Source organism: Epinephelus fuscoguttatus, linkage group LG2, assembly GCF_011397635.1.
Source record: "Epinephelus fuscoguttatus linkage group LG2, E.fuscoguttatus.final_Chr_v1".
Lineage (NCBI taxonomy): Eukaryota > Metazoa > Chordata > Actinopteri > Perciformes > Serranidae > Epinephelus > Epinephelus fuscoguttatus.
In genome coordinates, this window is record NC_064753.1 from 22,220,004 (window position 1) to 22,281,099 (window position 61,096).

A 61,096-nucleotide genomic window follows, 5' to 3' on the forward strand; every position below is an offset into this window, starting at 1 on the left:
GTGCCAAATTGTGTGCACAGTGAGTGTGCAGTTGATTGAGAGACAGAGAGAAAGAGCTTGTGTGACGGTGGGGCTGCTGCCACGGGAGCAGAGAATGTAGCAGTCCCATGTATGGACAGTTTCAGCTATTTGTCAGTGAATAAATGCTACAACTCAAGACTCAGGCCAAGTTCCCGGGTCTTGCTTGTCACCTGCTGATTAGAGTAAAGGGAGCGCGCCCTGAAGTTAGCGAGCAAAGTTAGCCTCCCAGTAGAAACTGCAGGCTCACAGAAGGTGGAAGATGGACCAGCTTTTCATATTATCATCTTAACCACTCTTAAATAGATAATAGAGAAAAGTCTGAGTCACTCTTGAGTCAAGGAGACAATTATTGATCTAAACTCAACATTTATTGTGCAGTTATTAAGACTGTAACCTATTTAGTGTTGAACTATTGTAATTGAGTTGTTTTTGTATGATGTAAATTCGTAATGTGTATTTATTAAATAGCCAGTGTGTAAGGTTTAGTAGCATCTAGCAGTAAGGATTGCATTTAGAAGGTTTTTACTGGGACCTGAATTATCTGCAGAGGTCTCCTAATCTCCAAAACAAGCAGACCACATGATTTAAACCTGAATAAGCACTGAATAAAGCAATTTCAAGTTTAAAAAAAAAAAACAAAAAAAAAAAACAAAGGTGTTTTTCTGACATTCTCGTCTTGGAAGGGGCTGCTAACTACGATGGCCAACACAAAAACACAAATGGCAGTGTCGCAGTTTATTTTGCTAAATCCTACACACTAGACCTTGTATTTAGTATTTATTCATATTTACATATTTAAGTATACTTTAAACTTTTAAACAAATTTGCCTTTGTATTAAACAAATGCCATTTTTATATGTTGTTGACAATTGTTTTGTACTTTTTTGTAAGTATTGGCTCACACATACATTTTCAATAAGTTTATAATTTAAAATACAAGAGAGAGAGCACATACCGCTTGGTAAAAGCTGTTTGAAGATGCAAGTGCCTTGAAGCTCCTATGATTTAATTTAAGCCAGAAATGTCACTTTACTGATTGGAGTCAGTCTGGCAAGACTTAACAACAGGTCTGTACATGATTTCCTGGAGAAAAAAGAGATATTAATACCAGTTGCTGTACCTGTTCCTTATTTCTATCCACTCTCCTGAAGAACAAAGTGTTCCTCGTCTCCCTCATCCCCTCTGTTTCTTGCTCTTCCACTGCCTCTGGTTACACACAGTGTTTCTACTCAATATAAATCAGTTTCATGTTTGAACAATCTCTCACACCATCCCTCACCTCATCAGTCTGTTTTACACTGCAGATGTGTCAAACTACAGAAACATCATGTTCTTTCTTTGCTCTGTCTTTGCTTAGCCTACGTGGAGCTGGTGTGGGATCCCATGTCCCATCATCAGTCAGTCTGTCTGTCTGATGTGTGTCACAGACTGAAGGAGGACTATTCCATCTTTGAAGGAGATCAGAGTAAACCAGTCAAGGTAAAGCCAAATGACACACCTTCACATACAATATGTATAAATATACTATAACATGCATGTCATACAATGTATGAGCACGTTGTGTAAATGATGTGTATTCATGTCCGTTGCAGGCATTCAAAGAGGCTGTGATCAGCCGACTGAGGAGCTGCGTAGATGAAGATGTCTTCATCCCTCTGTACCCCAAAAAGTCAGTTTCTTTTCTTTCCTCTTCCAGTTCAAACATGAGTGATTATTTGAATGACTGATGAGGGGAAAGCTGGTATGACTTCACCCCTAAGTCATAATTGTTATGGATATTTCTCTAACCACTAGTCCATACTCTGACAGATTTCTCCTTGTTTTTGACAAAAAAGTCCCAGCATAGAGTATAGACTCAAATACAACTATGTTTCTGCTTAATCATTAGATGAAACTGTTGATTAATAATCCATAACCTTTGATGTATTTTATAAAGTAGGGCTAGGCAATATTTTTTATATAAAATCAGTGTAGTGATTTAAGCCTAGATATGGTCTTAGATTTTGGGTATTGAAATATCTTAAGTGATGTCTATTCCTGGTTTTAAAGGCTGCATTACAGTGAAGTGATGTAACTCTCTGAACTTATGAGACTCTTCTAGATGTTCTATTATCTGCCTTAGTTATTATATCCACATTACAAATCATTATTCATCAAAAAATGCTGTGTAAATATTTTGTGAAGGCACCAGTTGTCAAAACCCAACAATATCACTGCAATATCAATATCAAGGTATTTGGTCCTAGTTTAAAGATCAGGTCAATGAAAGTATTGTCAGATTACTTTATGATCTATGGTATTTTCAATCTGTTAATTAAAGTCTTTTTTTTTCTGACCAGGTTCCTTGAGGATCAGTCATCTCCCCAGTGTCGCTTCAGGGATCACCAGTTCTGGACGGCTGTAAAAGTACTGCTCTCTAACATGTTTTTTAAAGCCCTTTTGTTCTTTACATTTTCTTGGTCTTGGAGTTACATTTCATGGGGCTGGTGTTTGTTTGTGTTTAGCTACTAGGTAACATGGGAAAATTGGATTCGCTGCTTCCTGAGTCTGTGTTAAAGGAGCTGATGTTGGACAAACTGCTGAACAGATACCTGATGATCACCTTATGCAGTCAGACACTGCACAACAACGCTGTCCATGCCTGCAGAAAGGTTTTTAAATTTGTACTTTTCTAATGTGGAGTGTATTTTTGGTGTCTGCACACTTGTTTTTATGCTTAACCTCACACTGCTTTGTCTCCCTTTTTCCAGATAGCAGATAGTCTGCCACTCTCTTGGTTCAAAGAAGAGGATGCCTGTTTGCCTCAGCTCCAGAATTTCAAAAACCACCTAGTTCAGAAAGCTCATACCATCTGCAAACAGCACCCTCCTGAGGATCCAAACACCAGGTAATAAAACATGTTTCTGTAAGAAAGATTTGGCAATTGTTGTATGGTTAGTCACAGTAAAGTGGCAAATAAGACTTAAAGGTATTCCATGCAGGATTGCGCATCCAACTCCAGATTCACCTTGTTTGGCATTTTACCTCGCTGTATTTGTGTTTTTTTTTGGTGCTGTGTCTCTTTGATGCTTGTTGCAAACGGTCTGGCACCTGGTCGCTACCTTTTTGAGAAGCACCAACCCCACCTGAGTGCTGTGGGGGTTCATTTCTATATGAGTCTTTACATTGTTTTGGGGGAAAATCCTGCATAGTATGTCTTTAAGTTCACCTTTTCACAGCCATTCAACTATCAAATAAAACAATGTATTGTTAATGCCTTTTAAACCAAAATGCTTACCCTTGATACTTCTGTTTATTGAAAAGGCTGTATGTGTGTGGTTACTTGATGAACCAGCAGTTTGACTTAAAGTTGCCTCCCTATTCCACATATGATGTCTGCAGTCTCAAGACCCAAGTGGCAAATGTGACAGAAATGTTTAGTTTATTTATTGGTTATCCTCTAAATTCATTCAGATATCATGGCTTTCTTTCTGCATTTACAGCAACACACAACTCTAACCCACTTTTGTATGTCTCTGTCTGCTGCAGGTCTTCTGTGGTTGAAGTGCTGCAGATTTTGAGCAGAATCAGGTGTAACGACTCCATCATGGCGATAGCAGAGAAATACCACTATGAAGATTTGATCTACTCACACCAGCTGCTGAACCAAGAGACTGTCTGAACAACAGATGCTGAAGAGTGGAAGGTGGATCAAACAGCAACACAGTACACTGTAATACTGAAAGCAGCTGTCAAAGACATTACACATCGAGAGAGGAGCCGAGTGGGCTCTGCCTTGTGTAAAAGGTTGCTGAACTAGAGCACATTTGGGAAGAGCCATAAGAGCAATTATGTCTTCTAATAGTGGATACTCGTCAGACTAGCACTTTGGCCAAAATACAGAATGAAAACCATGGACACATGTAATGGTGTATGTGGAGGTGACGCCAGCTGTATGAACCTACAAATGGTTCAAATGACTTTTTCAACAAAGGAAACTACCAAGAAAAACTGTGGGGGAAAAGGAATTCACCATCCTGCCATTTTTAGTCATGAACAGTTTACTACTATGATCTGTTTTGTACTGGAGATAATTGTATATTTATGAATAAACATCTGAATTTTGTTAAAATGCAGGGTGGTTGTGGGTACTTACAAGGTCTTGCTGGTCTTAAATTCAGATTAAATGGATCCTAATTGTTTTTTAGTTCATCACTGCGAGAATTTACGGTAACCAAGGCGGTAACAGGAGGGAAACACTAATTGGCAGGGGAACAGACTTCAGCACATCACCTGTATGTGCACAGTGCCTCAATTTTCAACCCCTCCATGCATTAAGGTCACACAGTGAGTCTGCATCATTAAACTAAGGTCTTACGAGCCATTTTGTTAGTTTATGGAAGTAGGGAAATGCAGGTTTAACAACAAATTGCTTGAGAATATTGGTGGAAGAAGTTCTCAGATCTTTTCCTTAGGTAAAAATACTAATATAACATTATAAAAAATATAAAAGTAAATGTCCTGCATTCAAAAATTTAATTCAGTAAATGTACAAAAGTATTCGCATCAAAATGTACTTAAAATACCAATAGTAAAGTACTCCTTAATGCAGAATGGCCCATTTCAGAATAATATACATTATTATTATCATTGATGCATCAGTGAGTTCATCACTTAAATGTTGCAGCTGGTAAAGATGGAGCTCATTTAAATTACTTCATACACTGCTATATAGTGTCATCTATAATGATCACACTTTATCAGATTTATATTTTGTATTAATAATCTGAATCTACAAAGTAACTAAGTTGTCAGATAAATGTGGTGAAATAAAAAGTACAGTATTTGCTCCCAAAATGTGAAGTTTCAGCACAAAGTAGCATAAAATGGAAACACTCAAAATTCAACTTAACCACAGGACAAGAGTACAGGTGCATCACAAAAAAAATGAATATTGTGAAAAAGCTCAATATTTCTTGTCAGTTAGTGCAGAAATTGAAAATTGTTGTATATATTCCCGACTCTCAGACCCGACAATACAGATGAGCTGAAGGCTGCTTTCAAAGAAACCTGGGCCTCCATAACATCCCAGCAGTGCCACAGGCTGATTGCCTCCATGCCACGCTGCATTGATATAGTACTTTGTGCAAAAGGAGCCGCAACCAAGTACTGGGTGCATAAATGACCATAAGGTTGACATTTCTATATCATAAATTCTTTTTTTGATTGGTCTTAGTAATGTTTTGAGATGCACCTGTGAATGTACTTACTTATCATCACTGTCTATCATCTTATTCATGAATTGACATCAATATGTTTGCTTGGAAAGAAAGTATAATTTAAAGTGGTATTAAAAACTGGTCTTAATAAGTCTGTAAATTTAAATTGTTTATATAAATGAATGACTGTTTTTTTTTTTTATTATAGTGTTATGCAAGTGATTATGCCCAGCCCTAAAGGGTTTATAAGACACCATAAAATCAAACAAGCCAGAACCAGAGTCCAGCATACATATTTTCAGACAGCATTAAGAAAAAAAAGGAGCAAAGCGACAGAATCGTCCTACATAATCAGATCATCATTGTGTAAAACAGTGTTTATGGATCACTCACAGAGACATTTACTGTAACTGAAAAATCAAAATAAGTGTAATTCAAGGCTTTTGTGGAAAAAAACGGCAAACTTAAAACACATCAAAACCAAACAACCAGTGTAGTATTTGATCTTAGCACCAGAATATGTCAGGGTTTATTCAAGCCATTTCATGGAACATTCACTCTCTTAAGTCATCATAGTTTTGTTTTTATTATTATAATTATAATTATTTTCATTATTATCAATATTATCAATAGTACCACTGCAGATGGATAGGAGAGGTGGAAGAGAGAGGGATGATGACATGCAGCAAAGGGCTGCAGGTCATAATCAAACTCAGGCCACTGCTCAGGACTCAGTCTATATGGGACATACAGTCTCCCCACTGAGCTAGAGGTCACCTGAACTCATCATAGTTTGTACAGTTTAAAAGAAAACATAACTTGTACCTACAGACACTCTAAATATCTAGTTTTATTTAATTATATTCTGTCATGTCACATGTTATTTGCTCTCATGTTTACTCACTAATATCTATCTAATAATCTCACTTTAAAGTCACACATAAAAACAAGATAATGGCACAGACACTTTTCTAAAGATGTTAGACCAGCGCTTGCAGGTTAAGAAAGAGTATTATGAACAAGTATCTTATTTAGGATAACTAATGGCACAGTCACTGTCATCTGGGTAGAACATGGATGAGATTACATAGATTGATGTGGGAAAATTCATAATCTCATCTGAAAAATAGATTCTGCTTTAACTAACTATTTAAAGTTAATATTCTGTTACATGCACAGTTTATACAAAAGGCTCTAAAAGTCAGCAACTCAGCTTGTCATCACACCTTGACTAATGATTTAACTGCTACAAACTAATTTTACTACCCATTACAAAGGCAAATTATCACAGGGGACACCTATGCTTGTGTTTGTTTTGCTGTCACAGCGGCTTGCCAAAACACACACCATATGCACATCAGCAAACACAACATTTCCAGTTACCCGGACTGAGGCTAGTTTTCAAGTGCATTTAGTCCCCGAGAGGTATTTCCATTAATAAATACAAAGTCAGAGCAGAAGTCAAGCTGAAGATTTGTTTCAGCAGTGTGTGGTCAGGGAAATTATGGTTTCACTGTACATCTACCATAAGTTTAAAAGTTATTTCTGTCTATTTAACCTTCAGGTCCGTGCTCTCTTACACAGGATAGCTTCCCAGCATTGTGCAGGTAAACTAAGGGTTGTACTAGCCCAAATACAGAATGAGATCAGTAGCAATACCTGGAATATGAATTTGTTTTTTTCAAATATGTAAGGACCAGTATGGGGTAATAATTGAGCAAAAAAGATGCCAGGTGAACCAGAATGATGTTATAGGCTTTTCCCTTCAATCTGTCACCTCTTCTCCTCTCGTTTCCCTCCCTCTCTCCTGGACCCCGCCGCTTCAGAGTGCACAGCACCGAGAAGTAGCAGAACAAAAGCATGCATAGTATGAGCAGAAACCAGATCAATCCGATGTGTGATTCTGTTGGTAACGTCCACATAAGATAAATGGCCAAAATGAAGACACACCAGGTCAGAGCACACTGTGGCACCTTGTACTTTAGGGGCTTGAACCTGTGAATAGAAGCAGCACAAAATATGACTTATTTTCACAGGACTGACTTAAACTGCAGAAAATCTGTTCAAACATTTACCTGATGAAGACCAAAGGGTGGACCACTGCAAAGTAGCATTCCACACAGATAAAGCACTGGAATATGGGTTGGCCAACCCACCCCAGCATCCACAGTACTGACAACAGGAAAGAGAGCTCATGACTGAGTTTTTCAAAGCTGTACATACAGTACAGCTGTGCTGGCAGCCACAAACAGTTAAGTATCTCACAAACAGCCAGGCTTAGTAGATAGATTTCTGAGGACAGCACCTCTTTGGGTATGTGACAAATGAGCCAAACCACCCATACATTTGCTGGGAGGCCCACCACAAAGTTACTAATCAAGATGACGGAGATAAGAGACAGACCAACATCTGTGTCATCCTTCAGCAGCCAGCAGTTGCTGTGTCGAGAGTGGTTGAAATGAGAACCAGATGAATTCAGATGAATTGTGGACATTTTTTCAGTGGTTCCTCAGGTTGACGTAGAACCTCCGATATCCAGTGGTCACAGGTGTTGTAGTGAAAACACTAAGTATCTCAACAAAATGTCCTGCGGCAGTGCTGTCCATGCTGCTCACCTGTCATTTAACCAGTGCAGCACGGCACTTCTCTTGTAAGCTGAACAACAATCCTTACAGCAAAGCAAATGCAGCATGCAAACAGCGTGATTTGACCGATGACCCTTTCAGTGGAAAGTTGTGTCGAAGCAGTGAAAAATTTGCATGAACACTAAGTTTTCACAAAGCGCAAAATTATTTCACTTTACAGCCATTCATGACTCATTCGTCATTTTCTCACTATTGTTTTGATGTGTGTGAAGCATCAGTGTTTTAGAAGTTGTAACTTCTTTGCAGCTCATCCATATTTAAAGCACTGTCAGCTGTCACGGACAGATATGCATGTAAACTAACTGCAACTTGACTGGTTTGGGGAGGCATACAACTGCAAGGTGGTAATTTTTTTTTTCATACAAAAAATGAAGGGAGCACTTTAAACACACATTAGTTCATGATGAACAAATTATTCAAGTTGAAAATCTTTATTAATGGGGCATCGGTAGCGTAGTGGATAGTGCCGGCGCCCCATGTACAGAGTCAATGCCTCGACGCAGTGGTCGCAGGTTTGAGTCCAGCTTGCAACCATTTACTGCATGGGTAAATGAAAGAGGTTTCATCCTGGTACCAAACAGCAGCTGTTTCACCCTCCAAGGATATGCCCCCCCCAGACCATCACTGACCCACCACCAAACTGCTCATGCTGAATGCTGTAACAGGCAGCATGAGGTTCACTACAGCGTCTCCAGGCTCCTCCCTGCCTGTCACATGCTCAGTGTGAACCTGCTCTCATCTGTGAAGAGACTTGCCAATGCTGGTGTTCTCTGGCAAATGCTGATCAGGCTGTACTGTGTTGGGCTGTGAGCACAGGTCCCACTAGAGGCTGTTGGGCCCTCATGCCACCCTCATGGAGTCTGTTTCTGACAGTTTGGTCAGAAACATGCACACCAGTAGCCTACTGGAGGTCATTTTGTAGGGCTCTGGCAGTGCTCCTCCTGTTCCACTCACACAAAGGAGCAGATACAGGTCCTGCTGCTGGGTTGATGCCCTTCTACGACCCTCTCTTCGTGTAATGGTCAGTCTCCTGATATCTCCTCCATGGGAGACACAGCAAACCTTATTGCGACTACATATATGGATATGCCGTCCTGGAGGAGCTGGACTACCTGTGGAACCTGATTGGGCTGCAGGTACCACTTCATGCTACCAGTAGTGACAAGGACACTAGCAGAACACAAAAAGCAGGTGAAACTGATTCACAATCACTTGTGCTTCCTAAATGGTCAGATTGATATCCCTGAAGTTTAACTGACCTGGTGTTATAGTGTGACCGTTAAGTGTTCCCTTGATTTTGTTGAGCAGTGTTTATTTGGGGCATTTTATGTTAGGAGGTAACAATAGAACAATGACAGGAAATGAGAGATGGGAAATAATATGAGAGGTTGCAGTTGAACCAGGGATGGCACAGTTCTGTGTGATGCCTTAACCCAGAGGTTATCAGAGCTTCCCAAGACAATACTAAATTAAGTTTAAAACATAAAGGTATGATTATTTGTTTTTAATTTCTAAAACATGAAACAAGGCCCTTCCTGTGAAAATAAAAGCTTAAAATGCAAATTGCAGTTTTTTGGTTTTTTTTAAAATATATACATAACCTTGTCTGAAAATTACCATATGAGAAGTTAATTCAGAATTTATTATAGTTTACATGACATAAGGGCACAAATTCAGAGGAAAAAGTGGCTCTTTTTAGCTCCCCTTCTAAAAACGCTTTTTTTCCCCAACATCACCTGATACTATGTCACGAGAGGGACTCTGCGCCCTTGACCCTGCCTCTGTCCAATCAATTCGCAGTAGTAGGTGGTAGTGAGTCTGAGTGGTAGTAATCTTGTGAGTTGGTATTTTTTTCGGTTGTTAACAGCATGGGTGCAGATCTGATGACAAGTTTGGGGAGGACACAATCAGTTGTGATTTTTTTTAAATTGCAAGCGTGCAAATCATGCCCACAGAACGCTTGAGATTGCCAGCATATTTCACGATTTCATAGAGGCTCATCACCATCACCAAGTCATTCAAAAAGCACTACAAAGAGAATCATATGCTTACCTTTACTGTTTATTTCTCTTAAACAGCCAGTAGTACATGGAACCAGCCATCACCCTCCTTTTCACTGCTTCGCTGTTAGTTAATGCTACTTCTAGTTTCAGGGTCTCAGGCATGTTATGTCCACTCACGTTCTCATCTCTCGCCTCTCACGGATTCCCATTTCTCCTCATCATCTTCCCTTTCTCCCAGTATATAGGACTACTGTATACATCTGTTCAATTTCAATCATTTAAGCTATTTAGAATTGGGGGGACAATTTGTGTTTTTCAGAATTTGGGGGGGACATGTCCCCCCCGTCCCCCCCGGGATCTGCACCCATGGTTAACAGTGCATTTTACCATTTGTGATTATGCTGAATTATTGTGTTTGTGCAGGTTGCACAAACTCAAATCTGTCAGGACATCGAGTCCACTGTTTTCCGGACAGAAAAAGGAGTGGAGTTAGTTTTCGTGCCTGGGTGCGTTTTGTGCAGATGAAGAGGCGCGATTTCACGGCTTCATCTGTGATCAAAAACGCGGTTGTGTGCAGCGCTCATTTTGGACAGGAGGATTATGTCCCTGGCAGAGCCCGCCCACCCTCGCACATACCCCCTCGGGTCTCCCGAGCCTCAGGGGTATGTGCGAAGCCAGGGTTATGTGCGAGGGCAGGCGGGCTCTGCGGAGAGGAAGGCCTCCGTGTTTGAGACGGGAGCAGGCGGCGTGAGGGTTGATGGGCAGTTTGAGACATGTTATGTCTGGTCTGGGGGTCAGATTCTCCACCAGAGCCCAGAAGGCATCCACCTCCCTGCAGCACATACTCTCCACAGCTGAGGACATCGGCTGGCAGTTCCCACACAAGTACCTATCATACAAAAAATTATCAGGACATCCTCTCTCTCTCTCTCTCTCTCTCTCTCAATGTTGTGATGTGAACACAGTGTTATACATCGTTAGCTGTCCTTAGCTAACGCTGGTCGCTCACCAAGAGGCCGTTTACACGTTGCCGGCTATTTTCATAAACGGACATTTCACCGTCTCCGTTTTCAAAGAGATCTTCGTTTACACTTACCCGTGTATATATACACAAAAGCATGCCAAACCTGTATCCATTGTCACCATAGCAACATAGGTCGCACTTTTGACACAGGCGCAAGTTCCGGTGCATACTGTGACGTCGGCTGCCTATAACTCCGTTTATCTCCGTTTACATGCAAACGCGCAACCGGAGTTTTCCAAAAGTTTTTAGAAAGACTCATTTTCAGAGGAGAAATCTCCGTTTGTGTGTAAACGAAGGGCACAAACAAAGGAAGATGTCTCAAAATCACCGTGTACGTGTAAACGGCCTCCAAGACACCTGCCCAGTTCTCCACTGGTTCTCCTCACACCACAGCTCTATTTCTTTCCTGTGGCCGTTATTTCTCCTAACCCTGATCTGTTCCTGGTCTCTTGGACGCCTAGCAGGCTCATAATTATAAGCCTGTGGGCCGTCGTACGCACATGAATGTACATTTTCAACCTCCTCAGTCTCAAAACTAGTACTGGGATCCATGTTTATTAATGTTACACTCAATCAAACTTGGCCGGCCGGATTCCCTTACGCATCGTCATTTCCGGTTAGTGGTTTTTTTTTTAGATGCGGAAGCAAAATTCTCTCCCCAAAACGCCCCCAAAAGTCACTGTAGTGTGTATATGTTTTTTGTTTTTTGTTTTAATCGAGTTTATACATCATTTTCCTACACATTTATTCACCATGGTCTCCAACCTGCAAGTTGGGCTTTAAGCTCTGATGTTCTTGTAATTGCACATGGTGGGTGTGCCGCTGGCAAACAGCATGTTCCATTTAGATGTGGGATCATAGACTATAAAAATAAGTGGGATCGCCATTATTATTCTGGTTTTAGGTGTATTCTTAGGACATGTATACAGTGTTTTTGGAATATGTGTCTCAGTTTTTTTTAATTCTCAGAATGTGTCTATACAAAGGAAATGCATGATAGAAAAGAGAAAGACACAAGATTTCTTTCTATTAGCACAGTTCCTTTTATTTATGAGGCCCAAATAAAGCAAAGCACACCGAAAAAAAACCCAACCTCAAAAACTTTCTTGTCACGTGCACATGATGCTCGCACACTCAGACGTGAAAAACAAGGACTGAGATCAACATCACTTTGTGGATAAATCAATTCCAGTCCATAGGAGCGACAAACTTCTAAAGATTAAAAAAAAAAACAACCTAAAACTTTCCACACACTTGTTAACAAAACATCAGAGACAGCTCATTCTGTCTCATGGAATAACTCATGCTGTTTCGTGCACTAGAAACTAGAAACATTTTTCTGACGAGGCTCAAAAGTAAACATCTGGATCGGTGAATTGTTGCAACATTCAGCTACAAAAAAAGATTCAAGAAAGTAGGATGATTTAGTGATAGTCCAACTGTTAACTGTCGAAAACAAAGCAATCTGGATTTTTAGCTAACAGGCCAAGCCAGGAAAGGCAAGCATGTACGTGCACACACATACATACACGCACACACACTCAGCAGGTTTCTATTCTCTGTTGACAGCTTTACTCCACTGAACCAGAACACGTACAGCTGCCATGTTACTGCTACTTAAAGAGTAAAGTCCTTGTGCATCTGAAGCTACTGTATGTCACAAGGACAACACTTATAAAGATTGTATAACTTTACGTTTCTAAAACACTTAGAGCTGATGCTTTTTAACACTGTTTGCTACATTTGTAATGATGTAGATTTCAACCTACAATACAAATCCACAACAATGATCCATATGACACATGGTCCAGGATCACTACATTAATGCTATCAAGCTGTTATCCTGCTTTACAGTAGCTATTTTATTTGACAGGTTGTTAAGAGAACATGATTTGTTGTCGAGCTAGCTGTTGTTGTGTAGGTAAATACCAATACCAATGTCACAAATGTCACAAACCAATCTTTGGTATGATAAAAGTGCCATCTACACATTTTCTCTTGTATCACCTGATAGTAAAAAGTGGTAGGGAGAGACTAGTAGTAAACCATTTTCTGTCCAATAAGGTTCAAATATGAATAATAATTACATAAATCCTGCCCAGAGCTCTCCTTTCATTAGTGATAATCCTGTTAGTGTAAATCCATTTACACACATCTGTGCTTTGACTGTCCTTGGTTGGGAAACGCTGCTGCAACTGTGCTATTTGTCTCACAAGCAGAGTAAATACTACATTCAAGCCAAAGAAAGACAAGTGGCAAGTTTCAGACCAAATAAAAAAGATAAATGCTGAAGGTACCATCAAAAAGGTGTTAGAACTTAATCTGAACGTGCACTCCATCTCAGGCCATTGCGGGATGAAGTAGCTCTCCTCTAAAGTCGTAAACTTCCCAGTTGTTATTATGCATATTAGTAAGTGCTGAGAAAAACCTGGAGTACGGCATCAGGGAGGGGGACAAATTTTAGATGACAGAGAACTGGATGCCATGTTTGTTGAGACGGTCGATCAGTGTGGTTTTAGCAAAAGCAGCTCCTGGGGTGTACACTCCTCCCCTGGAAAGGAAGGACAAAAAATTAATTTAATACATACAGTATGTTTTAGGAATTTTATCAAATGACATCCAGGGAATTCATCAATGTTAAACCACATTTTTTGGGGGGGCTTAAAAAGAGATATATTTTCATAGAAACTCTGCACAGTATCAGTGCTGTAGCAACATTTGTTGCATGATGATCAAATGTAGCTACGCTCAGTCTCACTTCCTAGAAGAGCTTTTATGTTGGTATTTTATTTGACATTACCACATTTTCTGTTTTTAGTCTATTAAATTAAACAGCATGAACACATTAAATTGCCATTTGGTTTTTCGTAGATTATCAATCATCTAATTCCTGTAGGACGAAGCGTAAATGTCATTTTATATGGACTAACAAAATGGATTGACAAACTTTGTTCTCATAAAACTTAAAGGGTTAGTTCTGATCTTTTGAAGTGGAGCTGTATGAGGTACTTATCCATACTCAGGATATTACATATAGTAGTTGTTGATTGACATGCTTCCAGTTTGGAAAAGCATGCTGGAGTTCAACACCAAAGCTAAACAATGTACTGCTGTGGATGGGGGGATGTCAACTTTCACTTTTACTCCTCCACATTTCCTAAATAAAATGAATACTTTCACTCCAGTACATTTCTCCTAAGCAGTGTAGTTACTAAAAAAAGGGAAAGAATAGAGGAAGGAATGAGAAAGGAAGGGACAGGCAGACAAATAAATGAATGGGAGGTTGGGAAAAAATGGATTTTGTTCTTTAAAGGGCCAGTGTGTAAAATGGGTTGAAAACAGTGACATCAGTGGTCAAATTCTAGATTGCAGGGCTCACTCGCTCACCCCTCCCGTCGGGTAAATGACGGTGGCCTCGTAGGGACAAAAAGCCTTGCGCACAAGTTTTTCAGGAGTAGGTCTATCTAGCGACGAGGTGAATGTTTATTTAGAAATCTAAACCATGTTACGATATTGTAATGAATCCCTCACGAGCAGGAGACCAGAGGAGCGTTCGGGAAAAAGGCCCATTTATTTGAGCACTCCAGAAACTCCGGTAACACTCCACTCCATCCCAAACTCTGACTCTTCTAGCGTAACAGACACACTTCATAACTTTACACACATACTCGTTTACCATACCGAGTGGGGACCCCCTCCCCTCTCTGCTCCACCAATCTCCAGCCCGCACACTGACTGACAGCGTAGCCGGTAAACAGGGCTCAGCTGTTTATTTAGCCTAGCGATATCTCCGGACTATAGTAGCTGCAATGGACAACTTTGAACGCGATTTTGAAGAGTTTCTTGTAGCAGACACAGACCCAGAGCCATACCTGTTTGAGCCGGAGCATACAGATGATGCTGAGCGGGCGAGAAGAGAGGCTGAATGCACAGAATGGGATTCGGTGCTACTGCTACCATCGTTGGGGAGATATATCATCAGGAGGAAAAGCGCCGCAGAGAGTGCATCACAAGGAGTGAAGTTGCGTCTTCTTTTCCTCGCAGATGACGGTTCAGGGTCATTCTCTCCCGTTGTGTGGTAAGTGTGGTCCATTCGCAAACTTTATAACTAAAAAACCTTTTCACTACTCTCTATCAACGAACTACTAACACTCTGCTGTTTCTTCCTCCTTCTTCCTTCCTTCCGCTGTCTTCGTTGGTTCATTTATACACGCGAAACGCGTTCTCTGGCTGGCTGGATTGTCCGTTCAGTCTGCCGTACATACATGGCGGTGCAAGATGGTGACCTCTCTAAAGCAAGGCCCTTGATATATATATATATATATATATATAAATATATAAATATATATATATATACATATATATATAAAAGCATAATTATAAGGCTACGAAAACCAAACAAATTTTTATAGCGATCATACACTTGTATAAACATATTAATGGGTAGAATATTCAGATTCAGATTCAGATTGACAATAAACCATGCCAAATATTACACACTGGCCCTTTAAATCCTTTAAGTTATGAAAAAGACCTTAGTTTTTAGCTGTAACATACACTCCATTTTTAAGGCGGTTTGCATGTTACAAATAAATAAACTTCCTAATTCTCCAAATTCTGACCGCTTGCTTTTTTTATTAACAGCATTTACTTGTACTTTTACTTTCAATACTTGAGTACACCTATTATAAAATGACTCTCAATACTTTTTATTCACCATCTCATCTTCCACTGCTTAAACTGATGTTTTTTTAGGTGGGACCTTGGGGGCATGATGACTTCCATCTATTGTAGGTAATACACTGACTATGGATAAGTACCCCAAACAACCCCACTTCAAAAAATGTGAGCTACTAAACAAGAGCCTGGAACCAAACACATGGGCTCGACCTGGGAAAGATAAATTCTCTACATGTGTGGCTCAGGTATCAGGTCTCACATTGACTCATCTGGGAAGACTGCTCAAATACACAGAGATTAACTTGGAGAGGAGCAAAAAAAGAAGTGCAAAGTGACAAGTTGATTTAATAGTTCATGTTGTGTAGACAGTAGATTTGGCTTGTGATAACTCACGTCTTGGGCAGGGCTGTGGGTTCGTTGAGGATCGTTAGAGCAGCCTGTACCATGGCAATGGGCGTGGCCACATATCCACACTCTGAGTAACAACAGACAGACAATTAAATAACCAGTAGACACAACAAGTAAAGGTATTGAGCTGGCAAGACTGAGTACTTAGGATAATCTGCCTCATTTCACATCTTGGACAGAACAGATTTAAGTATCAAATACAACTGGCCTTACACCAAATGACTTTTTCAAGCGATTTCACTACCGCAGGCAAATTGACATTGTTGGAATAAAATCACTGATGTGAACACTGTCAACAAATGACAGCTGCACTCTCCAGAACCCTCCTGGATACTTGCACTTTTTTGCTGACATGTTTGTGAAAAATAATTAGTTATTGTGCTTTATTGAATTCTACAGTTTATATCAGTGAATGAGGCTCAGTGGGTCTCATTCATGAAAAGTGAGTAAATCTGTGTGTAGATTTGCACATAAAAGCCGACTCTACTAAAAACCTACTCCAGATTCAGGAATGCCATGGGAAACTCAGATTTGATCGTAAACACGTGTGTATGATCATGAATGCCAATCCATCGTAAAGTGACAGCGCGCTCCCGGTAATCAGCAATTAGCATAAATCCCCGCCCATGAATAGCCAATGACCACCATATAAGGGGGTGTTGGTGCATCCAGTCGACCTGTCAGTCATGGCGCAAAGAAAGAAAGACAGAGAAAGAAAAAAGAATTTTTCCGAAGAGGAGATCGAAATAATTTTGGGTGAAGTGGACTTAAGAAAAAACATTTTATTTTCTTCAGTTAGTAGTGGTGTGACAGCGACAGGCAAAGCGAAGGCCTGGAGGGAGGTAACAGATGCTGTTAATGTTGTCTCCGTGGTACAAAGAACCATGTCAGAGGTGAAGCGTAAATGGTTTGATATGAAACTGGAGGCAAAGAAACGCATAAGCACACACACAAAAAAAATACAGCGGTCACCAAACAAAGATTAATTTGTGGGGTTTTGAATGAAGTGGGAACGGGAAACCAGAGATGTTTTGTGCGTAATGAATAAACTCTATATCAGTGATGGCTGTCGGAATGTAGAGCTATTTAACATTTATTTTAACAAATGATATGGATAACATATAGCCTACAGCAGTTTTGCATGCATCGTCTTCAAATTATTTGAATCTTAATAGCCTAAAGCTGTTTTATACAACGTAAATTAAACATTTTTCAAATCAGATTTATTCATTCAAATGATCAAAAAGCCACTGCTGCCCCTGCTGCCCCTGCTGAACCCAGGCACCAAGGCCGAAAAGGCTGTGATCCGGCTGTCCTTACGGATATTTTTATTATCATCATTCAACATGTAGAAAGAACGTGTAATCTATTGAGTCAATTTACATAGATAATTCACAATCATGAACCTAATCTGGGTCTTAAACCTGCTACTTGCCAACTAATTTAACTAAATGTGTTATATTTTTAATATTTTGTCATGTTTAGATTACGTGTTTCAAAGACATCTGTGTATTGTGTACATAACAGAGCGCAGTACGAGTTAAAATTGTAATTTCCAATAGTGACAAGCAATATTTATGTGCTTTACTAAATTTACACAAGCACTACAAATGGTCAGGAGCAGGAGTAGATTTTGTTAGTAGCTACGAAAAGATCGGAGCTACTAAAATATTGATGAATGCAGACATGCACATACATTTCCGTCTGCGAACAGTTTACACACAAATTCCTTCTGCTCATGTTTCATGAATGAGACCCATTGTCTTTAGATTTGAGTCTTTTCAAAGTTCTCTAGGGCGGCACGGTGATGTGGTGGTTAGCACTCTTGCCTCACAGCAAGAGGGTTGCCGGTTCGATCCCGGGCGTGGGAGCCCTTCTGTGTGGAATTTGCATGTTCTCCCCGTGTCAGCGTGGGTTCTCTCCGGGCACTCCGGCTTCCTCCCACAGTCCAAAGACATGCAGATTGGGGACTAGGTTAATTGATAACTCTAAATTGTCCATAGGTGTGAATGGTTGTTTGTCTCTATGTGTCAGCCCTGTGATAGTCTGGCGACCTGTCCAGGGTGTACCCTGCCTCTCGCCTGATGTCAGCTGGGATAGGCTCCAGCCCCCCCGCGACCCTCAAGAGGATGAAGCGGTTAGAGGATGAATGAATGAAAGTTCTCTAGCGTACAAACATGGTTGCTGTTCATATTAATGTACAGATATTATTTCACATTTTGTTCCTGCGTTCATGGAGGGCTTAAAATATTTCAAGCCAAACCGTTAAAGGGGAAACCTAAGTATCTCTTGCTCACATTGAATTCATGCTCTTGTATTATATTAGGATTTTCAGTTACCTGGTCCCTGAACCAGTGTGCGGATCTTGGCATTAGGTTTTCCCTGGGAGGGGTCCTGTTCCTCTGTGTAGCCCTCTCCGTAGAAAGCAAACTGGAAGGATGAAGCCTCCATCTAATACACACATGGACACATACACGACACTTATCAGGAAACAGAGAATCTTCCAAACAAATAAAATATTTATAGGCAATGCCACATGATGTATGCTCAAGCAAACATTCTTTATTCTTTCTTTACAGTCTTTATAAACCATGATTTCTTATTGTGCCTGTGTGTTTCATCAAACTGTAGCCCCAATACTGAAGAAACTTTTGTACATTTAAACCTATTGCAAATTATGTAGTCCATCACTGTTTTTTTTTCAAAAACTGTAAAACTTCTGAAACCTATCTCCTCCCACAATTTTTGCTCAATTGACACCAAACTTGCTACAGAGCATCTTCAAACTGTCCTACACAAACAACCCACACAGATTTTTGATTTATCAAAAATTGAGCCTACAGTGCATCAAAATGTTTGACTGTAAACGGTATTGTAAACATATACTTGCAAATTCATGCTAAATACATTTTCAATGTTCATTAAAAAATGACAAAATTTTGGAGTCATGGTAGATGATGTTTGGAAAATATCAGAATTGTATCTCAAAAACTGTTTTTTTTGGTTGTTTTTTTTACAGCATTTTGAATTTCGTTCTCATGCGAACAATTGGAGTCAATGCAAAAATGGCATTTTTAAACATCAGTTTTTCACTTATGGAGCCAATAAATCATTGTTAAAAACAAATTACCAACATCTCCATGCTGTCTAGATGCAATTTGTGTATTTTCGGATTTTTGTCTTAATAACTGAATTTTTGACAGCCGTTTGAAATCTGCCTTTACACACTAACAGCTGCTGTCTTGCACACAGGTGAATGGCTTAGTCAATTTGTGAAGCTACATGTGACATTTCTGTTTGCCAATTAGCTCAGTGAGATAGAGGATGGTTCCTGGTGTTGAAGATTGTGAGTTCAAGCCTCAGCTCGTGCAACATTTCCATATGAGAAATCTACTCAAACTTTTCATAAAGGTCCAGTCCCATGCCAGATCTCCTCAACTGGAAACAGAAGACAATAGTCCTGATGGTGGCACTACAGCAAGCCTCTAAATTTCAAAACTTTGAAAATTCATAACAAATCAACCATATGTGCTACAGCTTTGGAACTTTCACTTTGAAATTTGCTTTTCCATGGCATGGATGGCTACTGTCTGGCACCCTGACCTATCCAATAGCTACTTTTACATTTTAAAAAATGTTTTCATCTTTGTCACCATGGATAATGATTAGCTTTAAGCTAGATCAGGCCAGTTTGTTCATAATTGCTAGCAGTTAATGTTATTCTTACTTTCTTGTTCTTGAGTTTTTTCTTTCCTTTGTATATTATGAGTCTGATCACTTCAGCCACTCATCCACAATTTGAAGGGCATGCCATAATTATATGATGTAACTTCTATGTTGTGATATGCTTTGTTTTAGTGTGTGTATTGCTCAGAATTGCCTAATTTTGCCTAAAATCGCCCGGCCCCGACCATTGCTGCACAGTAGCTATAATCTTTTATTTGGACCCTGAATCTGTAATAAAGTTTTGAGTTAGTTAAGCATACTTTACTAACTAAACTAAATTGATTTGTTTACATATGCATGACCAGAACCACCAGAGAGCATTTATGGAATGTATAAACCTGATTCACTTTACCTGCTTTCTCGTTGGTCCAGCCTTGGAGAACACTCCAAAGGAGAAGAACTCTGGGTACTGAGAAGAATAAGTGCAAACAACAGATGATCATAAGCACCAAAACATTTCACAATACATATGTATACATCTTTGTTTCAATAATAGGTAGAATACTCAGTTTTCATCAGATGTGAAGTGTAAATTGAATTATGTCCTGTCATGTTTGTTTACCTTGATGAGCAGGTTGCGTCCAAAACTGAACTTGACTAAGAACCAGAACAACATGCCAGCAAACATCATCTTGATAACGTTGCCAATACCTCCAACTCCTGCATACGCTCCATACTGAACCTAAAGTCAACAATGACAGATTCTTTTTGTAGCAGAGGCTGTAATATCCACGCTGTGTCCACATTGGTGCCATCTTAGCCTGAAAACATAACTGTTGAGGAAGTGTTGCTGCACATTGTGATGACTCTTGGAAGTAATGAAAAATTGTCAAAAGCCACATCTCATATGAATCACCAAAACATAGACCCATTCAAAAATATTACTGTCCAAAGAAAGAGGAGATGAAATCTAATTTCTATGTCCAATACAAAAAAAGAAAAATATTGGTTAGCAGCATGTCTTTCATTAGTCCTAATTTGTCCAGATAAACATGCTCAGTGGAAAATCCTGGTTAAAACAAGCATTTTCAAAACCAGCTTTGCCCAAAAACATAAAAGCATAATTGGTCAAATCTAAAATTAGACACATCACCAAAGTCTTCATGATGGGTCTCTATAAGAATAATCTATTAAGAATTTGTTTTACAAATGACTGATTAAAGGAAAATAAATGCAAAAGAAGTGCAAGTAAAGAAAACACAGAAATGAAAGACTGACCGGTTTGGCCTCGTGTTCCTCCACCAGGAAGCGCTGAGTTCTCTTCACAACGGAAGGATCAGAGCCCATGAACGGCACCGTGTACTGCTGGATCTCATTACTGAAGAATAAAGCTCCCCTGCAAATACACACACAAAGAAACATCCTGAGAAAGCACATTTTGAATGACGTGAAAGCATGCATGGCACACTGTAGTACATGTGTCTAAGGGCCAGAATTTTTCTATACAATATATACATTTAGACCTAATTAACCTCTTATTGTTAAATAATTTCACTAATAAGTGTTTGATAATTTCATAAAATATTTAAATATAAAAAAAGATCAAGCACAACAAAAAGCTTAATATATGTTTTTTTAGATGCTATGCAATTCAAAGATATTGCCTTTTTTTTTCAAACTGGTTGCAGTTGACTGGATTTGTTTCAGTTATGAGGTGCTTGGGGCAGATATGTTTTGCAGGCTGTGACATATAGGCATAGAGCAGCTCTGTGCAGGAGTGTGTGTTCAGTCGCACCCCATACTTCTTGCCTTGCTTTTGACAACATACAGATCTCTATGGCCTGCACTCTCTCACACAGCCGTAAACATTTTGGCTGCCTGTCCCAGACGCCATGAAATTTTATATTTTAGAAAACAGAATAGAGGCAATGGTCTGGAAACACAAATATTTTTCCATTCTCTAAGTTCTTATTTTTCCATACTTAATCAAGACCTGTAGATTACTAAAATCATACTGTGTAGGAACTCTGAAAGATCCTCATCCAACACGCTCCAAATGTGATAGATGGAGACAAAATCCACAGTGCTTGTTTCTGAGCAAACTTTATCTGAACAGTCTGAGTTAGGCAAAATATCAAGAGAGTATCTTTCTAAGTTGTAGTCTTTTGAGTGTAAAATTTCCCTTTTGTGTTTCTTCAGTGTTTTCGTACTGTTGTTTTAAGACAGACTTAAAAAACTGTAAACCTATCCTCTAAGAACAGGATAAGTTCCAACAACAGCCTTGCATATTAACATACATTCTCAAAAAGGGGATTTCAAATGTGTAGATCAGCCAACATTTTACTCTGAATGTAAACTTGGAATGTTGCTCTGAATGGAAACATACTGTACACTAAATAATATTTATTCACCAAGTTCGCTGAACTGGCTGTGCAAGTACCTTTGACGAAAGGTAACGGATTTGATTTGTTTTGGAAATAGCTAAAAGGCACTCCTACTCTTCGTACCTGCGTTTAAGCTTCGAGCCAACAGTAGGGAGAGGTTTGTGATTAAACTTCCTCCTGAGACTCTGGAGCTTCTGACTGTCGGCGAAACCGTAGACGGCTGACTGCCACGTGCCATCATGGATGCATCCACCCTGATCGAGGAAGACAGACAGACACACACAGATATATGAGAACATGAGGAGAAAAACATGACAGAGAGAATTAATTAAATGACAAAGGAGAATGTAAACAAGGAGAAAAACAAACACATTTAAGTGAAGGGTCTAGTTTGTAGGATATAGTAACATCTAGTGGTGAGGTTGCAGAACTGTAACTTGTGTACCAAGCATGCAGGAGAACTACTTGGACTTATAAGTAGCTACACACCTCCTCTCCTGAACTGACAGTCAGGAAGCTCTCCACTGCGGTCAGCGTACCTGTGGATGAGCACACATACACACATCATGTTGTGGCAGAGGCTAACATGACAATGAATAAATCATGAATAGCAACAGAAAGCGAGCAAGCGATCAGTGAATATTGTGTGTACGTTTGCAAATGAGTGTGTGCATACCCTTGAACTGGTCCCTGGTGTAGAGGACTCCCATGTCCGCAGGTATGGAGTCAAATCCACAGCTCCCGATGATGTAAACACCTTTGTCAGCTGCCTGGCTGCTGTAGTTCAACTGCATGCCCTCCAGAAACTGCATACACCCAGATAGAAACACAAACACACATGGAAATGTGTAGAAGCACAAATAAAAACACATACACAAGTGCTTTTTAGTCTGCCTGTTAAACAATAAATGGTTACTCTATATTATATACAATTCAACCATTTTTTGGAATTTTATCAAGGATAATTATGAAATTACGGTGAAGTTCTATCCTGAGGTGATGAAGGTGGTGGCTACTGTATGTAGCTTTCAGAGTGCCTTTAGGAACCAAGGCGCAGCCTCAGAACACACAGAAACTTGGGCTGTCAGAGTGACATGCTGTATTACACAGACTGGCATCTGACAGTGGGGGAAAACCGCTGTCATGCAGCCAAGTGAGAGATTATTTTGTCTAACAGGCTACAGCAGGCCTGTTCAGTTGGCGGCCCGTGGGCCACATCTGGCCCAGAAGGAACCTACGAGTGGCCCAGCATATATAAATCTACATATAAATCTCACACACACTTATATTTCGGCCTGACTGAACTTGTAACTGAGCAGCCCTGGGCTACAGCATGAAACCCAGCATGACTCCCATTTAATTTAATCACACAAGTTCAATGTTAAATCATCTGTAGGATAGATCCATACTATGCCCAATGACAACATGCAGGCACAGACACAAGATTTAAAGTCTTATTTAACTATTTTTAAAGTCAGAAATATAGATATCAAGCAAAATAAATAGTGTATAGAGGTCAGTTACTTAAATGAGTTTCATCTATATTGTTTACATTTTTAAATGTTATATGTTACAAGTTTAGAGGAGTCAGGTCTTTGGGAAAGGAGAGCATTTTTTTTTTTTAACTTTAAAGGTCCAGTGTGTCAGATTTAGGGGGAGTTAGTGGTAACTAAAGTGAGTGTTGCAGATTGCAACCAGCTGAAACTCCTCTGGGTTAGGATTCCTTCAGTGTTCATTATTCAGGAGGTTTTTCCACTGGGAGCCAAATTATCTGCTCTCTTCCTCTCCAAAACAAATGGACGAGGTAAAACCTTTAAAAAACTAAATAAACCAGTTTCAAAAAAAAATTTGTGTTTTTACAACACTGCTCGTCGTAGAACTACGTGGGTTAAGCAAAAACGCAAATGGCCCTGTTGAGAGCCAGTGTTTGGTTTGTCTGTTCTGGGCTACTGTAGAAATATGGCGGTGCAACATAACAGACTTCATGGATGAGGACCCACTCCCTACGTAGATATAAATATGCCATTCTAAGGTAAAAAAAATGCAACAATTCTTATTTTCAGGTGATTAAATACTAAAGAAAACAGTGGTTTTATATCATATTCAATTTCTGCAAATATATCTGCCTAAATCCTACATACTGGATCTTTAATTAACTTTATTTATTAAATTTAAAGCATGTATTGCATTCATAAGTGTAAGATTTAGGTCCCACAACAGGAAAGAGGAAAATTAAAAAACACTGCCCTGTAATGCTCTTACAGTATATGCAGTGATTAATGTTGTGCACACACTATTATAAATAAATACAGCACTATGGGCACATACCTGAGGCTCTCCACTGATGTCGATATGGTGGGCTCCATTCTCCACACAGGCTTTGACCACTGGTTCTCCATAGAACCTGTACTATAAACACACAAACACACACACAAATAAATTAATACACTTTATTAATTTGTCCTCCTTTCTCTCCTAATTTGCTCAATGGCTGATTCACAATCAACTACAGTTCTTGTCACTGCTACATCCCTGTGCTGGTCTGAAGCTCCTCCAAGTGTTTGCTTTTTAATGTGCCCCAGAGTTTGACAGATCTGGGAAAAACTGCATTTTCCTACTCTGCACCTTGGGCATGGAATAATCTGCTAAAAGTTCTGAAACTAGAAACTTTTATGTCCATTGAAGAATTTAAGGGCATCATAAAGAAAGTGGTGATAGAATCATATGGTTGTTTTTCTTGAGAGGCCGCAGAAATAAATAGCTATTCCTCTGTTGTATATGATGTATTTTAATATGTTGTGATTTTGCACTGCTGCTACCTCGGCCAGGTCTCTCTTGAAAAGGAGAGTTTTGATCTCAGAGGGTCTTTCTAGTAAAATAAAAGTAAAATGAATAAATAAAACACAGCCACTTCTTTCTACCTATGAAGAAGAAAACTAGCACTTCTGATCATTTTTCTTTTTGATTAGTAAAAGAATAAAACTTGATCAGCCTCCGTTGACTCATACGATTATATGTTTATTCTACACAAATCTGATATTAAAGAAGCAATTGACACAACATGCATCAACACCTTCACCAAGAACTCAAAGAAACTTGCTCTGTCTCAGCTTTTATCTACAATGTCAAAACCAATTTACTCCCTTGCATATTACAGGACAACTGGACATCTCAAGGTCTTTCGCTTATCATTACTACTGGACAGCCTACTCCTCCACACATGAAGTTGGCCAAGTGTAAAGGTCATATGAGGCCCCTTAAGTTATGAAACCATGAAAATGCAAAAACATATTTCTTCATTTCTAATTAATTTTTCTGACTCAACCTGCTGCAGCAACAACCCGTGTGACATGATCCCTCACTGGCTTTCCACACAGACACACTGCAGCTGCAGATTCCAGCTCTCCCGGCAAATCCGGTTTAACTTGTTCCTTGTACTGTCATGCGTTTCATATACACATGTTCAATATTAAGTGTAAGTCATATGATTCATGTGATTCTTATGAGCTGGCATCTACCTGTGGTCTTTAACAGTAATCCTCATTTGTTTAATTTTGTTTCAAGTTACACTGCACAGTCCAACTTGAAGAGTGAGGTACATTCTTCCTTTGAAACACTCCTTGTTCTTGTTCCTGTTCTTTAGACTGTTATGTAAGACGTGGAGTTTATGGAATACGCTGTTGTCTTTTGCACGTTGATAATACCAGATTTATTACATTTTTACTCACACAGGAAAAGCTGAGTGGCTTTGCATTGTCAATATTAAAAACACTGAAAGTGAAAAGAAAGACAAGACAGTCCATCTGCTTTTGGCTTAAACTGTGGGTCTCTGTTTCAACCAAGCTGGTAAAGTGGAAGAATTTGGCTTAAAACAAGAACCTGAATGATGCACAGGAGGCAAAGCAGTGCTGGAAACCTACTTTCCATTCTGACTTTAACACAATACGGCTTATTGTGTGCTGTAAGTCAGTGGCCTTCATTGTGTAAATGAAGGCTGCTCTGTGTGTGTGTGAGAGAGAAAGAGACAGAGGAAGAGAGGAACAGAAAAAAACAGGGATACGCTGAGCTACACTGATGCCAAAGAGAGATGCCAACATGCCGATGTTGTGAGACCATGAGAGGAAAAAAGTAGTCGGTCATGGATGGGCGCAAGTTTTGTGTGTTAAGGAAACATTATCACAGGCGCAGTGTGACAGTCTACTTACAGGCCCCACGCAGTTGAGGACGATCACAGCCTGTTTGCACATGGCTGCCAGGGAGTCTGGTTCTTCTACATCTGCCACAAGGATGTCCACCTCTGACCTCAGCTCAGGCTTACCTACACGCACACACGCACACACACTTTGTAAGGGTGGGTGCTGTAGCTTATTTCAATACAAATGTTTGGAATACAATTCTCCCACAACGGTCTTCATGGTTCACACAATTAAAGATATTCATGATTCCCAGGTTTGAGTGTGTGTACACTGTAAATAAAGGAGGAACAACCCACAACAGGCTACAAGTGCACAAATGAAATTTCTTGTTTTTGAACTTTTATACCTTTTTAAATGTACTTTAGATGCCAATGATTAGACGTCTACATAAGGACGGAACGTGCAAAAACTATATAAGCTGTTTTTAAATGTGCCACTGTAACTGTTTGGGGCACATTTCTGTTTCAAACTTTTCAGTGTTGACTGAACAAATAGACTAGCTAACTTGCCAGGCTGTGTGTGCTGTAATGGACGAGGATTGTACAGTGAGCAGGTTTGTTCCGTCAGCTGTTGCACACTCCCTGAGGAGAAAGCCGCAGAGGAGGGGACAACAGAATAACTATCTAATCCTCTGGAAACTCACATTACTATCATGACAGCAGAATAGCTCCCTGGTCTTGATCGAGGGATGGGCTTTATTTTCCATGTTTAGAGCGTTGCATGGATACAAATCGTAAACCTGGAAAATTACAGGCATACTAAATACATGTATGCTGCTATTCAGTAAACATTTGCTATTTGCTGCTATTCAGTAAACATTTCTTTCATGTTCTTTCTTTCTTTCTTTCAAACATTCACATATTAATTGCATTTGGGGGAATTATATTTCTATTTCTGTTAGAGCTGAAATGATAAGTCAATTAACTGATTAGTCAATAAACAGATAAATGAATTGTATTTTTTATATTTGATTAACCATTTAAGTTGTTTATGAAGCAAAAGGCAAAAAGTTTACAGGATAAAGTTTTTAAAAAGGCAGAACTTCCTGTTTTTCTCCATTTTGTGAAACTGTAACCTCGATATTTTTGACTTTTGGGCTTTTGGTGAATGTGGACTCTGATGAGGGTAATTGTGATGGGCACTCTCTGTCATTTTCTTCCATGAAATAGACATTAATATTAATAATAATAATACTGTTTATATAGCACCTTAAAAGAGTTTACAAAGTGCTTTGACAATCAAAACAATGCAGAAGCAAGAAACCCCAGAGGCAATATGTCAGTAGAAACTAAACTATAATGCTGAAACAAGGCCAAACAAAAATACAGATAAAATTAAACAAGAGATCAGATGCAAAAACCTGTTGCAAAGAAGACAGATGAGAAATAAAAAATAAAAAAAAACAAAACATACCAATAAAAGTAAATACAATAGAAGAATAAAAGCATCAACACAAATCATTATTGCAGGATCAAGATAGAATAAGAAGATAATAAAAAAGATAAGAGCCGACATCACATAAAGGCAAGTCTGTAAAAATGGGTTTTAAGAGGTGATTTAAAAGAAGTGACAGATTCTGTGAACCTTCTCTCCTCTGGCAAGCCCTTCAAAACTCAAGGAGCCCTAAATTAGCTAGATAGAAAATGAATTCATTTAAAAAAACATGTACATATTGTTAGTAAAATATAATAAAACTAATCATTAGTTGCAGACCTATTTTCTGTCTTTGGAGTAGTCAAATGAAATGTATGCTGTTCAGAGAAAGCTGATTACAAAAGACTATGTCAACTAAAACTTAGATTGGTTAATCATTTACAGTATCAGGTAGAAATATCAACCATTTGGTGCTTACAGTTTCAGCAAGGCACAGTTTCCTGCTACAGTACATGTTCAAGTTCATGATTTTGGCTAGATTAAGTTAGCAAATATAGACAACAGGGGTGGGGCAGTATTTTTGTGTACTAATATTGTAAGTCTTGATTTTTTAAATATAAAATATTGATATTACAAATACAGATGAATCTTTTGGTGGCCTGTGAGAATAATAAAATCTTTAGCCTTTTCAAGACACTAGAAACAACCTGCTGCACTAAAAATGTTTTGCTGTGAGATGAACAGGCTGAAAACTTTATTTTTTAGATAAAAGATTTTAAAAAATGTATCCTTTCGGGACATAATTTGCATAAAATTTAACAGAGTAAAAGATTGAATGCATAATTATTTTAGTGATGTGATTACATTATCAATTGCAACCAACAATAATAGCAGTTATTTAATTTATATGGTCAACTTTTGTTGCAACATCGCTTGTACTTTGGAGTTCAATCACATCTTAAGGGTAAAAGTGTTAAACTGATTATTATCAGCAGGTCCAACGTGGATAGATTAGTCATCCTGAGTCGGGGTTAAGCAATTTCCCTTTGCCTCAGAAACCCATGGTATGCTTGTACAATCAGTACAATCAACTACAGTATCCTTTCATTTAACTTCACCTCTGTTGAACAGATTAATTGTGAAGCTGTCCCTGCTTCAGCACGCACAACTAATGCAATCGTTGAGATACATACTGAGGACTCCGGCGGCCTGCTCCAGAACTTTTTCTAGCTTCTGCTTGCTCCTGCCTGCCACGGCCCACTTCAGGTTCCCTTTCGGACCCTCGGATACAGTCCGAGCCACCTCCTCCACCACAAACTGTCCCGTGAACCCAGAGGCTCCGAAGATAACCAGGTGGTACGGCCTGCTGGATGATGTCTCAATACGCGCCATTGTGACAGCACACAAGCTGGGGGAGCTCACTCACTGCGATACCTTCACCTCTGATGGACTGACAGGACTGCTGCATGCAGCTCTGACAGCGCTTCTTTGTCTACTTCCGTAGCAACATTATGCTAATATGCTAACAGATTTTAACAACAGCGGTAGTTTCTTTATCTTCCCAAACAACTGCATATAAAGAAAGTATGTTACGTTAAGAGTGTAACTGTGAGCAAATAATAGATTTATACAGTAATGCGCAAGCTTTACCAAACGTCTTTTTTTTTTAGATTTACATATTAGCAAAGATGCTCTGACGTCAGCGTGACAATTTCTTCGAGTTTCTGATTGGTTCTCGTAGAAGTCGCTAGTCAATGACGTCAATCACACGCGCCTGCAGCACCACGAGAGTGGCAAAAGCATTGCGAAGGGTCGGGCTACTGATGGCTCAATGTCACGGAGTTTTTCCAGCAAACCTAAAGCGATGGACCACTGTTAAATCACCGATGTCGTTAGATTTGGATATATATTGAATAGTCTTCAGTAAGGTATGTTGGTGTTTTCCCGATAAAACGACATTAAATGCATTTTAGTTGTAAGTGACGTTAGTGTATGGCTAGCCGGTCGGCTAGCAGTTTTGATAGCGTCAGTATCACTAAACTGTTAAACGCCTTCCTGTAACAGATTTTCTATGAGGTTGTTATGTGCATGTTTGGCGACTCGATTACCAAAGTCCTTCAATCTACAGTGTGATTAAAGTGTAAATCTCTCCAGTGAGGCCGATAGGGTGAAGCCATCAAACATTAAGGAGAAGTGAGGGTGTACCTCCCCACGTGCTAGGATTAACGTTACTTATTGTACTCACGGTGACACACACCGGTTCTGCAGTATTAATTGTTCTGTATTATTGTAATTTTATATTAACGTAATCACTTAGAACATTCAAAGCCTCTATCTACCCTTTGGATACCATAATTAAATACTGTTAGCCGGCATAGCAAATTTTGAGCAAGAGTTCTGGAGTCATGCTTGTTACCAAAGTAAGTTACTGTCGGCAACGTTACATATGTAAATGTAAGTTAGTTACACTTAAATGTCTGTTATTCATAACCTCATGATATCCATCCTCCCACCCCTAGGCAGTGACCTCTTGAAGAGGTCCCCTAGTTTTCATCCCTGTTCCTCCTCTGTGGTTTCAGATCCACTGATCCACCATGTCCATCCAGATTTGTGGAGTGGTGAAGCTGCTTATGCGCTCCGGTTGCTGCCAGACCATCAGAAGTAGGTCCTGTTTGCACAAACCAGTGTTGGCACCTCATTCTGACCTTGTGGTCCCCGGGGCTCCTGTGCTTCATAGAAGGGCCTACAGCCTAGACTCTCTCTCTTCGGGTCCTGGCCGACCCACACTTGGTTCAAGCTCTCAGCAGCCCCGAACGGAAAGGACATCCCCATCCTCAGCGCTCACACACAGGAACCTGTCTGCTGTGGCTGTACAGGTAAGCAGTTATTTTTGGCTTTGCGTGATTCTCAACACTAGTCTTCCACTGCAGCCTTGCGTTTGTGAGGTTCTAATGAACTGGTTTGCTATCTATTTACAGATGTCTGTACTTCAGTTTTTGTGGTATTTCTAGAATGTGTTTCCATATATGGTTCATGGTCCTCTATCTATTCACGTATTCTGAGTTGTTTGTGTTGGTTACAGTAACGAAAGGGCAAGCAAAAAAACCTGAACACAACACACTTTTCCTCAGCACCTTTCCCCATCTCTTCGTTGGGGATGATGAGCGCTTACAGGCTTATTTAGAGATGAAAAACCTCGAGCATATATGCTCTATTGTGAGCCTTCTTTTGACTGCTGTCTGACACTTGCTTTATACAGCTGTTTTTCCTTGATTGTTGAGGTACACAACAAATGGCTCCGCTCTGCCCTGCACCAGTATGTTGTACCCCAAACAACTGCAGTTACAAGATGAATCTTTTTTGTATTCATATTCATGCTGTATTTTAGTTTTCTGTATTATGTTACTGTCTGCTGCAGCAATGCAAAGTTTTGCCCCAGGGACCATTAAAGTTTCAATTTATATGGTTTTATCGTAATACACTGTGTAATTCTTGAGGTTTTTCTGTCTACATGAACCTCTTTGTATGAGGAGAAAATTCATGTATTGATAGAAATCTTAAGTTTGTGCTTTGTTTTTGCCTCAGTGAACTGAAAAACGAATAGAAAATTGACCGTTGTCACTCAGCATCTATTTTCGTCTTTCCCCAGGGCCAGTGTCGTCCTCTGTGCCGGTATGACTTCCTGGACCTTGGTGAGGTAGAGGATAATGTACGCCGTGCTCAGGCCTGTAAAGCAATGCGATACTTCATAGTGGACCCAGATCTGGCTAAACTGGTAGTACAGCGTCTAGAACCAGAGGATCCTAAAACTGTTATCTTCGAATGTAACCCAGGTATGTGTTTATACAGTGGGTAAGTCTTCTGTCTAATTTGGCACCAACATTTGCAAACTAGATCATTTATTTTTGACTTGGCTGCAATGCAGTTAATATTATTATTTATAAGTTAATGAAAAGTATATTATTGTTGTCCATGAAACAACAATTGAAGGGCTGTCCTTGTATCTAACTTTCTTAGGTCCTGGAGTGTTGACTAGGTCACTACTAAATGCTGGAGCTCAGAGAGTTGTGGCTCTTGAAGGGCATAGATCCTTCTTACATGATCTACAGGTAACACAAGCATCAAACAACATTCTTTATCCTTACATGTAGATTAACCAATTCTTGGTTCTATTCTCATCAGATGTTAATTCTTCAATTAATCCTTTTTCTCTTATGGAGCAGTAAGACAAATGAATGTTTTTTGTGTTGTAGGAGTTGGAAGGTCAACTCGATGGTCAGCTGGAAGTGGTACACTGTGACTACTTTAAACTAGACCCTATTGGCATTGGACAAGTTAGACCGCCCGCCATGTTCACTGACAAACTGTTCACTCACCTTGGAATATCAGAGGCGAGCTGGACTGATGGTGAGAAAAAACTCAAGATATTGCTTTGTTTCAGATTCAGTCACTCATCTATCACATACACACACACACACACACACAAAGGAGTTGTTGCTCCTTTAGTTGAGTAGGTATTATCCTAACACTTAGCAATGCCACAAGTCCTTACCTTATATACCATACAGTATGTACCTTAAAACATTTGATTGGTGGGATTTTTCAGCGGCTTGCAACATTTGGAGTGTCTCAGTGTAATAACGTAGTATTTAGCTTTTACACAATAACACACTTAATTGAGCAATTTGCATTACATAGTGTACCATCCCCTAAAGTGTGTGTTTGCTAATGTGTGTGTCTCTAGACATCCCAGTGAAGGTAGTGGGTATCCTGCCCCTGCGTAATGAGCGTGGACGGCTACTGAAGATGGTGTACGCTTTATATCAAAGGCTGTCTGTCTACAGATATGGAAGAATAGAGCTCAACCTCTTCATGAGTGAGAAGGAGTACCTGGTAAAGGAACAAGGGCATTTTTACCTCTACATCTGTCGAAATGAGAATCAGTCAATCTCTTGATCACTGAGTACAACCTTGTGTGTGTGTGTGTGTGTGTGTGTGTGTGTGTACTTGTCTTTATGAGGATGGAGTAGGTTACACCCATGCTCACACCTCTTGTTTTCATTTGGGGCAGCTTTAAACCAGCTCACATCTGTACTTATTTACTGCTTTACCTGTCAGTGCAATCATCGGCTTTGGTGATCTGCCCTGAAAATAGCCATATCCATGCTTACAACAATCATTAGTTAAAGCTGTGAAAGAAATGTGTCTTATTTAGACCAATAGACATTTTTTTTCTTTTATTGTTGTGTAAGATAATTAACGCTGTTATTTCTCCATCAGAAACTAGTTGCACGTCCAGGACAAATGATGTTCTACAGAGCCTTCAGTGTCCTCTGGCAGATGGCCTGTGATATCGAACTACTACACAAGGTACAGTATGAGGGAGGATGACAGACAACATTTTGGTAATTATGAAAATGTATTGAAACCAGTTAAAGGGATAGTTCAGATCTTTTGAAGTGGGGTTGAATGAGGTACTTATCCATAGTTAATATATCACCTATAGTAGATGCCGGTCGGTGCACCCCAAGTTTAGAGAAGCAGCAAGAGTACCATTACAGAAGCTAAGCAATGTACTGCTGTGGAGGGTGCAGCAACAAAATGTACTGTAGCCACCTAAAAATAATCACACCTAAAATGAATATCAGTTTTAGTGTATACTTTGTTGAGAATATTTTAACTGCTTTGCTATGACGCCAAACAGTGATTTCCTACAGGGAACTGAAGCCCTATTGTGTGACTTAGTTTGGATTCACTCAAGTCGCACAAAAACAAAACAAACTGACCGTGGCACCGGTAGACCAGCAGCTCCTGTGTTCAGCGATCCAAAAGTACTGTTTTTCTCAATGGAGTCTGGTGGCTTTGACAAGAGCATAGATGGGAACTGAAGCTGTTAATGGATACCTCGTCAGAACAGGCTTTCTGATGGAAAGGTAGAGCTGTGAAAATCTTCTGTATAGTGTACAGTCAAACTGTTCAGGTGTCCTAAAATATGTTTTGCTGCTGCCCCCCATCCACAGCAGTACATTGCTTAGTTTCTGTGGTGGTACTTCTGCTGCTTCTCCAAACTAGGAAAATGCCGACCAAAATCTACTCCTATATAATACACTGACCAAAGATAAGTACCCCACACAACCCCTCTTCCAAAAATATGAACTATCCCTTGACATTTAAACACTTGTTTATAACAAAAGCAATAGTTTTTAGGTTCAAAAAAGCATGTTAAAGTGTCTTGATACTTCCTTGAAGCTCATGATAGGTATTATGCTACTAAAGTTTCCACATTTTCAACATAAAGAGAATAAATCTGATAGTCTAGTTGTCAACATCCTCATCTCTGTCTGTGCAGGAGCCCTGGCAGTCATTTGTGAGGTCTTCAAAACTGGGTCCACCTAGTCCTAAGGGATTGGTAAAAAAGAGAGCAGACTCAATAAGAGCAATGTAAAGTAGACTGGAATTGTCTATTTAATACATATAATGTCTCCCCTCGTACTTTTCCTCTTGCTCCCCTCAGCTTCCCAATGACAATCTGTGCCTGGTGCGTATGCGTCCACGGGCTGATCTGTTCTCTGCTGGCCTCACTCCTTCTAATGCTTCTACTCTGCTGATAATGGTCAAACAGTGTCTGGCAAAGAGGAAGGTCAAGCTCATTGACAGGCTCAAGTAAGATACACACACAAAGCTATTGAGACAGGCCTGCAACCAGCATATTACACATGTTGCATCTCAGACCTGCTTACAGACACACCAAGTGCATCCATGCTAAAGCAGTATTATAGGCTGTTCCAGTCGACACTTATGGCCTTATTCTCCCTCTTGCTTATTCTCCATGTCTTGTGTTTTTTCCAGTCTGTGGTCTCCAGATAGTGGGAGTAAGCTGTTATCGGAGATGAGCATGCCGCAGGACATACTGACAGGCCACGTATATCCAGAGGAATATCTTCGACTGTTCCAGCTGATGGACAAGAGTCAGGAGTTCACACAGAGCTGGCTTTATGAAGAGATTCTAGAGAACACAGAGAGGGAGGGTTGGAGCTAAAATATAATCTTACAGGTCATGTGTATAGTTTTATAGAAATTAAATGCAAAAGTAAACAAAAAAAAACATGTAAAAAAATAATAATTTAATATAAGAATATAATGTCTGATGAAGTTAAACAAGTAGAAATGGAAGACGTGCATGCATGCATACATACAGAATCACAAAATACAGCAATAAGTAAAATGTTCACGAAATGGACACAGAAGAATTACTTGACATACTTTTGTTACTGACATAATCTACTTGTGTAGGGAGTGACTGAGTGATGAAAATGTGACTTGCTATACTCTGGTGCAATGGTGAAATGAGTTTAAATGACCCTCTGTATTGTGCTGAATTGGGATTCTCATGAGGTGAAATTTAAGACAAAATCTTAAATAATAATGGGTTTTTGGGGGGCCCTCGTTGAGATTTGTTGGCTTGCCATTGAGAGAAAAATGTTTTTTGCACTGAAAAGATTTGAAATTGTTGCGAAATAAAGGTCTGATAGTTACCATGTAGAAGAAAATCTCCATTTAAAGATGAGCAGCATGTCTAAAGGGGCTGAAAAAAGCCTCATGTATGCACCAGGTCATGCAAATTAAAATCAGAAATCTACATGTACTGAAATGATTGATAAAACCACAATTTTGTTTATGCAGCATACTGTGACAGCAGTATTGCAACACAACCTTGGATGTATCCCAATTTGCATAATTTTCCCATTCCAGAGTGGCAGTGCTGGAAGAAGAGTTTTTCACTGTATAGCATCAAGTCTTGTATATTTTTGTACATGCATTGTGTGTTCATAAGCTTTAAATGAAATGTGTCTTATTGATTTTGAAAGCTGTGTGTGAGATATGATTTTTAAAGAAATGATTAAATCATAATTTTAATATGGAGTGTGTGGGGAAGAAAATGATTTGAGCCTTGTTTTAGTAAGTGCTTGCACCATCAGTGCTTTTATTTTGATGAGTCTAGATCAGGGGTAATAAACATAAGGTCCATGGGCCAGAGCTGACCCGCCATAGGGTCCAATCTGGCCCACTGGATGTTGATGCACTTGTGAAGGCTAAGAGGTGCCAGCTTTCAGGAGCAAGTTAAATGCTGAGCAGCCTATTTCCTGTAAAATGCTGCTTCAGAGGCTTGTTCACCCTGAAGAGTATAGTTCCCTAAAAAGACAATGAATACTTATTATGGTCATATTTAAAGATAATGAGCATTGTGCAGAGTATTGTAAAGCAGTAGTTTTAGCACAAAATAATCTGTATCAGACTTACATACTAAATTATCTGGGGAATCCTATTGCTAAGGCACTTCCAAAACTAAAGTTTAAGGTGTGGTGTTACCAGCGTTATACTACGCAGGAGTGGAGATGTATGGAAAAATGCACGAGCAATGACGGGAAATAGTACGCTGACTGATGTGGAAAAACTAAGACATACTGATGAAATTGCACTTATTTTTCTTGAGATGTCTCAGACTGTTCATCATCCGTTTTGTAAATGGATAAATATGTTCAGGATGTACTTCTTTACACTAAAAGAAAGGGGAACAATTTGGAGGTGTTCTTACTTAAAGATCATTATGCAATGGTTTTACTGGTCAGGCCTGCTTTAGATCAAATTGAGCTTTATGTGGCCCATACATGAAATGAGTTTGACACCTAAGTTTTCTTCCCTGGTTGCATATGATGATTTATAAGGTTGGTCATATGCCTTTAAACAATTTCTATTTTGGGAACAGTGTGTGCTAAATCATGAACGCTTGAGCTATCTGTCACCCTGTCATACACGCAAGGCAATAATACAGTGAATAAATTATTTTTCTGTGAAGACCATTTGGTGGATTTGATTGCCTCTGTAAAGACTGGGTTTTGTATTGAAAGGCTGTCTGGAGGAGTGCACTCTCCACACAGTATTTTGTTGCCGGAAGCTTCTAGTATCTTAACTCATCCAGTATTTGCCCCCAAAGCACTGTAACACAGCAACAGATGGCTTTGCCAACATAGAGTGAAAATAGGTCATCTTAAGCTCCTTTCACACATGGAGTCTCTGTTCAGGAAAAAGCACTGGATTAAATTCTTCGCGGTATTGTTTTGTAATGTCCCTGCAGAAAAAAAATATCCATGTACTGACAGTGTCACAACAGAAGATGGCGACAGTGCATCCTGCGCCCAGCAGCAGCAGCAGTGCACAGCCCGGGCCTGATGACAGCAACGACCCCTGACTGTCTGTCGGTTGCACCTACGTTACACTCAATACAACAACATCCTCAGCTCAGTGTCTGATGCCCGAGCAGTCACCATTCAGCCAAGCTTTGCAGCCGTAAGTATCGTTTGATTATGTTGTGTCCTAAAAGTCTATCTTATAATTTAAAAGCTACCGGCTTTACGGAAAGCAAATATATTTAAAATGTTTTCTCCGCGGTGTGGACGCCAGATGTGTTTACTATCACTCAGCTAGCTTACGTTAGTTAGCAGCAGCAGCGCACATACCTTAACATCATGCTAACTAATTTGACTTAACGTTAACGGCTAATGTCAGTTATTAGCTTTAGCTCAAGCTACTCATTTCGTTTTCTTGTAATGTTATGGTGATAGAACAATACAAACCTGTCGAGGTGCTTAACGTTAAATCAACACTTAATTTAAGCTTAAAACAGGGCTGGGCTAGTCTGCTTTTTGGTATTTTAACGTTACTGTTAACGTAACATGCTAACCCATATATGAAAGCTAGAAATAGCCGACTAGCTAGTAACGTTAACCAGGTAATGTCAACAGAATCAGTGTCATGGTGGAAATGACAGTCACTGCATGTGTGTTTTCTGTCACTGGTTTCTGTTTGACTTAAACGTTAAATACATAATATCATGGACACAATGTTAGGACAAACCTTTCCTTTCTAAACAGGTTAGTCAGTAACGTTACACACATTTAACTGGTGACTAGCCAACACCTGGCATGGGTGCAGTTTACTGCAGATATTTTAGCTCTAATTCGCTAACTTGCTATATTTTCTTACCAAGCTTATTAGATCATTTTAAAACCTCTCTTTGTAAAGAGAACTTGATATCAGTGTTAGCTCATGTATGGTTGTTTTTAGCTATGTTCCTGTCCTTTTGTATCGTTGCAGTGGCCTCTCACAGAGCAGGGTCTTTTCCTTTCACCTTTGTATTTGTCCTTTTGGCTGAATTCCCTCCTCTGTTTGTCACTTCTTCTGTCCTTCATTATTTATGGTCCCCCATAGAGAAGCTTGCAGACAAAAAGAGGAGAGGATGGATAGTTGTATGGACAGATGGCTCTGCGGGAGAGGGGCATACTGTAGATACAAAAAAAAAAGAAAGAAAGAAAAGAAAACACACACCCACATAGCGCAAGACATACACATGACAGGTACAGTAACACCTGCGGGTGTAATTTGGAGGCTGTTGTTGCATAAGCTTTAATGTGGCAGTTGTTTGTCATGGGCTGGGAGCATTTTATTCTCCAGAGGGACATTTATTTAGCCTTGGAGTATTGACACTCCAGTGCAGTCAGTCATCCCACACTTGCTTCTATTTGTATCTTAAAGGTCCAGTGTGTAGGATTTAGAGAGATTTAGTGGCATCTAGCGTTGAGGTTTGCAGATTCCAACCAGATGAAACTTGTCCAGATTAGAATTCCTTCAGTGTTCATTGTTCAGGAGGTTTTCACCAAGGGCCAATTTATACTCAGAGATCTCTTCCTCTCCAAAGTAAATGGACTCAGTGATAAAAAGCTGTAAAACACTGAATAAAGCATTTTCACTTTACAAATCAGTTTTCCTCCTTCGCTGTTTGGCACATCCCAGATGGGCTGCTCGCTCAGCACCTGCTATGTGTGTTCATATTTTTTCTCTGATAATAAATGTGTGCTCACCTTATTTCTGATCCAGACATTTCAGGGGGTTTTTTTAATGTGAGCCAAATTATCTGCCAAGGCCTTCTCTGCTCCAAAACAAACAGACCAAACTGGTAAAATCACTGAATAAAGCAGTTTCACGTAAAAGCTTTGTTTTTTTCCTGCACTCTTGTTGCGGAGGGGCTGCTGATCATGGTGCCTGACATGAAAACGTGAATGCCTCTCTCTAGAGCCAGTGTTTGATTTGTCTGTCCTAGGCTACTGTAGAAAAATGGCGTTGCAACATGGCAGTCTCCATAGATGAGGACCTGCTCCCTTTTGTAGGTATAAACGGCTCATTCTAAGGTAATGAAACCAGAACAGTTATTATTTTCAGGTGATTATACAGTAAATAAAACATACTTATTAAATTATATATAATTTCTGCCAATATGTCCTCCTAAATTCTACACACTGGACCTTTAAAGCCATACTGATATCTAGGAAGCAACTTTGCTTTCCATAGTGGATATATAGTGGTATGGCGTGTATCCAGAAGGTTCTGTCTCTTGTTAAAATGTATGGAGCTTCTGCAACCTAAAGGCAAGATGATTTTGTCATCCCATAGGTTTTCACTTCCCTTTGGAGACAGCAGCCCTCAGTGCTGATTTTTTCATGGACTCATCTCCGAAGATGTTTCTCTGTAACACTCATGTGTTACCATATTATATGTAAAACTGTCTATAAGGGTTTTAATAAGAATGCGGTCACAGGGAATCAAAGTTGTGCAAGGTGTGTTTGTCTTGGCTTTCTTCTTAATTCTTAAATGTTTTGTCTAAGTGTTACACAAAGCAATACAGGGTTACAGGAAGAACAATTAGCGTAGTGCTGAAGGAAACCAGGACAACCCTATTCCTCTGAGATAGGCTCTCATTAGCCTGGATGTGTGCGTTTGTGGAGGTTTTTTAGTCAGAAATGTACTACTAACAGTAAAACAGTGTTGGCTTAGGATACACTCATGCACATTGTAACCAGGGATTACGGGGCAAAGTCAGTGCAGTTTAAAAGGGGTAATTTGTTTGGGCTTGTGGGAGGCACTATACATAGAAAGGTATTATGAGCTTATTGTCTGGAACACTCAAAATGATGTTTCAATAGCATGCTAGTTTTACAGTGCGTGCCCTAATTGTTGAATGTAGGCTGCATGTGTTTAGAGTCGTCTAAGTAACGTAAGGAGCAACAATGACAAAACAACCTGTCAGAGTTTTTGTCTTGAGCTGAGTTAACTGCTGAGTCAACTGTGAACCGAAGAAAATAAAAAGCATACTATTGCACAATACTGTTACACCGAAAACTGATTTACCAGTTTGTACACTTGCACCTCCAACCACCCTGCAATAAATCCTATCGTAGGGGAGCATATACTTGACATTGTATCAGAGACATTGTGATTAAACTCTACAGTATAATAATTTTTGAGGCCCGGGTTTGTAGTGTTGTTGTTTTGGGTTGCACTGCATTGTGGTGTATGGTATTTTGTCTGCCTAATGTACGTAAATGGGGGCTGAAAATATATGATTCATTGCATCTCATGTATATTGCCATGCATAATTTTGATGCTTGTCTCACCTAGTTACTTTATTAAGTTACCTTTATCTGTAAATTGTCACAGTTACTGCTCTCCCGATGACATGAATCTGTCTACAATAAATTCACAGTCCCATAGCTAAATGTTGAATGTTTTAACATCTATCTCTGTCTTGCTGTCTGTATTTATGTATTAATTTATTGTTTAGTGGTTTTGCAAAAGCTATTTTAATTGAAAGCAGACTTCAAAACCTAAATCCTAACATTTTGACATCTAAATTTCTGTTTAAGCTTAATTCTTCTTAAGAGTGAGAGAACGTGTTCTAAAATCCCCATTATGTCAAGTCACAATGTCCATAAATAGATTTCTTTGTACTGTTATACTGCAGTACAAGTGTTGATAAGATGGTTCCACTCTGATAGGTTTTTAAATCTGTTTAAGCCCTAGGGTTTGTTTGACAACTTGGGAATGATGCTAAACTTGTTTTGTGTCTCTCCCTTTCTCATATTCTCTGTTGTGTCTAAGTGTTGTGTCTAAGTGGAGTTTTACTTATTTGTTTTTCTTATTGTTCCTGTCACTGATACATGCCTGTCGTCTGTCTCATTCTCCTTATCTCTGCAGGCTCAAAGAAGGGCTTGTTTAATACTCGGCGCTCACCTTCATGCTGAAAGGTCAGACGTTGTGAGGGTGGTGCCCGATGGATCATGGTGGTGAGTGTTAAAATTTCACTAAAGCATAACACAAAATATAAGATCAAAATACATAAGAACAAACTTCAAAATCACAATATCAATATTAATTGGTTGTGTTTTACAATAAAAATATCGCTAACTAAACTCTGCTGAGAATGAGGAAAGTTAGGTGCGTTTTTTTTCCATGCTGTGGTTGCTTTGTCTCAAGTTGCAGTTGACCTGTAAATATGACGTCAAAGACAATTGAATGACGTTCACAGTAATTCAGTTGTCTTTGTTTTTGTTATCTTTTTAATGTTTTTGAAATTTCAACCAATCCTTTATTTTTTTATCTCCAGGTCAGCTTGAGAGGGAGGGAAGAGTAATGTCACAAGTTCAGGTGGGCGGGATTGACCTCTGTGATAACCTTCCCAGCCCTGAGGCTCTCTTTGCTCAAACTCGAAATCTCAACGAGACAAACACGCTCACGCAGACTCAAAGTCTCTCTCGTTCACAAAATGAAGAGGAAGGAGGACTCATCCAGAAAGCCTCTGTCAACAACAATGGGAAGGACATGGAGGAGGAACAGGGAAGGGAGGGATACGCAGGAAGAGGCAGAGAGGAGGACGAGGAAGAAGACATTGATGAGGTGATGAAGGAGGAAGAAGGGGAGGAAGAATCAGAGGAATCAAGCTGTCTAAATCGCTGCCAGTCTCCGGACACTCCCATGACTGACTCCTCCTACTCAGAAACCGGTAGGGAACATACACACATTAAAGAAAAAAATCATATATGTACACGCACGACCATAAACTCTCACAAACACTACTATTTGAAATCTTTGCTTCTTACTTTTTGCCATATGCAGTACTTTTTTTGGCCACATGGGGGCAGTAGACCACCACAGCAAGTTCACAGATACACAGCTGAGCATATTATTGCCTTATTATGTTGTTATGTCTGGTGTGTTGGAAAACAATACGTTCATCTGGACTGACTTTGTCTGCTGTTTGTCACTGGGGAGGTAGCATATATAGCTTACATAGCAATCAGTTAACAGCCACCTGCTGTTGCTGGAAACAAAGCTGCTCATAGTGGGTGTGTGAGTGGGACTGAAGATGGTAAAACCAAAACAATGAGCTTAAAGGGATTAAAAATGCTCTGAAATGCTGCAGAGTTTAGTGTTTAATTTCTCTGGAATTGTGGGTATGACTCCTTTCATATCACGCACAGACAGATTCATTGTAAATATAAAAAATATGGATTGGTGGAGCTTTAAAATAAGGGTTACATAAGACAGACACAAACAAAGATGCTAATATATGCAATGATATAATGATTTATATACTGCTAATTTAATGAAGTCTGCAGTTTCCATCTTATTCTAAGTTAAACACCCTAACATCATCTGATGTAATAAAATAAAATAATATAATACCTGGCAGTGCAAGAGTAGGTGTTTTTGACTACGGATGGCACTTAGACACTTTTTTTTTGCAAATAATAACTGAATAATTATCTATCACCTTTGTTTTAAGATAGACATTTTCTATGATTTTTATCATGGCGCATTAGTTTTCACTGCTTAATGGTGGTAGTTCAAGAAGCAACAGTGTAGTGAAGGCCAACACTCTGGTCACGGTGTGGCTTACTCACTGCTGTAATGCCCTTTGTGTGTTTTTAAGTGATCAGCGTTATGGATTGAGGTCAGGCTGACTGTTGGTGATGATGTCATTCTAATCACATGACTTATGGAGTGAAACAAGACAAATAAGATGTAAGGAGGGCATATATAGAGTCAGAGAGAGAAAGAGAAAGGGAAATTTAGCAGATGAATAGATGAAGTGAAAGATAAAAGGACCAGAGGGGAAAAGGGAGTGGATAGTGGACCACTCTACTATGAGTCCCATCTCCATAACCCAATATCACTAATAGGATAGACCTTGATGTTTCTTCCTAACCTGTATCTGGCTTCATCAACTAAATGTGCATCCTCTGACTGGTAGCTGTGTGTGTCGCTGTGTGTGCTTTCTACTGAAAAGGAGAGAGAAGCAGCCGTGAGCTGATTAGCTGAACTTTATCTGAGGCGGTGAAGTTAACATTTGTGTGGACAATAAGCCACACGATGTTGAAATTTATCCTTGATCAGAAGCATTTTCAGTTAGTTTCGAGATCAGATGGTCCTAAACCAAATTCTGTTAGACAGTCTGAATAATGTAATGCACAGCAGACTATAGGCATGGATGAAATATTAGGACTGTGTTCTCATAAAATATATACTATGCAGGATTTTCCTATAAAACAATGTATAGACAATGTATCATACAAAAGTAATCCCTCTCAATCATCTGTAAGCAGCAGTTATCCAAGAGACACAGAGCTGAGAAAATACAAATGTGAATGGAGTGAATCGAGTGTGTTTACAAACAGTAACAGACAGTCCTGCAGACTTTACCATTAAATTACAAGTTTATTCATATACTATTACAACCTTTTTTCTCAAAATGTTTCAACTTTGCTCTCAACACAGATACGTGGGGTATGTTTTGTATGTGAAGAAAGTTGGAACATGAGCAGAAATCTTGTTGAAACATGTGAGCTCTTAAAGTCCAGGGGTTTATAAATAATTAAAATGAATGAATGTGTCATTGACATCGTTGACATGGGTAGGTGACACATGCACATTTAAAAAGGTTACTTCCACAAACAAGAGGCACAAAAGAGGAGGGGGGAGTAAATCATGGCCTACATGTGTGTTGACTCAGCCAGGATACAGGAGGGAAACAGGAGAATAAATATTTGAAAGCAATACAGAGTGCCCGAGAGCCTCACTGCATTATATTCCTTTCTTTTTTGTGAATTGTCACCTGTTGCCTGAATTTGCTGTTTCCCTTCACATAAATGAAAACATTACCACCAAAAGTGATGCAAAAAAATCACTAGAATGTAAGAAATGAATTGATTGACACTCAAACTGTGTCTTTCTCTCCCTCTGTAGGTAGTCTCTTGGAGACTCCATATCCTTTCAGCCCTGGGACCAGTCCAGAGCCTGCATCCCCTGTCATTCCAGCGGTCAGTCCAGAGACTGCGTATCCCACCAGTCAAGTGGAACTGAGTCAAAGTGATGTCAAAGTGGACTCTTGTAGCGCTGAGTCAGGTGCCTCTACCACAGGGTCCATTACACTGGGACCCACCCTCACTACAGGACTTGTAGACTCTTCGACAGTAACTACAACCTCAGACACCAGGCCTACCAGCCTGCCTGAACCTACGTGTATCACAGAAGCTTCAGACAGGATAGCAAAAAATACTAACTTCCCAACAGAACCTCTTACCTCATCCACAGAGCCTGTCTTTAACCCCGGGTCCACATGCGCCATAGGGTTTGCCAGCTCATATGCAGGACCTATCACCTCAGATGCAGAGACTTTTACAGTAACTGCTTGCACCACAAGGCTGAACACTTCTGTTGCTTCCACTCCTTTGAGTGCACCAACAGAACCCCCTACCCTCACCCCAGGGCCTATGACTACCGGTATAGAATCGAGTACGACCACAGGACCTATAACCTCACACTCAGAACACATTACCGCCACTCCAGTGCCCACTTGTTTCTCAGTCTCCACCCCCGCCACAGGGCCTATTCCAAGCCCTGCCCTGCTGGAGTCTCTGGAGGAGTTGGCACAAAGAGGAGATGACACTCACCTTCCACAGTACCTTCACCAGGTAACCTGTCTGTTTTATTTCTGGAATAGTATGTCAGATACTGCAAGTTGTGTGTCAACACCTATTCTGTCCGTCACTCGCATGAACAGACACTATTCTCTTTAATGGTTTCTTTAAGTTTTTTTTCTTGCTGTCTCTAAGTCATTTTAGTCTCTTTAAACTCTTGCTCTCACACTAGTTATTAAATAACTGTTATCCACTCAGCTTTATAATCCGAATGGCACTTTGCACCCTAAGGCATGGGTGTCTTCAGCGTCTATACACACAAACACAGACATGCACGCAGGAATGCACATGAACCACATGCAAATTACACTAAAAACATACACTCTCAGTCTCTCTCTGCTTGTTTCTCTCTCACACACGGTCTTGCATGACAGGACATGTATGTTATGGGGTGTGTGAATAGTTCTGTCAGTTTGATTTACAAATGTAAATTTCCACCAGGCATAGGCTGCTTGAGGTACACAGGTGTGTGTGTGTGTGTGTGTGTGTGTGTGTGTGTGTGTGTGTGTGTGTGTGTGTGTATGAGTGTGAGAGAGAGAGCGGGGGGAGGGGGGGGCGGCGATTGCTGGCACAACACATGAACTCACTTACACACACATGTGTTTCTGCCTCTTTTCACAAAGGTTTTGATAAAATACAGTAACTTATGGTTTCACCATAAAAAGGTATGTTGCGAAACTCAAAAAAGGTCTTAACTACTGAATGGTGGTGTTGACAGTGTCTGGAACAAAGTTTCTATCTGAATCAAAAAGCATGAAACTAGTAATCACTACTTAAAGCCTGATGCAAACTGCAACCTGTTGATACTAATCCAAAGCTTTATTCCTACAACACAATGCCGTGGTAAAAGAAATCATAACACCTGGTTTCAAGTGTCATTTCACGATGCTTGTGTATGTGCAGGTGTGTTTTTTTCTTTTTTATAAGAGAACAGGCACCATTGCACAAATCTCCTTAAGTGTGAGAACTGCTGCTAACAGGATTATTGGTACAACAATTGTCTTTTTGGAAGATATTAACAAAGAAAAATCATCAACTTCAGTCTTGCTGCTGTGTCCAGTCAGTGAGCTTTTAAAAAAGATGAACTCTGAATTCTCAGTGACTGATTATAGAAATGAAAGCACCTCTTGTGACAGCCTTACAACAGGGTCACAAGCCTATGACTGGTCGAATCAAAGTTTAACAGTGTTTTACATGTTATGACAAAAGGATATGCATTACATTTGGTTTAATCTGTACAGAAGCATAATGCATTCACTCATGAATTACAAGATCGTTATCTCAGAATTCTGAGAAAAGTTTCATGGAAAAAAAAATTCTGCTCTGTATCCGAATTAACAAAATCTCTGTTAATGTTTTAGGTCACAAATGTACAAAAATCCCATTCTTATCAATATTAGCGGGTACAGAAAAGAAATTTCCTGAAGTTAATGTATATTATCGGACTGTAGCTTTGGTAAATATGCAAGCCTAATCTTTAAGTGATGTGAAACTATTAAAAAAACAAATTTAAACTCTTTCCTACTTGCCATTCCGTCATCACCGCCCCTCACTTCATTAGAAATGCGAGTGCCTTTTGTGCCCTCCTTTCCTCCTCCTCTTTCTCTCTCTCTCTTACACACACACACACACACACACACACACACACACACACACACACTTGTCCTGACATCAGCTGAGCAGCATGAAAGCGACACTAGCTGAAGAGAGGTAGAGTGTCTACCATGGTCTCATGTTTTTCTGTCTGTGTGTCCTGCTTTTCACTCTCACTCTCATTTTCACTCTGTCTTTCCAAAATGTTTGGGACTTACTTAACTGCTTAACTGTTTTATTATATTTCTGATAAGAGATAATGTTTTTTCTCTGTATAGTTAATGATTATAGGAGTCATTGCAGCACAGCAGTTACAGCTTTGTACAGTGTGGTGTTTCTATGTTCTGTAGTTGCATTTTTATTACCTGTTTTCTTGTTTGTTGAATGTAATTTTTCTTTGACTGATCTTGGATCATGTCCAAGAATCACTCTACATGAGGAATAGTTTTAGTCTGTTTTGAAACCCCCATTGGGCCAGTTTTCTTGATAGCGTCTGTGACTTAAGTGCTGTGATAAAGAGATATTTATTTTAAAAAGTATACACTTTATTAACAGTTGTCATGCCTCTCTCTTTCTCTCTATGCAGATTGCAGAGGCCTTCGTCCTTCAGGAAGACTGTATCCTTATCATTATGTTTGCATGTCTGTCTGTCGCGTGAGTGTCATATGCGTCCCTCCTGCGTGCGAACCTGTCTGTTTTTATTTATGTGGTCATGTGGTCTCATTTTGGCTATCTTACTCCTTGTCTGTATTGTCATCTGTTTTATTTCACACACTGGATTAAGAGCCTGAGGATCTGGAGAGACTTGTCACACCAACATTTCAGTGGATTACCTGCTGCCTCACTGACTTTATAGACAGCGTGGTTAAAAAGAGAGCAAGAGATAGAGTAGATGGAGGGGAAAAGAGTGAAACAGAACTTGTAAAAAGAGAAGAGAATATGAGAAAACACTAACCAGAGAGAGACGAGAAAGCAATAAAGAGACAGAATAGACAGGAGAACATGAAGAGGGGTAATTACAGAAGGTGAAACAAGAGAGGAAAAGCACCAGCTGAGCAGACTGATACAAAATGCCCAGAGGCAGAAAGACAGAAGAAGGGGAGATAGATACGATCTGAGTAAACATTAAAATGATGATTATCAAAACTAAAGTCATTTACTGGATTGAAGATACGGAGATTCCATAAATGATGCTTATCTGCTGAACGTCCTGAAGGTACTTTGTTCCTAAACCAAAGAACCTTGGTTGTGATATTGAAATGCTAATGGTCAAACTGTATGATGCATTCCAACAGCCTGAATATATTGCACAGACACTCACAGAAAGAGGTTATACAAATACACTCAACCCTTACAGTCAATAAAGATAAAGTATAACACAGAGTAGGAGGAAGGGAGTAAGACGGGCAGGAAAGCAAGCATGAGAAGGAATTGGAAATTTTGACAGGTTTAATCAGAGGAAAGAGACACAGTTGGAAGGAAGTGAAGAGTCAAAGAGATGGAAAGCTTGCTTAGCTATGTCATGCATATATAGAGTGTTAGCTAGAGAGGGAGAGTAAGAGAGAAAGCATTTAGCCATGTCAAAGACGGATTGTGTTCAGGCTGCTCATATCCATAAACATGAGAGACTGCATCCTAGAGCGCCTTCTCCTTTTATCTCTTTTGGCCCAAATCTGTTTCCCCCTCTCCCCCAGCCTCTGTCTCTTTGTCCTCCTGTTTTGTCAGTCTCTGTCTTTTCTTCCTTTATCACTGAGTTTAACAGAGTTTAAGAGCTGATGGATTTTTTAAAGCTCAGTAGGGCTTGTTATGTACTAGAGGTCTACGGATTTATCAGTTTGATCTGTTTATTGGTTTAGCCGATTAGTCAGCGCCAGTAGGACGATTTACAAACTATCGTTTTCCATGGAAGTTGGCTACAATAGTGACTATGGTTGCCCGGCCTGGCCTCCATCAGTCACATGGGATGTACATCACCAACTGTAGCTGAAGAGGGGTGGGTTGTGTTTTGAGTATTTTGCTAATACAAAATAACTCCACTCCAAAGTATCTTGTTTCAGTTAACATTATTTTTTTTCAGCCCTGTCAAATATCAATTACAAAATACTCAGAAATTATTGAATACATTTTTTAAATACAAGCAACAGAAATACTGCCATATCTGATCATTGTTTTGTATGGAGGCTTGATGTGCAAAGTTTAGGTACTTTTACAATGTACCTGGAAATCTCAGGTTGATTTAAAGAAAAATGAATAGCTCATAAAATAAAAATCACATCCACCTTTAAACGGTTGCTGTGATGTTCAGTTGCAGATATATTTATTGAAGTAGTTATTACTTTGAGTTTGACATTCAGTGATCCAGATTTATCTATTTATTTAGATATTTATTATTTTGATTTAGATGTTCAGTTCAACAGCAATCCTAATAAGCGTTCCTAATAAAGTCAAAGTTTATTCAGCAACACTGTCAGGTTTTTTTGTTGTTTTGTTTGTTTGTTTGTTTGTTTGTTTGTTTTTTGTCGGGGTGACATCATGATTAATTGGCAGTCGTCTTGATCCTGTTTCAAACTATCATTATTATACCAGCCTTTAAAATTCCAGTATCAGTCGATCTCCATTATGCACTGTTTGTGTGTATTTACATGTTTCTTAACCTGTTATGTTCAGACCAACGGGCATTATGGTGCATCCAACTAGAGAGACTCTATCACCAGAGAGCACTGGACAACCTGAATGCACTGCAGGAACAGTGGGGTAACACAGGCACACACAGCACACCTGTGTCAGACACATGTATACACAGACATAGTGTGTATTTTTGTCTATGTAACAAAATACTTCTTGTTATATTTGTAATATTAATTCCTTATGATTAAATGTATATATGTTTGAATCTTGTTTTGGGCGTCCCCTTAGACGTTATAGGAGTGTTACATCAAGGAATCAGTGATAATCACATTCAAAGTATAAACCATACAAGACAAACTGATTAGTATAGTAAAATAAGTTTTGTACTGTTTAACAGCTGCAGTTTTAATTGAGGCTTTACATGTTAGCGAATATCATCCTTGACATTGTATGTGCCCACATGCACAGCTATCAAGCATACAGTTACTCGAGAGTATGACTGCAGCCTCTGTGTCTCATCCATCGGATTCCAATAATACATATTTAATGTAGCTTCAGTGATCATGTAATTTAAATTCCATTAGGAAACATTCAGATTTATGGACCTAGACTGAACCCATATTTGTATTACCTACAGGGGAGTTCAGTTCTTAGAGGCTGCCTTGTAGTTGTAACAATGCTTTTATCTCATTGTATCTCTGTGTCTTTCCATCTTAAAGAAAGTCAGTGTAGCAGTTCTTCCTCCAACCTGGCAACCCATCATCTGGACACTCTTAAAAACATCTGCCAGACTCACAGTCGGTAAGTCTACATGCAAGTGTGTGTGTCTGTGTGTCTGTGTTAGGGCTGGATGATTATGGCAAAAATAATAATCACGATTATTTTGGTTGATATTGAAATCACAATTACTAAACACGATTATAAGTTGGTCGTGTTGCCTACTTGCTTTGGGGGGCAGACACGACAGCGTGACAAACTTTGCAAACAATTTCCTTTTGCTCGACGTCTGTCAACTTGAAGCCAAAATGTTTCCAGATGACTGAAGTTGTCCTACCTTTCTTCTCAACCAAAGGCTGCCTTTCTGCCATGTTCTCAATCGCTCACTCCACATATTATTGATCCACACATGTGACACGCTTGCTGCTGCTGCACAGGTGGATTCACGGTGCTTTTCCAGGACAGGAACTTACATACACGCCACACCGTGCGGCGCATTAATCGTTTTTCTTCGATTATAATGTTTTTATGATCATGAGAAGCCAAAATTGAAATCATGATTAAAATTCGATTAATCGTCCAGCCCTAGTCTGTGTGTGTGTGTGTCTGTGTGTGTAGTCTTTGTTCTTTCTATTATTTTTATTTATTGTCACTTAAACCACTAGATTAGCATATTTATACTGCTTTCGTAGTCTCAACAATGCTCTCAGCATCACATGAGGAGCTTGAAATATTTGCTTAATATTGTTCTGTTAAGAAATAGTTTTTAAACCACAAATCTATCAAACATCTTGGTAAATATGTCTTTTTATTGTCTTAAAAGAGAGGAAATAACTCTCCAGCAGTGGTAGTCTGTAAATGTCATTAAAAAGGGAAACAGGATGACCGACAGGACGGATTGAAGACACTAGTTACCCAGTTAGTACATTAACAACACAGCCCGATGTTGAAAGAACAAAGGATATTTATTCACAGACACTTACAAACCATGTCTGCTAAAGAGCTCAAAACAATTTTACTTCATATAACAAGTTTGGTTCAATCTCATGCCCTCTTGACTTCAGTCGTTTGTTTGCTTTCCTCACTTCTGTTCCTCTTCTCGAGCACTGAGCTAAACTGCCAATCAGAGTAATTATACTTACCGACAAGCTCTGCTGGCACCAGCACCGATTAAAAAAGGGGGGGGGGGGATAAGGGCCAAATAGTGCCGACAGTGTGGGACACACCACCAAAACTAGGGCGACAGATGCTCACCGACTGTCCAACATTGATCAGCAGCTGACTGTCAGCTTGGTGTGTCAGGGCCCTAACCTGTAACCCCCTATGACTCTGCCCCTTTGTGACTAAGATAAAAGAGATAATTGTAAATAAGATAATTTTGGAATAAGTTACTCACTGTAAAATGAGAAAGGGATGAACAGAGATCAGATGGATAGTGATGTTTCTTTTTCTATACAGCATAGTAAGGTTACCCACAACAGTGTGTATTGACATATTCACACGTTGCTGCACTTTTCCAAAGATGTTGATTTCACAATACAATAATCAGTTGACTGCAAATTTGCATATTAATAACCTCTATTGAGCCTCTGTAATAAGGAGTTTGTGTGTGTACGTGCATGTGTTGTTTGTTAAGGAGTGTGTGATGTGTTTTTGTTGTGGGACGTGCTCATGCACGTGTAACAAATTAGCCAAGTGAGGCCCACCTTGGCATTTGTCAATATTTAATAGGAAGTCTAAAGTGTATTATACCTGCCAGACACACACCCTGTCAGACCATACACACCTGCACACTCTGTATTCTCCCACCCAGACAGGTGCAGTGTGTGTGCGCCTGTGTCTGTGTCTGTCTGTTTGTCTGCATGTTTATGAGCATGTATATCTTTCTGTGGTGAGCACTGCAGTGATACTTTAAACACATGGCCCTTTGCTGCTGCTGCTGCTGCTGCTGCTGCTGCTGCACTTTCAGACATTTGAGCCATCACACTCCTAGGGTTTCAGTTCTCTTAACTCATGGCCCCACACACACACACACACACACAAACAGTCTCACTCACACGTTGTAATAGCCAGGGAAATGTGTTCGAGCTAATATTAGATTGGGAGAGTGGAGAGGGGTCGCCCATCTTTCACGTCTTCATTTACTAAAACCAAGAACAGACCTTCAAGACTCTCACCATCTCACTCTGTCTCTCTTTCTCTCTTCTGTTCACAGACCAGGAGCTAGAGATGCTGTGGTAAGATACCCATCATTGTTTTGTGTGTCTGTGTGTGTGTGTGTGTGTGTGACAGAGTGAACGTACTGTAAATGCATGTAAGATAAAGGTAGAACGAATATGTATTTTGCATTTCAAGTGACTCACTGATGTCATGTCAACCTGGTACATGTCAAATATCTATTAAGTGCCCATGGTGTACACCTCTGTTGAGTTAGTGTGCATGTACTCATAGATTAGATTTTAAATAATGTATGACTTTAACATTACTAAACTATGTCATTTATTTATTTGATTTTGTGTGTTTGTGTGTGTGTATAGTGTGCATCTCTCGACCTTGTGAGGCCTACAATTGAAGAAGGTGGTGCACTGCCTTCACGTACCTCAGGTGAGTGAGCCTATTTATGTCATATCCAGTGAACAGTTGCCAAACCCAACGTCCACTCGCTAGCTTTTTCCACAGCTTTAAACTAAAAGGAGAATTATTTTAGAGACACATCTGATTCAATTAAAAGTTCCTTAATGAGATTGAAGGTGGACCTTAACGGCATTCTTTGTTGATTTTCAACCAGCTTGGTATTATAACAGTGTGTAGTATGTGTTAATGAACTGTGGTAAATTTAGGGCTGTAGCTCTAACTGCAGATTTCACTTCTGCATTTTTGTAAGCCCGCCACCACAGATGCAAAGAGTATAGACATATAGAGTCTGGTACGACGTTGCCTCTTTCTTGCTTATAATTTTTTTAGACACATATTTTAGGTTACTGTTAAACTGTAATGCAAGATTGTTAGTTATCAACTGGCTGCCATATTGTTTCCCATGTCAAAACGGCTAAGCTCGTATTATGTCGTGTAATTCATATGTGATATGTTATAATTAGGTCAAGATATTCAGAGCCATCAGTTTGTTGCAGAAAGCTCTTACTAAGTCATGTAAATTTGAATCTTCTTCTCCGAGACATGTTTTATTAACCAGACATTAGGGCAAAGGTTGGGAGAGTTTCATTTCATACTGCACTGCGTGAATGTGTGAAATGCATGCACTCAGTAGCTTTCTGTTGAGGAGAGGGATAGGACATTGTGATGACTAGTTTTACTTCCCAAAATTATGGCCACTCACACAGAAACACACACACACACACACTCACGCAGAGAGAACTGTGAAAATAAGGAATTTGTTACCAGATCAAGAAAACATGTTTAAGTACCTGTTGTTCACTGGTAATGCAGCTCTCCAGTACTCACTCAAGCATCAGTGCGATCAACAGTCTCACTAAAACAGAATAAATATGTTCTGTCAACACAGTAGGTCTCAAGCAGCTTTTACATGCTCCTGTATACTCTGTGATTATCACAGTTAAAAGGTTTACATGACAATTTTGTGCTGCTCAGACTTGTCTTGTGTACTTTGCTGGCTTCTACTATGGACATGCCATACTGTCTAAATATGTTTTGTTTGTTTTTTTGTCACATTTAACATTTGACTCCCTGCTATGGTTTACTGTTTGCCATGGCATATTTAGGAAGTCATATATGGTAGCTTTTTATAAACAGGAGTGATTGGTGCATTTGGTTTACTTGGTAGTTCACATTTTAAGAAAATCTAATGCTGCTGCATACACAAGTTAAAGGCAGTTAAGTTAAGTTAAGTTAAAGGCAGTGGATACATAGAAAATCTGATGCAAGCAGCTCCTGTTGCATTGTACACTGTAAGTATAACTGTTTAAAAATTTATTTCAAGAGAACTATGTCTGTCTGTCTGTTGAGCACCTCGAGTCTGCATTTGAGAGCAGTCCTCCTGCATTTAGTGCACTGTCACTGCAAAGCATTAATTGTGGTTCTAGTCACATGAATTAGGACTACATGGACTAATGGCTTCATTTTTAATAGAGCTGTTTTTATTCACCAACTCTCTTTATTTTGTGCTTAAAACCTTTCTATATCCCCCTTACTATCTACCCCACCAACACCACTCTCCTCCTCGACTCTCTGTTTCCCTTTTTCATCCAGCCCATCAGGTTGATGGAGGGATGGAGCAGAGAGCCCAAGACTCCTCCCGTTCTCAGAGCAGCCATCCAGTCATACCCTCCATTAATTTGACTGATAGACTCAGTTCCCCTGAGGTCTCAGAAAAGGAAAGGGAAGACCAAGACAGGGAAGCAGAAGGGAGGGGCTGTTTCCATGGAGATCAGCTGACTGACAAACAAGGCAGCGACAGAGAGGGTGGGGAGGCAGAAGAAGGGGTAGGATACACTATATCAGTGATAGGAAATGGACTGCACCCCTCTACAGCTGGAGAAATGGATCAGTCCAAGCCCGCAGAGCAGCAGGGAGGGGATTTAGGTCCCGCACAGGAAAAGGAGGCAAAAAGGGACGAAGAGGAGAGGGAGGTGGAGGAGGCAGCTGAAGCTTTGGAGATGGAAGATGAGGGAGAGGAAGAAGATGAAGAGAAGCAGAAGGAAAGAGAGTCTCCTTTTTGTCAGAAAGGCCTTCCAGTGGAGACTCTGGTCAGTGGGGCAGAGGTGGAGGCACAACAGCTGCACAAGGAAGCCCAAGCTGAGGAGAAGCTACATGAGGAGACCCAGGTACATATTAGAATCTGTAAATCAAAGTAAATATAGAGAAATACAATCAATATTTTAATGTCTGTTGTTTATGTGATCTGTAAGTTTCTAGTTTGTTTGTTTTGGCAGTAATCTTGCACTCCACTTTCTAGAAATTACTTGTCAGTTAAACAGGATCGATATCATTTGTTTTCTCCTGTTGATGAGGTTTGCTTTGCTCCAGGTTTTTGAAGTTGTGATTGGGATTGTAGCTCATAGTAACATTCAGTTCCTCTAGTTTTTTAACAAACCGTTGTTGCTATTGCTGAAAATATATTGCACTTCCTGTATTTCAGGTTACTATTTCACGGGAACAACCTACCCATTACTTAACAGCTTTCACCAACAGCCATAGGTTTTAACAGCTTTGTGTTATATCAGTCCAGAGAGTAGAGCAAACAAAAGGTTTACCGTCACCGTAACTGTATATTGATATGTCAGTCATAAGTGCATTTCATTACCACTGCAGGAGAGCGCTAAAACCTGCCTGCACCAGGAGGCTGGCCTTCCTCAAGAGGCTCACATGAAGCAGCAGGAGCAGGGTGAGGAGGGGAAGGAGGAGGAAGAAGAAGAGGAGGAGGAGGAGGAGGAATATGAAGTGGAGCAAGTTGACATAATCGGAGAAGCTGCCTCACTGGACGACATGGCTAAACTCATCACTGTAGAGGAGGTGTGTATCATGCTTTGCTGGGAATGAGTGAAACAGAATAGGCCTGTCAGACTTTTCATGTGTTTAAGTCACATGACAGTGATTTAATTTGTTTTTATTATGTATAGACATCTGTTGATGCATTTACAAGAATGCTGGTGTGCCTGAATGAAGCGCTGGCAACATTTGTTTTCCTCTCAGCTGAAGAGTCTGAAGTAATAACTGTTGAACCCGATAAAAACACACTGCTAGAGTCACAAACATACTTTGAAAATGTTAACTTCAAATTTGTTATTTAATTTGACCATTTTTTATTACATTGCTGATTTTCAATCAGCTTGGTATCATGACATTGGGGATAGTATGTGTAAATGAACTGCGGTAAACTTCCCTCCATCTTACCGGCACCCAAATCTCCCTGCTCATCTCCCCGCTCAAATCTGCATGATGATGTGAAACGTATCATCCAGTGAATCTGAGCTGGCTCAAGCACAGTTGCTCAACACACTCTACATCCTCATTTTTGTACGCTGGCCACCATGTACACAAAGAGTAAGGAGGCTCAGTCTCTCAAACTCAGACCAAACTGTACAATTAGGCAGAGCTAATCAAATATGAACAATGATTCTGTTACTGTATTGCCTATTTCTTGCCCAAAATATTTTCAGAAACATATTTTAGTGTACTGTCTGGCTGTAATGCATTGTCATTTGTTACCAGGCAGACAGCATATTGTTTCCTGTGTCAAAACGGCTGAGCTGCATTATGTCACCCATCAACCGGAACGTTTATTGGTCCAGTCTGATGCTGTACATTCTGGTAGTTGTAGGTTTTCTACCCCTCGAGCATTGACCACAGCCCTTTCCCTCTGTTTTCTCTGGTCATGTCGCACCAGTTTCAAAATTATTTGTGTCTTTTCTACAGCAGAGACAGCCCAGTTTTATGAAAAGACCATCTCCCCAGCAGTGAAATACTTCTCTAAGGTTTCTGTGTGTCTCAGTCTGCCTATGGAGGCCCATTAAAATAGGCTGCACAGTGCCCTGTTGAGCAGCCCTAATGGTATTATGCAGCCATTACCGTGATACCTCCGAATATAGATTCGTTTCACGGATATGGAAGCCAATTTGACATTTATCTCTTCTATGCTAAAAGAATTAGACTTTGAGAGAAAAGTAGGTAAACTAAAAATGTCATGCAGTGTGTCATGCACCTGGGATTTCAGCATCTAGCAGGATTACTGTGTTGTTATTCTGATCTTATTATTTCAGAATGGTTTGGATACCTCAATTTGTCCAACATTGATTGTGTCATGAGTTGGCTTTAAGCTGCTACTGACTCATTTTCATAGTTCAGTCTCTGTAAAAGACACAAACAGGGAGAGACATAAATGAAGGACAGGTAGCTGCAGGGAGATGCTTAATACATGGAACAGAGACAGAAAGAACCAAGGCACAATGGGATCCACAGAAGTGTCCTGCTTTTTCAAATACAGGATGTAAAGCAGCCAAGGGAAGATTTGCACTGCTGGAGAGATGGCCTTTTCATAAAACTGGGCTGTCTATGCAGTAGAAAGACAGAAATACTTTTGAAATTAGTGCTACATGATCAGAGAAAACAGAGGAAAAATGGCTGTGGCATTTGCTTTTTCTCAAGAGGTAGAAAACCTGTAACTACCAGAATGCACTGCAGTGCACTGGACCAATAAATGCTCTGGTGGTGGGTGAGGTAATGAGAGCTTTCCTGTTTTTCTGCAAAATACAATATGGCTGCTGGTTGGTAACAAGCAATCTCAAATCACAGCTAATCACGGTTAGCTAAAATATGTTTCTGAAAACATTTTAGAGAGATGGTTGACGCAGTAACAGAATCTTGGATCATATTTTATTAACACTGCTTAGTTTTACCATCTGATCTCAGTGTTGTCTGAGTTTGAGAGAAAGAGAAAGAGTGGGACAGGTTCCTTTCTTGATATGCCTCTGTACTCTTTGTGCCCGTGGTGGTGAGCGTATGAAAATGTAAAAGTACAGTTTGTTGTTTAGCAACAGCCCTGGAGCTCTAAATGATGGGTTTCACTTCATCCAACAGATTTGAACTGAGAAATGAGCAGGGAGATCTGAGCATTGGTAAAATGGAGGGACGTTTACCACAGTTTGAGGAAACTCACTATAAGCTGTGTCTGAATGATTATTACACTAAGTCTTAATCAGGGCTTGATATCAGTACTCGATACCTTTTAAGGTATTGACCAATATAACCCAGTACCAAGTAGTATCAAAACTTCTCCAGTCAGGCAGTACCTAAATTTGATTCTTTCTGTACACATATCTAGAAAAAAAACCCCACTATTGGTATGGCTTTGCTCGCAGTCTGTGGTGTGGTGATGTCGAGCGCAGTGTTTTGATGCTACCAAAACATTCTGAAGTATGGTTGTACCACATGCCTGTGGCATCTGGTGGCATTTTACAGAACGGAGTGCTTTCATTCCAATGATGGATATCAAATGAAGTAGAAAAAAAAGGTCTCAAATGAAGCACTCTATTGGTATCACTGAAAGGGTACAGGTATTGGTACTGGTAACCTAATTTTTTAAATGATACCCAGCCCTAGTCTTTATAGGTGTGCTTTGCTTTTAAAAAAAAATTATACCAGTTTTCTTGCCCACTTGCCCAAATTTTTAAAGAGTCAGACTAATAGCACAAAGAAATTCGCACATTTTATCTGCTATCCAATTAGACATTCTTAAATGACAAGTGGAAGTTAGTACTAAAAAGTCAGTCAGTTGTTTACTTTCACATTGTTTCACACAGTTCAACCTTGTGAGCAGTTTCATTAATGGGAATAAAGGAATCCCCTCGCTACGTACATTATGACTACATGATCCAATGCCAAGCAGAAGTATTGCAAACTGCCTGGCCTTGATAATTTATCACCACTTGACCAAAGTCCATTTGCAGTCGCTGCAGGCATTGAGCCTGGGACAATCGTTGGAGGTCTAATGTGCATAAGTTATCTCACAGGGAAGCAGTGTCTGGTACTGGATGACTGACTGTAAATGACCGTAAATGTGTAGGATGTAGTGTGATAGTATGATTTAAAGCTCAATACTGCTAATTGTGTGACGTACTGACACCTGGTGGACATGGCTGGTGAAGTGCATCCTCACCCTCATGTTCCTCATCAGTCACTATGTCATCAGTGTTTGTATGAACATGAACAGATCAAACTGTGGTTTAGTATAAAAATAAATTATGTTCTGTTGATTTACTGTGTGTGTCTGTGCCTCGTGACATGTCTTTGTCTTGTTTGTCAGATTTCTCCTGCCTCTGGCCTGGTCTCCATACTGAAGAAGCGGCAAGTTTTTGTGGACAACATGAGTGCGTCCGCCAGCTCAGAGCCTCAATCTGACAAAGTCCTGGCCAAAAGACGCGTTCGCTTCAAGGTCCCTGATGACAGCTACGAGCATGGTGTGTTTCTGTGTTTATTTCTTTGCTATAAGTTAGTAACATTGTCAGGCTTAAATTTTAAGGGATAGTTTGTTGTTTTTTAAGTGGGGCTGTAAGAGATACCTATCAATAGTAAGTGTATTACATACAGTGGATGGTGGTTGGTGCAGCTTTACCTGGCCGTCAGACAGCTCTTTCTTTTGGTGCAACATTCTCTCAACCATTTAACGTTCATATTCTTACACAAAAGTGTCTACCTGGGCCATGCACTGTATTACGCTGGAGGTCAGCTGTTTGGGTCAGAAAATGCTGTTGTGCAGTCCGACTGAAACGAAACTTCACTTTACCAGAGATTTGCTACTTCTGTTGTCCACTGCTCTGTAACATCCCTCCAACTCTATCTTTCCCTGTGTCTCACTTTCTCTGTAGATGTTGGCGGTGGAGACTCCTGTCTGCTTCTCTTCCTGCTATGTCTGGTTACCGTAGTGATCAGTGTGGGTGGCACCGCCCTTTACTGTGCTCTGGGCGATGCCCACTCCTCAGTCTGTCAGGACTTCTCCAGGAATGCAGACTTCTACATTGGCCAGATACAGCGTGGGATATCTCACATCCAACACTGGTTTGCCCCTGGGTCATAGCAGACGACAGCCACTGACCTCACTGTATATCAGTCAAGGCTCCAGCGCTCCCTGCTACTTCCTGGGACATTGTCTTCTGAGGTAATGGTGCTGGGCAGCTGCTACAGTCCCTACCGCTATATGGAGTAAGTGGCTATTATGCTGCCTCAATGATTATATCAGATATGGTTGGCATTTGTAAGCCTGCTCTACTGCATTTTTAATGCTCTGTGAATACAATCCCAGGGTTCATTGAGCCTAAACGTCAAAGGTCAGGTGTCCCTTTGCAACAGTAGTTTGAAAGGGAAAGTAGAGCAGAGAGAAAAACAGGATAACTGTAGAACGGAGACTGTTTAACAGAAGAGGAAGAACTGACCTACACTCTTCTCAACCATGCCCACATTAAAGAGGTTATAAAACTAAGTAATAACAGCTACGATCCACAGAGATGTAGAAAATGATGTATAATGTATAGTTTTTGGACTGGGATGCTCTACACACACACACACACACACACACACACACACACACACACACTGCACAAATGAGAAGTGGCACAATGGGCATTTAAAAACTGCTGCAACCACTAGTGTTGCTTTTATCGTTGACTTTTTTTAAACCACAAAGAAATTTTAAAATGAACGTACCATTCTGTGGTCTACTACTTGGAATGAAATCATTATGTTTTAATCATGTCTGATCATGAATGAATGTTTGGAGTTTAATGTTGAACTTTGCTTTGTGTCGCCTGTGGAGCATTTATGTAACAAAAAAAAAAGATCCAAAGGGTTATTGTGGTATTTATCACAATCCAGCTGCTAATGGACAACAGACACATGGGGGGAAATTACACAGTGTCAATGCATATAACAGCTGTGATGTTAAATTCTGCATTCATTTGCAGTGCGCAGTTGCTGAAGAACTCAGCTCCACTCTCCATGTTTGACATGAGCATCCTGTTGCTGCCCTTTTCTGTACAACTTTTTGCAGTTAGCTGTAATGGCTGCCACTGGAGACTTAAAAGTCCAAACTATCTGTTTATGGGTTTCTATGACATAGATTTAGCTTTGTGTAGCATGTGCAACATGTACAGGAACACAGTGCACCTCTGTATATACTGTCAGAAGAATGTTCAACATGTTGCACATAAGACTGGTACGATTTGGGTTTTTTTTTACGATTTTGCAATATTTCTACAGGAATTGTTGTGTTGGTCCTGGACTAAACACATTTGATCAGAAACAACAAATATCCATATCAAGAAACTGTTTTCAGGTTCAGTGTGAAAAGTTTATGCCAGTGAACATCAGTTATGCACATATAACTTTAACAGAAACTACTCAACTGGCTCGGCATGTAATATTTCATTTAAAAAAAAATCATAAATGAGAATTGTACGATTAATGTAGGAAAGAAAAAATATTCAGTGTACTCTTCATGAGTACAGGCCTTGATGTCGGTGAGATCATTAGAAGCTGTCTGTGTGTTTGCTGTTCTGTGGGACTCTGGGCATCATCCTCAGTTTGTAATTGTCAGCGTTTCCTTTTTTCCCCCCAAAATGATTATTTGCATCTCTAAACTGTGTTTACGTCTGCTGAGTCCTGGTTTTATAGAGACAGAGGAACCTTTCTCTGGGCGAAGAACTGATTTCCTCATGAGACAGGGAGGAGACTGTTCTGAAAGAAGGCATACACTTTGTCCATGAAACCAGTTCTTTATTCTCACACCAGTGCTTTAACTCTTATGTCTAATCGTTTTAAAGCAAACTTTATGTGGTTAATTTTACTGCTTGGTCTCACTTTTTGTCTAGTTCAGCATATTACAACGTTTAATGTCTCGTTAATTTTCTTTTCTTTCATGCGGTGTAACAGTGGATGCCATGAAAACTGCCCTAGCAAAACCACGCATCTGACAAAGGTCTTAATAATTAGGATGTAGTGAAAAAATCTCCATCAAATAGGAGAGATCCAAGTGTCTTACTTATGCATTTTTAACAGTTTTAGATTAAATCCTCCTCTCATGGTGTGTTACTCACAAAAACCTGAAAATTAGTTTGAGATATGAGGTTTTCCCGAGATGTAGGGAGTAGTAGATTGATTCTTGTTTTTATTTGCACATGTCGTCTGGCTGGTTCAGATGACCTTCACTCAGAAAACCTC

At 39.8% G+C, this 61,096-nt stretch overlaps 4 protein-coding genes across 6 annotated transcripts in view; 3 read left to right on the top strand and 1 right to left on the bottom strand.

Annotated features, from left to right (window-relative positions):
* The window catches only part of gcfc2 (GC-rich sequence DNA-binding factor 2), a 10,626-nt gene extending 6,495 nt beyond the window's left edge, over positions 1 to 4,131 (top strand). The window contains exons 13-18 of the mRNA XM_049560851.1: positions 1,379 to 1,500; positions 1,614 to 1,690; positions 2,361 to 2,427; positions 2,526 to 2,672; positions 2,772 to 2,908; positions 3,550 to 4,131. Of these exons, the coding sequence (XP_049416808.1) occupies positions 1,379 to 1,500; positions 1,614 to 1,690; positions 2,361 to 2,427; positions 2,526 to 2,672; positions 2,772 to 2,908; positions 3,550 to 3,682 (683 nt within the window). The 3' untranslated portion in view covers positions 3,683 to 4,131. The remainder of the gene's footprint in view (positions 1 to 1,378; positions 1,501 to 1,613; positions 1,691 to 2,360; positions 2,428 to 2,525; positions 2,673 to 2,771; positions 2,909 to 3,549) is intronic.
* Positions 4,132 to 11,910: 7,779 nt separating this feature from the next.
* Positions 11,911 to 29,146, bottom strand: LOC125906347 (saccharopine dehydrogenase-like oxidoreductase). Its single transcript, XM_049604965.1, has 12 exons — positions 28,793 to 29,146; positions 26,235 to 26,347; positions 24,358 to 24,438; positions 22,706 to 22,835; positions 22,519 to 22,568; positions 22,153 to 22,283; positions 20,924 to 21,041; positions 20,268 to 20,387; positions 20,058 to 20,114; positions 18,319 to 18,430; positions 15,965 to 16,046; positions 11,911 to 13,442 (listed from the first exon to the last, which is right to left on the bottom strand). The coding sequence occupies exons 1-12, from the start codon at positions 28,989 to 28,991 to the stop codon at positions 13,352 to 13,354; spliced, it is 1,284 nt and encodes a 427-aa protein (XP_049460922.1). The 5' UTR covers positions 28,992 to 29,146; the 3' UTR covers positions 11,911 to 13,351.
* A 221-nt stretch (positions 29,147 to 29,367) lies between these two features.
* tfb2m (transcription factor B2, mitochondrial) lies at positions 29,368 to 35,522 on the top strand. The gene is made up of 10 exons (XM_049604952.1): positions 29,368 to 29,527; positions 30,179 to 30,475; positions 31,249 to 31,432; positions 31,617 to 31,708; positions 31,853 to 32,006; positions 32,344 to 32,492; positions 32,880 to 32,969; positions 33,949 to 34,008; positions 34,114 to 34,262; positions 34,449 to 35,522. The coding sequence occupies exons 2-10, from the start codon at positions 30,194 to 30,196 to the stop codon at positions 34,636 to 34,638; spliced, it is 1,350 nt and encodes a 449-aa protein (XP_049460909.1). The 5' UTR covers positions 29,368 to 29,527; positions 30,179 to 30,193; the 3' UTR covers positions 34,639 to 35,522.
* A 1,270-nt stretch (positions 35,523 to 36,792) lies between these two features.
* On the top strand, positions 36,793 to 60,717 carry LOC125906316 (consortin-like). 3 transcript variants are annotated; one of them, XM_049604921.1, is made up of 14 exons: positions 36,793 to 36,947; positions 38,758 to 38,845; positions 40,689 to 40,777; positions 41,098 to 41,493; positions 43,737 to 44,464; positions 46,650 to 46,680; positions 48,731 to 48,817; positions 49,411 to 49,492; positions 51,624 to 51,645; positions 51,946 to 52,012; positions 53,636 to 54,210; positions 54,698 to 54,898; positions 58,188 to 58,341; positions 58,750 to 60,717. In XM_049604921.1, the coding sequence occupies exons 3-14, from the start codon at positions 40,765 to 40,767 to the stop codon at positions 58,956 to 58,958; spliced, it is 2,565 nt and encodes an 854-aa protein (XP_049460878.1). In that variant the 5' UTR covers positions 36,793 to 36,947; positions 38,758 to 38,845; positions 40,689 to 40,764; the 3' UTR covers positions 58,959 to 60,717. The 3 variants fall into 3 exon arrangements, with proteins under 3 accessions (XP_049460878.1, XP_049460872.1, XP_049460885.1); XM_049604915.1 differs by lacking the exon at positions 38,758 to 38,845 and having other exon boundaries at positions 36,794 to 36,947; XM_049604928.1 differs by lacking the exons at positions 36,793 to 36,947; positions 38,758 to 38,845 and adding an exon at positions 39,243 to 39,271.
* Positions 60,718 to 61,096: the final 379 nt, after the last annotated feature.

Coding starts and splice junctions, on each gene's coding strand:
- LOC125906347 (XM_049604965.1), bottom strand. CDS start 28,991: ATGGCGCGTATTGAGACATCATCCAGCAGGCCGTACCACCTGGTTATC. Junction 22,569..22,705: donor CACCAGGGACCAGTTCAAGG/GTATGCACACAC, acceptor GCTCATCCACAG/GTACGCTGACCGCAGTGGAG. Junction 18,431..20,057: donor CTGGACCAACGAGAAAGCAG/GTAAAGTGAATC, acceptor TGTGTGTATTAG/ATGGAGGCTTCATCCTTCCA.
- tfb2m (XM_049604952.1), top strand. CDS start 30,194: ATGTCCATCCAGATTTGTGGAGTGGTGAAGCTGCTTATGCGCTCCGGT. Junction 32,493..32,879: donor TGAGTGAGAAGGAGTACCTG/GTAAAGGAACAA, acceptor TTTCTCCATCAG/AAACTAGTTGCACGTCCAGG. Junction 34,009..34,113: donor CACCTAGTCCTAAGGGATTG/GTAAAAAAGAGA, acceptor TGCTCCCCTCAG/CTTCCCAATGACAATCTGTG.
- LOC125906316 (XM_049604921.1), top strand. Junction 46,681..48,730: donor CTTCGTCCTTCAGGAAGACT/GTATCCTTATCA, acceptor TGTTATGTTCAG/ACCAACGGGCATTATGGTGC. Junction 58,342..58,749: donor TGATGACAGCTACGAGCATG/GTGTGTTTCTGT, acceptor CTTTCTCTGTAG/ATGTTGGCGGTGGAGACTCC.